General features: G+C 45.9%; 1 protein-coding gene and 1 non-coding gene across 4 annotated transcripts; one reads left to right on the top strand and one right to left on the bottom strand.

The window, feature by feature from the left end:
• Nucleotides 1-17,215: 17,215 nt before the first annotated feature.
• Nucleotides 17,216-56,702, bottom strand: PAFAH2 (platelet activating factor acetylhydrolase 2). Of its 3 annotated transcripts, NM_174570.2 has the most exon segments (11): nt 21,482-22,617; nt 30,872-31,026; nt 32,797-32,967; nt 35,212-35,303; nt 39,349-39,462; nt 40,377-40,518; nt 40,885-40,953; nt 48,506-48,602; nt 49,430-49,583; nt 50,512-50,653; nt 56,660-56,702. In NM_174570.2, coding segments are annotated over 10 exon segments (1,179 nt in total). In that variant the 5' UTR covers nt 50,602-50,653; nt 56,660-56,702; the 3' UTR covers nt 21,482-22,522.
• On the top strand, nt 35,659-35,730 carry TRNAE-UUC (transfer RNA glutamic acid (anticodon UUC)). The gene has a single exon. It is a non-coding gene; the product is annotated as a tRNA-Glu (tRNA).
• Nucleotides 56,703-72,089: the final 15,387 nt, after the last annotated feature.

The following is a 72,089-nucleotide window of genomic DNA, read 5'->3' as shown; positions in this document are numbered from 1 at the left end:
AGGCAAGGACTTTTACCCATAGTCCCAGTGTGTCAAGGAACAGCGTCTGGAAAAATGAATGAATTAGTCAGTGAATAAGTGAATGTGGAATAACCTCTTGCCTGACTTTCTACTGGAATGCTGGCACCAATGCCCTCCACTTTTGATAAAAAGCAACCCAATGGTCCTTTAGAAAACCTGAAGGTTCTAGATTCTGACAGACTAAAAGGGAGAATAAACAGACAGCAGGCCTGCATTTTAAAAGAAAGGGCATTTATATGAGGAGCTGACATCCAAGCTGTCAAAGTGGGTGAGATGCAGATACGAGGTGCTAGTTCACAAGTTAATTTGAGTGCACACAGGGATCTGTGTATGAGAAAATAAAACAGGTAATTAGAGATGCTGGGCAGACAACGGAGCTCAGTCTCTAGGAAGAATTAACAAAGCCATTCCACAGCTTTGTTTGGCATGGATCATGTGTATGCTCATTCGTTGCCAATAACTTTCTTCTTCATTTAGGAAGATAAAATGGCGGTGGGGGGTGGGGGGTGCACACAAGACTTCCCTGCAGCACAGACATTGACTGTAACAGAGAAGAGATTTACAAAGTCACTTTTTTTTTTCCACCATGCCACATGGCTTGCAGGATCTTAGCTCCCCAGCCAGGAATCCAAGCCAGGCCGCAGCAGTGAAAGCTCTGAGTCCTAACTTCTGGACCACCAGGCAATTCAGTGAAGTCACTTTAAAGCAGTAGTTCTTTAACTTGACAAAACTGATAACTTGGGGAAAAATTTCTTAACCTCAGAGGGGATTATATGAAATAATGTATGTAAAACCCTCAGTACAAAGCCTGGACCCTGGGGGCCACCTGATATTTACTATTAAATTAATATAATTTCTTGATAATCTAATAAACACAGAAAACTCTCCCCCCAGAAGAATGTACATTTGACCATACACTCAAAACTTTGCATATACTTTCAGAGGGGATGGGCACCTTCCAGAGGACCACTGAATCAGGAGTTAAGGACAAGTGCCTTAAAGAAACAGATGGACTCCCAGGCCAGCAACATTTGGCTGTAACTTGCTAGAATATATTCACACACTTAAACAGACAATGTAGTATATAGGACAGGGTTAGTAAACCTCAGGAGCACAGAAATGGAGAGTTACAAAGGCAAATACAGGCTGGCCCCATTCAAGCAGTACTAAGTGAAGGTGCCCTGGTCCAAAAACCCATTTGTGGGGCTTCCCTGGTGGCCCAGGGGCTAAGAATCTGTGCTTCCACTGTAGGGGGCATGGGTTCAATCTCTAGTTGGGAAACTAAGATCCTGCCTGTCACATGGTGCAGCAAAAAAAAAAACAAAAACCATTTGTCTGTCCCTGGTGGCAATGGTTCAGCCCTTACTATGGAGATGTGTGCGGCAGTCCTTGTGCCTGATATCTTTAACATTTGCATCATGTCACCTAATTCCCCTTGCTCTAACTGCATCCAATCACCAATCTTCTGACTAGAACATGGCTTTACCCCGGGAGGGCCTACAGGGAGAGAGAGGGAGGGCCTGGTCCCTTCCACTCACATTTCTCACTGTAAATAGTGAAGAGGCATTCAGGATTTGTAGAACAGTCCATGAGTGTGGCTAAGCCACTCCTCCTCTGCTAACGTAAAGATCAATTTTCTATGCCCACAAGGCTTCTTGGGTGGTAGCCAATAAACCCCAGGGTGCTGTGATTGAGAGCTCTGAATTTTCTTAAGAGTAATTTCTCTCTTAGGAATCTACCCGAAGGAAATAACTAGGAGTTGTGATATATACATGAACATACAAAAGAGGTCCACCATAGTGGATTTAGAGAAACTTTTTATTACGAGTTAATTTTTTAACTTGACATGCAGTTTTAAGAAATAACATTAAGAGATTCCATATAGCCCTATGTGTAACTGTGTCAGTCTGTCTGGGCTGCTAGAACAAAAATACCATAGACTTGGGTGGTTTAAAAAATGAACACTTGGGACTTCCCTGGTGGTCCAGTGGCTAAGATGCTGAACTGCACTCATGGACATCAGCAAATGGCCAATACCGAAATCAAACTGATTACATTCTTTGTAGCTGAAGATGGAGAAACTGTGGTGGTGGTTTAGTCACTCAGTCATGTCCAACTCTTGCGACCCCATGGACTGTAGCCTGCCAGGCTCCTTTGTCCATGGGATTCTCCAGGCAAGAATACTGGAGTGGATTGCCATTTCCTTCTCCAGGGGATCTTCCTGGTCCAGGGATTGAACCCAGGTCTCCTGCATTGCAGGCAGATTCTTTACTGACTGAGCTACGAGGGAAGCCTGAGGAGAAGCTGTATACAGTCAGCAAAAAAAAAGCTGGAGCTGACTGTGGTTCAGATCATCAGCTTCACTAGCAAAATTCAGACTTAAAGAAAGAGGAGAAAACCACTAGGCCAGTCTGGTACGGATTAAACCAAATCCCCTATGAATATGCAGTGGAGGTAACAAATAGATTTAAGGAATTAGATCTGATAGACAGAGTGCCTGAAGAACTATGGATGGAGGTCCATAATATTGTACAGGAGGCCACAAACAAAACCATCCCAAAGAAAAAGAAAAGCAAGAAGGCAAAGTGGTTATCTGAGGAGGCCTTACAAATAGCTAAAGAAAGAAGAGAAGTGAGAAGCAAGGGAGAAAGGGAAAGGTATATCCAACTAAATGCAGGTTTCCAGAGAACAGCTCAGAGAGATAAGAAGGCCTTCTTCAAATGAACAGTGTGTAAAACTAGAAGGAATCAACAGAAGGGGAAAGACTAGAGATCTCTTCAGGAAAATTGGAGATATCAAGGGAACATATTGCCCAAGGATGGGCACAATAAAAGACATAAATGGTAGAGACCTAGTATACGCTGAAGAGATCAAGAAGAGATGGAAAGAATACAAGGAAAAACTGTACAAAAAAAGATCCAAATAAGCCGGATTGCTATGATGGTGTGGTCAGTCATCCAGAGCCAGACATTCTAGAGAGCAAAGTCAAGTGGGCCTTAGGAAGCACTGCTGTTAATAAAGCTAGTGGATGCAACGGAATTCCAGTAGAACTATTCAAAACCCTAAAGGATGATGCCATCAAGGTGTTGTATCCAATATGCCAGCACATCTGGAAGACCCAGCAGTGGCCACAGGACTGGAAAAGGTCACTCCTCATCCCAATTCCCAAGAAGGGTAATACTAAAGAATGTGCTAGCCATCAGACAATCATACTCATCTCCCATGCTAGTAAGGTCACGCTTAAAATCTTGCATGCTAGGCTTCAGCATTATGCAACCAAGAACTTCCAGATGTCAAAGCTGGGTTTAGAACAGGAAGAGAAACAAGAGATCAAATTGCCAACATTTTCTGGGTCACAGAGAAAGCTAGGGAATTCCAGAAAAACATCTACCTCTGTTTCATCCATTACGCTAAAGCCTTTGACGTGTGGATCATGACAAACTATGGAAAGCTGTTAGTGATGTGAACACCAGACCACTTTACCTGTCTCCTGAGAAACCTGTGCATGGGTCAAGAAACAGCAGTTAGGGCACTGTATGGAACAGGTTGGTTCAAGATTGAGAGAGGGGCATGGCAGGGCTGTCTGCTGTCACCCTACTTGTTTTTGTATACCCTAGGGTGTTTGTATCTATGCATTGAGCACATCATGAGAAACGCTGGGCTAGATGAGTTACAAGCTGGAATCAAGATAGGCGGAAGAAACCTCAGATATGTTTGGATATTAGAATGGATGAATACCATTCTAATGGCAGAAAGTGAAGAAGAACTAAAGAGTCTCTTGATGAGGGTGAAGGAGAGTGAAAGAGCTGGCTTAAAACTAAATATTAAAAAAACTAAGATCATGGCATCCAGCCCCAGGGCAAATATTTACTGCATGGCAAATAGAAGGGGAAAAGGTGGAAGTGGTGACAGATTTCCTCTTCTTGGGCTCTAAGATCACTGTGGAAGGTGACTGCTGCCATGAAATCAGAAGACATTTGCTTCTTGGCAGGAAAGCTATGACGAACCTAGACAGTGTGTTGAAAAGCAGAGACATTACTCTTCCAACAAAGGTCTGTATAATCAAGGCTATGGTCTTCCCAGTGGTCACATATGGTTGTGAGAGCTGGACCATAAAGAAGGTGGACAGCCAAAAAATTGGTGCCTTCAAACTGTGGTGCTGGAAAAGACTTCTGAGAGTCCCTTGGACAGCAAGGAGATCAAATCAATCAATCTTAAAGGAAATCAACCCTGAATACTCATTGGAAGGACTATGCTGAAGCTGAAACTCCAGTAATTTGGTCATCTGATGTGAACAACTGACTCACTGGAAAAGTCCCTGATGCTGGGAAAGATTGAGGGCAGGAGAAGAGGGTGTCAGAGGATGAAATGTCTGGATGGCATCACTGATGCAATGGACATGAACTTCAGCAAACTTCAGGAGGTGGTGAGGGACAGGGAGGCCTGGTGTGCTGCAGTCCACGGGGTCACAAAGAGCTGGACATGACTGGGTGACTGAACAACAACAGTTGTGCCAGTCTGTTCAGGCTGCCAGAACAAAAATACCACAGACTTGGGTCATTTAAAAAACAAACACTTGGGACTTCCCTTGTGGTCCAGTGGCTAAGACACCGCACTCCCAATTCAGGGGACCAGGGTTCAATCCTGATCAGGGAACTAGATCCCACACGCTGCAACTAAAGACCCTGCCTGTCACAGTGAAGATCAAAGATCCCGCATGCTGCAGCTAAGACCTGGGGTGGTAGAACACATAAATATTTTCTTAAAACCACATTTCTCACAGTTCTGGAGACTAGGAAGTCCAAGATCAAGGCCTTTTTCTTGATTCATAGACAGCTGTTTTCTCACTGTGCTCTCACAGAGTGGAAGAGGGGGAAGAACTCTCCGGTATCCTTTTTATAAGGGTGCTAATCCCCATCATGAGGGCCCCACCCTCCTGAATATCCTCTTAATCAACTCCCAAAAGCCCTACCTCCAAACACCATCATACTGGGGATTAGATTCAATATATGGATTTTGAGGAGACAAACATCCTGTCAATGGCAATAATATCTTGTGTAACCACAATCAAGGAACTATTCAAAGAATCCACACACTTTATTCAGATTTCACTATTTTGTGTGCACTCATTTTGTGTTTATGGAAGTTTATCACATGTAGATCTGTGGGATCACCACCATAGTCAAGACATAAAATAGTTCCATCATAAGAAATTACATTAATTTTTACAGTAAAAAAGTAAAAACTTCAGCACCCAGCATTAAGGATAGCTTACACAAATTGTGGTACAGTTATAAACTATTATTCAGTCATTTAAGATGGTGAGTACATAAATATTATAAAATGTTTGTAAAGATTATTTAGTATGGGAAAATGCTTATAGGGCTTCCCAGGTGGCGCTAGTGGTAAAGAACCCACCTGCCAATGCAGGAGACTTAAGCGACGTGGGTTGGATCCCTGGGTCAGGGAAGATCCCTTGGAGGAGGGCATGGCAACCCACTCCAGTGTTCTTGCCTGGAGAATCCCATGGACAGAGGAGGGTCGTGGGCTACAGTCCAAAGAGTCGGACATGACTGAAGCGACTTAGCACTTGACACAAAGTTATAAGACACAAAGTTTTATGTACGATATATATGTATATTTTGTTTATTTATTTATTTATTTTCAGACGGTAAAGCGTCTGCCTGCAATGCAGGAGACCCGGGTTCGATTCTTGGTTCGGGAAGATCCCCTGGAGAAGGAAATGGCGATCCACTCCAGCACTCTTGCCTGGAAAATCCCATGGACAGAGGAGCCTGATAGGCTACAGTCCATGGGGTTGCAAAGAGTCCGACACGACTGAGCGACTTCATTTCACTTATATGTATATTTTAAACTAAGTGTTGAGGAATACTTGATGGAAATATATCATAAGTTTCCAACAGTATTTGCCTTTTGATGGTAGACTAGGTTATGCTTTTCTTGTTTTATTTTTGTGTATTTTTCAAATAGTTCTGTAAGCCCTATTGTGGGTCGAATGTGTTCAGTCGTTGTCATGAGCGATTCTTCATAACCCCATGGACTGCAGCACCAGGCTCCTCTGTCCCTCACTATTTCCCAGAGTTTGCTCAAATTCATGTCCATTGAATAGGGTAAGATGTTAGAAAAACCATGGAGGAAAATTTAAAAGGAAAATCAAAGCAAAAAAAAAAAAAAAAAAAAACGATAAAAATAGTGACTCAAGGTTGAGACTCTATCATGAAGACGGACTGCTCCCAGGGGAGGCAATTGCTCTGTTTACACCAGGGGTCCAGGGATCCAGGGGGCTGCGGCCTCTTTTCCCAGCCACCCAGAGCAGTTTAGAGGAGGTCTTCCAGGCTCTGCAGCTAAACTGGGTCCAGCATTAGTGATGCTATCTAGCCATATCATCCTCTGTCGCCCTCTTCTCCTTTTGCCTTCAATCTTTTCTAGCATCAGGGTCTTTTCTAATGAGTCGGTTCTTCGCATCAGGTGGCCAAAGTATTGTAGCTTCAGCTCTAGTGTCTGTCCATCCAATGAATATTCAAGGTTGATTTCCTTTAGGATTGACTGGATTGAATGTATCCTCCCTCCAAATTCACATGTCGAAGCCTTAACTCCCAACGTGCTAGTAGTTGGAAATACTGCCTTTGGAAGGCAATCAGGTTTATGTGGGGCCATGAGTGTGGGGTCCTCATGATGGGATTAGTGGCTTTATGGAAGAAGAAGGACAGAGAGAACACAGTGAGAAAGCAACTGTCTGCAAGACAGGAAGGGTCCCTCATCCAGAATCAAACCAGCTGCCACCTTTTTCTTGGACTTTCAGTCTCCAGAACTGTGAGAAATACATGTTTGTTGTTTAAGCCTTTCAGTCTATAGTGCTTTATTACAGCAGCCTGAGCTAACTAAGACAGCATCATTTAATTAGGAATAGGGTGGGAGGTGGAGTGGGATGTGGGGAAAAAAACATGGGGGGAAAAACAAAGGAAAATCAAAGCAAAAAATAACCTGATAAAAATAGCAACTCAAGGTTGAGACTCTATGGTGAAGAGGGACTGCTCCAAGGGGAGGCAACTGCTCTGTTTACATCAGGGGTCCGGGGATCCAGGGGGCTGTGGCCTCTTTTCCCAGCCACCCAGGGCAGTTTAGAGGAAGTCTTACAGGCTCTGCAGCTCCCAAGCTTAAACTGGGTCCAGCAGGAAAATGAGAAAGTGAGGGCATCCTCATATCTTATAAGAATGTGGGTGTTTATCAAAGACAAAAGAGGCTAAGAGACTGAGTGGCAGGGCTGAGACTAGGGGCTGGGGGTGGAAGCAGCCCAGTGCATACTCACCTTCCAGATCTGCAACCCTGGAGGGAGAGGAAGGGAGTGTGGAAAGTGAGACAAAGGATGGGTGGAGCCTCTGTCTGGCCAACTGCTCAGGCAGTGACCTGTGGGAGACAAATGAGGGCAGAGCCTGGAATCTGTCCGGCCCTGGCCCACACCCAGTTGGCCAGGACACCGTGCCCTATCTGATAAGAGTATTGGCCTGGGAGTCAGCCATCTGAGTCTCAGGCCAACTGTGCTTCAAAGCAGGGTAGTTTGGCAAAGCCAATTTGATACGGGAGATATTCTGATAGAAATGAGTCAAAATATAAAATTACCATTTAGAAAGTTATCAAGTGGCTTATAAAAGACAAATCCAATCCTTCCTTTCTCTCTGATGCTCACCCTACCCCTGACTTTCATTCCTTCATTAACCTTGACTCCATTCCTAATTCCTATCATGTCACTGAGCCCCTTCCCATCCTGGATTTCCAGAGGCAAAAGCTGGCACTGGGTGGGGCTCAGAGTGGAACTGAGGATGTCTGCTTAGCATGTACCACTTGAAAGTAAAATATACATATAAAATTAATGGTTTAATTTTAGGGTAAATTTCCTCATACGAATATAGGGCTGCATCAAAGCATCCACAGTTGAATGGCTGCTGGAAAATCTGCCAAAGGGACTGGAAGTACTTTCTAAATAAAGTGAGAGATCTTAGGGAGGATTTCCAAGTTAAAAAGCCAGAGGTCCTAGAAGAGAAAGAAAGAGATGATGCCATCTGGGAATGAAATACCCTGGAATTCTTATGAGGATATGGGTGGTCTGTCTGCCTGGAACTTTGCCCTTAGAGGGTTCCCGGCCCTTCTGCCATCCCACATGGTTCTGTAAACAGTCACAGTGCCATGCCTGCCCTGGGCATCAGAGGGGGCCATGGCTCAGGCCTGGCCAATTTCAGTACCTAACTCCTGTCCACAGTGACTGGTCCAAGAATAGGTTACAGAATCCAAGCAGAGGCAACCTCCTTCCACGGGGTCTAACAATAAGGTGCCTGGAGAGGACAACTCCAGGGTCTCCCTCTGGGATCATGGACTATAAAGATGAGGAGATTCTGGGCTGCTGGCAGCCATCTTGCCACCATGCAGTCAGCAACCCCACTTCAAACTTCCTAAGTTGAGAAATTCTTTTTGCTTAAACTGGATCAAGTCTGTTTTCTGTCAGTGGCAACAAACAGACCCCTAACACTTTCCACTCTTTATTTTGGCACTTATGGAGATCCCAAGACTGCTAAAGAGAAGCCTGCTTATTGACAAGCCCAGGCCACTTATCAGAGCCCACAATCAGGAAAGAGATCGTCCGTGAAACGAAAACTTAGATGCCTCAGAAGAAACCTAGGTTTAGGTTTGATTAGGGTTGATTAACCAAGTCCTTCATTCATAAATGTCTTTCGATCAAAAAGAGATGCATAACTAGATACGTATTAGTGAAGTATCTGACTTTGGAGGATAAAGGTCAGCCTCCAAAGGTTTTAGAAATAAAGGATCAAGAGGTAGATTGACATCAGATCTCTTAGCCACAAGATTAAATGCTGGAAGACAAAAGAGTGAGGTCTTCAAAGTTCTGAGGGAAAAAATGAATTGGAACCTAGAATTCAAATTCATTTAGCATACATAAGATTGAGGTCCTAGAAGTCTCCCTCTCATGCTATGCTATGCTAAGTCACTTCAGTCGTGTCTGACTCTGTGAGACCCCATAGACAGCAGCCCACCAGGCTCCCCTGTCCCTGGGATTCTCCAGGCAAGAACACTGGAGTGGGCTGCCATTTCCTTCTCCAATGCATGAAAGTGAAAAGTGAAAGTGAAGTCGCTCAGTCGTGTCTGACTCTTAGCGACCCCATGGATTGCAGCCTAACAGGCTCCTCCGTCCATGGGATTTTCCAAGCAAGAGTACTGGAGTGGGGTGCCATTGCCTTCTCTGCTCCCTCTCATGCTTCATTTCAAAAAAGTATTCATACTCTAGCAAAATGAAAAGGGAATCCCCAAACAAAATGGATCTGAGTGGGAGACAGGAAACAGGGGAACTAACCTTAGAGACCTATGAAGGTGGCATTTCATAAACTGCATGAAGAGCCTCCAAATTATTAAACCCAGGTGGTGAATCTGCAGGTGTTCCTTGTATTATTATTTTAACTTTTCCCTCCATTTAAATGTTTTCATAATTTAAAAGTTGGAAAAAATAAAAGAAAAAAGGTTAGAGAGAAAAAATGATACATATCTATTATGTCAACAGGAAAAAAGAGGCAGTTAAATGCTAAGATGAATTAAAATATTAGTTACTTAATGTTTCCTAACATAAGTTTCTGCCATCTAGATATTTAAACATATGCTCATTAAAAAACATGTGATTTTAGGGTTGTACAACAACCAGAAAGTACTTAATAGCATAGAACTGTACACATAAAAAATGGTTAAAATGGTAAGTTTTATGTTACATATATTTTACCACAATAAAAAATTTCATGAAGTGTGATTTTAAACCATTCAATATTTTCATTATTCTTAAAAACTCTAGCTGGAACTTTCTGGGAAACAATAGCTTTAGCTGTGAGGAAATATTTCTACACTGCAGGAAACATTTTTGTGTGTGTTTCCTTGCACATGTGCATGAGTGAGCAAGGGTTTCTTTAGGCGTACGCCTAGGGGTCGACTTGTTGGTTGGAGGATATGACCATTTGGGGCTCTGTATTCCAACTCACCAACTCACGGCTATCCCACAGCAGGGTGTGAGTGGTCCACTGCTCCGGCACTCATGTTTTCAGACTTGTACACTTTGGGTGTGAAAGCTGAGTCCCATTTTCTAAAATCTCTCATTTATTTATTTACTTGTGGCTGTGCTGGGTCTTCCTTGTAGCACAAGGGGTTTCTCTAGTTGTGGTACACGGGATTCTTTGTGGCTTCTCTCTAGGGCATGTGGGCTTCAGTAGTTGTGGCGCAGTTGAGATTAGATGTCCCACAGAATGTGGGATCTTAGCTTCCAGACCAGGGATCGAACTCAAGTCCCCTGCATTGGAAGTGGATTCCTAACCACTGGGTCACCAGGGAAGTCCCCTGAGTCTCATTTTTACAGAGCAGCAGTAAGTGGTGTGTGATTGGTCAGCCTGGCTTCAAGGGTCAGGATAGCACCCAGCACCTGGTCCAGGAGGCACACAAGCAGGTATGATGCTGGTTGAACTGCATTTGTCAGGGACACTTGTCCCTTGGGAAGTGTTTTGTGTTAAGGAGGAACCAGAGTGCACCCCAAGCTCCTGGATGGGAGATACACACCGAGGGAAGTAAAACTAACAAATGGAGATTCCCACCAAGAAAAGTAAAACGAACAAACAAGAGAAATAGATCTAGAGCTGACAGCAGACAGAGAGAAGGTGCTGGGCTAGCTGATGTCAGGTTTGCAGGGTAGGATTCTTGAAGGAGGAGAGCAAGGAGCAATGCTAGAAAGAGAGGAGGAACAGAATGCAGTGAAGAGAAGGGGGAAAGGGTTATTTCAGAGATTAAAGCCTGTTACAAAGCCCAAAAGCAGGAGAAAATTCTTAGGCACTGAGGAAGAGAAGAGGGGTGTGTTTGGCAGAAAAGAATTCAAACTAAAGAATAATCAGAAAATAAATTGATTCATGTCTCAGTATCTTCATTCATAAAATCTGGATATTGATGTTACCTATATCAAAAAACTTGGGAAAGTTACATGAAATAATATATCTAAGGCATTTGGCATATTGCCTGGAACAAGAAAATCCAGTAAGTACTAGCTCTTGTTAATTAAGATCTTGTGAGGACTTCCCTGGTGGTCCAGTGGCTAAGAGTCCATCTGCCAGGGCAGGGGACATGGGTTTGATCCCTGGTCTGGGAAGATCCACAACAGGAGAAGCCTCTGCAATGAGAAGCCAACACACCACAAAACAGTCGCCTCCACTTGCGGCGACTAGAGAAAGCCTTCGCACAACAACAAAGACCAAAAGCCAAAAGCAAATTAATTTAAAAAAAGATCTCATTAAACCAAGTCATCCAAGATCACACAGCTTACAAGTGTGTGTCTAGGATGTGAATCAGTTCAATTCAGTTCAGTCGCTGAGTCCTACTCTTTGCGACCCCATGGACTGCAGCATGCCGGGCTTCCCTGTCCATCACAGAGATTCTCTGATTCCAAAGCCCAAACTCTAAACCACTCTCTACCTAATAACTACCATTTACTGAGCACAGTGCTCTATACTCTGCATTCCTTATCTCATTTAAACTTTGTAACATCCCCAAGCTGGGTGTGGCTATTTTACAGAAAAGGAAATTGAGGATCATTTTAACCTACTTGCCCAAGCTCACGCAGTTGGGACTCACACCCAGGCCTGCCCAGCTCAACCTGGTATCACTGAGCCTGTTTCCTCATTTTTTTCAAATAACAGAAGCTAGGTTAGAGAACGGTCCCTCTGGTCCCTTTAAGCTCTACTGTTCTGGGAAGGTGGATTTAATGAAGTCAGAGAGCGGTCCAGGAAGGAGGGAGGGGTGTGTCTGGGCCAGACAGGATCCCCATCCCCAGCTGACAGCACAACATCCACCAACAGAGATCCAGAGGCACCAAGGGACAAGGCCAGGTCTCCAAAGCATTCGTCATCGTCTGCTCCCACTTCCCAGGGGACCAGCTGGGAAGCTGCTCCAATTATACTGGGATGATGAGGGATCTCTAGGATGATGAAAGGGCAGGAGAGGAGATGTCAAAATGCACAATGGGAGATCTGACTTATTCAGCTTGGAGAAGGGAAGCCAAGAAGGGCCAGTTTTCAAGTTTCCAGTGAGGATGGGGGCTGGGTGGAAAGGTTAAGACTTGGGGTGTCTGAGACCTGGGCCCTAGTCCTGGCTCAGCCACCAACAAGCAGTATGACTTCTGTTTGACAAGTTACTTCACCACCCAATCTTCAATTTACATACTAATAAGTTAGGGAAATAACTTTAAAAAACACTTCACCAATTTATACCCAAAAAAAAAGTATAATATTATAGCCAAAAACAACTAGAAATGCTCAAATACCCTGGCAACAGAGAACACTTGTTAAGCAGGCCTGGAGGTGGGAGAGGTGTTGATGCAACAGAATGTTAAAATGCCATTTGAGACACTGAATAATAACAAACATTGATTGAACACTATTTGCTAGGTGCTAGGCAAAGGCCCTGAGACACATGACCTCATCTAACTAACATCCTCAAGCATCTTCTGAGGAAGGCGTTATCACCATCTTTCAGATGAGTTAGCTGAAGCCCCGAGAGGTTAAGTCACCCAACAAGTTAATAAATGAGGTCCACAGGACTTAAGTCCAGAGGTCCACCTGATTCAGAGGGCCGAGACCCTAACCTTTACACTCACTGCCTCAGACTTGGGTATGAAAACCATGCAGATATAGAGAAATGTATATATAAGGGTTAAGCAAAGGGGAAAAAAAACCCTCCAGGGTGATTATGTTAATACAAGAATGTTATCATCAATGTTAGGTTCGGAAGTTTATAAAAATGGGCAATTTAGGATGCTGAGAACTTATTTAGGACTGCTCAAGTTTAGCTATTTCTGCTTAATATTTGGTCAGAGACGATGAAACATATAATACCTGACTGAGGGGGCGAGCACTGATGCTAGGGTCTTTCTAGTTTTAATATTTCATTTCCAAGGTGATCAGAGGAGGAAAGTACAGCTACATTTCCTCATCACTGAGAAGACACTGGAAATCTGAGAACGTGACTCCCCTGTAACAAGCTTCTCCATTACTTCACATTGCCTATCGCACTGCTTCTTGGCCTTGACTGCATATTGGAAGCACGTGAGAATTTTAGGAACTGCTGGTGTCCAGGTCCACTCCCAGAGATTCTTACTGAATTGATATGGGTACTGCTTGGGCACTGGAAGTTTTAAAATTTCCTCATAATATTCCGGTATGCAGAAATATGTGAAAACCCCTGGCCTACCCAGTAAAGGCCTAACTCCTTCACTTGGCATAGAAGGCTTTCTCTGATTTCTTCAGTAAGCTTCCCTATATCCCTACTTTTCACCTGTTTTCTCCAAGCCAATTAGAATGTCCTGAACATGCTCTGCTCTCCTATTTACATTTCTGTGCCTTTACGTGTTACTTCCTCTGACCGAAATAATTTTCTCTGTTTCTTCTCCCTTGTCTATCTGGGAAAATTCGTTCTTCAGTAGAAAGGCAGTCAGCCTCCAAGATGGCCCCCAATTATCCCCACCTTGTATTCCTGCCCTTGTGTGGTTCCCCTGCCACGCTGAACAGTCCTGACCTGTGTGATACTGATATTGTGGATAATGATGGAGTATGACTTCCAAGGGTGGGTCATCCAAGACATCACAACTTCCCCCTACCCCTCTCTTGGATCACTTGCTCTCAGAGAAGCCAGCTACCGTGTCTTCAGCAGCCCTATGGAGAGCTCCACGTGGTAGGGAACTGAAGCCTCCCGCGAGCAGCCATGTGAGTGAGCCAGCTTGGATTCTTCGATCCCAGTCAAGCCTTCAGATGACGGAAATCCCAGCTGACATCTTGACTACAACCTCATGAAAGATCTTAAGCTCGAACCACCCAGCTAAGCCATTCCGGAATCCCTGAGTCCTAAATTGTGAGATAATGTTTGTTGTTTTAAGCTGCTAAATTTGGGGATAATTTATTATACAGCAATAGACAACTTATTCAAACACCAAGCTCAGGTATATGACCCTCTGTGAAGTCTTTTTAGCTTCTCTGCGGAAGTTGAATTGAACCCCGTGTGCTGCTTCTGAGTCCGACACCCTCTCCATCCCCAGCCCCATCAGGCACTCAGCACACAGGGCCTACCAGTGACTTGCCTTTCTGCCCACTGCATTCCACTCCAGGAGGAAAGGGGCAGTCACAGTGCAGGCTTCAGTAAGCACGTACAGAATGAATGAACACACGTGAGAACGGCTACCCGAGTTTAGCCCAGGATTCTTCCCTACAGAAACTCCAAGGTACGCTGACCGGAAATCATGGAGGTCATGGCAGATGGGTCCTGATGATTTTCTGAAAAATTCAACAAAACTCTGGCACCCATGGGTGTATCTAAAGCACTAGACTGGAAGTCAGAAAATATGAATTTTAATTCTAGTCTGTCAACTACCTGCTGAACTCTGAGTTTCTGTTTCCTCCTGGACCAAGAGATATAAGGGCTCTTCCAATTCTAAAATTTAACAATGCTTATTTTCAGTTAACTATTACTTCTGATCCACAAAAGAAAATAGGCTAACAGTGTTAAACCATAGCCAGGGTTTTCAAAACTCTTGTGTATCAGAAATAACCCTGAAGTTACTTTCTCTAACATACACACACACACACACCCCGGTTCCCACCTTAGACCTTCTGAATCAGCTTCTCTGGGTCTCTGGACCAGGGCATCTGTATTTTTATATAGTTCCAAGTGATTCTGATGTGCACCTACAGCTGAAAAATGAAGCTACAAAGTGAGGGTGAGAGACTTAAAAAAAATTTTTTTTCTGCCAGCTGGTTGGCTCCATTGTTTACAGAGCACAGTACTAATAAATTTGTTCCCTGAGCTGTGAACTTTATATGAGGTGGATGGATGGATGGATAGAACCCAGCTACTGCTACTGCTAGAAAAGCAATTCAAGATGTATTGTTAGGACTCAGCTAGGTCTTCAACAGAAATGACTCTTTGTATGACCCAACTGCTTAAAGACATTTACTGGAGATCAAATTATGGGGTATTTTAGCTTCCATAGGGTAAAGAACTGCTTTCTTTTTGTTAGATAGGAATGAACAGATATTAAGAGCACAGACTTTGGAAGCCAAGGCTTTAGGTTCCTGGCTCTTGCACTTAACTTACAGGCTGGGTGGGTTGGGTTTGTGGCTGGGTTAGCAAATTTTTCTGAACTTCATTTTCCTGATCTGTTGCATGGGATGACATGCACTTCATTATAGGAATCCTGTTAGGATTCAATGATACAATGTATGGAAAACACTTAGCACAATATCCGGCACAAAACAAGTGCTCCTTAAAAAGTAGCACACTTCGGCAAAAACGAAATATGGCCCTTTTATTATTAATGGCAACATATACTTGTCTAGTGCTTTATAAGTTACAGAGTGCTCTTACACCAAAACCCTCTCACCCCCAAATCCTGAGGTGGGCAAGGCAGACACTAGTGACCCCATTTTACAGAAAAAGAAAGGCTCTGAAGGGTTCCCTGGCTCTAGATCATATGGCAAAAAAACGTGTCAGTGTCTGAATTCAGACTTGGGTGTGATTCCATGAAAATGAATAATTATACATGCACACTTGGCAGGCTGAGCATCTAGGGACCATCTGGCTCCGCACGCTGAGGAGGGCTGCATTTCTGAGCAGCTTCTTTTTTTAGATGAAAGCAAGATGGAAAAATAAGCTGTCAAACTACTTTCCCTCATTTTCCACATCAGTGAGATGAGTGCTCAGTTTTGCCCTCTTTTCTAACTCTCAAATGCTACATGTCCGTGTATCTCAGTTCACTCCACCTGTCTTTGGCTACTCTGTCACTGACTCTGCCCTGGGCCCCACAGCTGGGACCTGGGAAACCCCTCTCCTCCTCAAAAAAGGAAGCAGGGGCAGCTGGAGACATCTGAGGGTGGGTGCGCACCAGCTGTTCCCGTCTGGATGGGGAACAAGAAGCCTGCTGATAGGGGGATTCTGAGGGGAGACAGTGATTCCTGCTCCCCGTGTCAATCAACAGGCAGATGCTTTTCCATCCAACAGATGGGTCCTGCTCCGGGAATAATGTAGTAAAGTGTAATACTAACTGTGGCCCAGAATCTGTGTCTTCTGGGGAGCAGGAGGCCAAGAGATCAGATGTTAACCGAATCTAATCAAGAAGGCTCTTGCAGGCAAAGTGGACTCGAAATGAGCCTCAAGGAAGAGCGGGCGTTTGGATATACAGATGGGAGACTGGGAAGGCCCTGCAAGCAAGAAGACATTGTGAGAAAGGGCACACGTGTTTGTTTGGGGGATGGGTAGGCATATTAAGGGAACTGAGGAAAAAGAAGGCACAGCAAGAGGCAGAGAACCGAAGAGGTGGGGCAAGAATAGTGAGGGGAGGAGACGCAATTCTACAGAAAAAAGGAGTCCCAAAGATTCTTGGCAACTCAAGTGATGGAGACTCGACCACCAGCCCATATTCCAACTGACAGGGAAACTGAAGTCATGAAAGGAAAGCATGCACAGCGGTCAGAGTGAGGGAGAGAGGGGGACAAGAACCTGGGGTGCTGAGCAATCAGTTTCGTCATCTTTCTGTCAGACCACCCTTGCAGGCTGGTGTTGTTACACAAGTGGGGTTTCAGGCAGATCTGGCCGCAGAATGCAAAGGGAGAGAGAGGTTTGAGTCCGGGAGACTGTAAAAGTGATTCCAGGGTGAGTTGATGGAAGGACTAGACTCAAGTGAAGTGGGGAAGATGTGCTGGGTGTGAGGATCATGGCAAAGGGAGGAACAAGAGGCCCTGGCAGGAACCAGACCTGGCTGTAAGGGTGAGAGCTGTGGACAGGTCATTCGCAGGACATCCTCAGGCCTGGGAGTTTCTCCTGAGGAGGTCACAGGACACTTTAATTCCCTGACCTCAGTCTCAAAGCCAGCAGACAAAAATTCACCAACTAGCCTCTACAACCAGCTCCCTATCCCCAGGTCCTTTTCCCTTTCCCACCCTTTACACAGACCTTCTTTCTGAGTCTCCCAGACCTTCGGTTTTCATCTGCTGCTTAGGTGTCTGTGCTTGGATGATTAGGTATGAAACTAAAACTCAAACCAGAACCTAAGAGTGTAAACTCTCCCTAGTGGTGAAGAAAACTGCAAAACTAGAACTGTGGTATGAATTTTTATTTTTGAGGTGAGGAGCAGGGAGATCAGAGCGGAGAGAATGGAAAAACTCTCTTCTTCTAGCTCCACCCTCCCATGACTGTGGGGCCGTTAGCAGGGAGCTCACTGAAACTGAAGGAGCTGGAATGAGAATTAGACCAAGACCATCTTGGGCCATTCAGCACAAGGACAGATTCTCCCTAAACTTACAGGTATGTAAGAAGGACCAAATAAATAATAGTTATGATAGCTAACTTAAAAAAATCATTTCTTTGGCTGTGCAGGGTCTTAGTTGTGCCGTGCACTCTTAGTGTGGCATGTGGGATCTAGTTCCCTGACCAGGGATCAAACCTGGGGCCCCTGCATTGGGAGCGTGGAGTCTTAGCCACTGGACCATCAGGGAAGTCCTCATGGCTAATGTTATTAAGCCCTTAGTACAGACATTGTGCTAAGCACTTAACATACATTATTTAACTATTATGACAACCCTAAGATATAAATACTATTGGAATTCTCATTTTACAAATGAGGAAGTTGAAGCTCGTAAAAGTTAACAGATTAGCATAAAGTCACAGGACTAATAGTGTTGGTGCCATCTGATTTCAAACCATGTTCTTCGACCCTGAACTGCTTTCCTCATCTGTCAGATCAACAGAGCACCTGGCCCACAGTTCTTGGCAAAGCTCAGTTCTCTCTCAAATCTGCTTCTCAGTAACATTAAGGATGTCATTAAATCTCAATGCAAGTCACATAGAAATTGCTGGGGAGTTTAACCTTCTTGATTCAATCTCATTAAATTACATTCCTTATAACCTGAGAGTTTAAGGAGAAGGTGGGTGTGTGTGTCTGTGCTTAGTTATGTCTGACTCTATTCGACCCCACAGACTGTAGCCTGCCAAGCTCCTCTGTCCATGGAATTTTCCGGGCATGAATATTGGAATGGATTGCCATTTCCTACTCCAGAGGATCTTCCTGACCCAGGGAATCAAATCTGTGTCTCCTGCATTGGCAGGCAGATTCTTTACCACTGCCCTACCTGGGAAGTCCTTTTAAAGAGAAGGGTTATTTATGAGGCAAAACCAAGGTTACCTATTAGGCCATAGGGCCTGGTGATTAAAAGTTTGGATTCTGATGCCTGAATTCCAGTTTTGTCAAATTCTTTCTGTGAGAGCTGGATCAAATAATTTCTCTAAGACCCTGTTTCCTCATACATAAACTGACACTAACACCATCTGACCTCATGGGCTTACTGTGAACAGCAGATGAGATGCTGCATGGAAAGCCCTGGTCACAGTCTGGGACACACAGTAAGGGCCCAGTGAGTGCTGGCTATCATGATGGTGATCGTCAGCATCGGTGCCATCAGTTTCCATGCAGCTACGGCCAGCGACACTTGGCTTTTGCATCCTGCTGTGATGGGACAGAAAGCGAGCTTCCTACGAGGCTAGGTCCCAAGTACAGAGTAGGGCCTCTCCTGTCCCTCCATCACTTTGCAGGCCCAGGGATAAGTGGTGACCCAGAAGGAAAAGGGGACAAAGGTTCCCACAAGGCCAAGACACAGAGTTGGAGTCCATCAATTGATGTTACAAGAGCCCAGTGGTCTTCTTGAAGGAGGGCAAGCAGGACACACACTGGAAAAGGGCTTGGGGACCGTTGAGAGCGTAACAAGAACCTGGCCAATCTTAGTCTGACACGTCCAGGAATTGGGAGGGATGGGGCATCTCGTTCCATCCAGTATTTACTTACTGTCCTTCCCGATGCACCCCTCTGCACACGGCAATGTCACGATATACCTTACCACTAGGATGCCTCCACAGGTGCGGTCCAACGACGGGATGGGGAACAATGCAGAAGAAACCCAGGGCATCTTTGCTTTTGGAAAGGATTCACTGGAATGGGATTTATGAGCACAGACCAGTTACTTGGCAGGATTTCTTTACCTTATCTAAAAGGCCATTTAACTGGTGCCCTTCAATTTGCTGGAAGCTAACAAAAAACCAGGACAAAAGACCAAAGACCTGTGGTACCCACTCCGAGCAGTTAAAGGAATGATTACAAAGTCGAAGCACTAACGGCCGTGCATTCTAGTTGCAGGGGTGTCCCTAAAGCACTCTCTCAGTGACTACTTGGTTTTACTTTGTTGTTATTGCTGTCCAGTCGCTAAATCATGTCTGACTTTGGGACCCCAGGGACGGTAGCACGCCAGGCTTCTCTGTCCTCCACTCTCTCAGGGAGCTTGCTCAAACTCATGTCCATGGAATCATGCCACTCAACCACCTCATCCTCTGTCACCCCTTCTCCTCCTGCCTTCAATCTTTCCCAACATCAGGATCTTTTCCAATGAGTCGGCTCTTCACATCAGGTGGCCAAAGTATTAGAGCTTCAGCAAACAGTCGTTCCAATGAATAGTCAGGGTTGATTTCCTTTGACTGACTGGTTTGATCTTCCTGCAGTCCAAGGAACTCTCAAGTCTTCCCCACCACCACAGTTCAAAAGCATCAATTCTTCAGCACGCAGACTTCTTTATGCACCGACTCACACTTACTTTAGATGGTTGACAAGCAATGAAAAGAACTAAGAGGTTGGCAGCTGGAAAGGTGCAAACAGCTCTCCACACCCTCACAGACCAGAGGGCGCCATTGCGCTGATAATAGGTCTGGACACAGGTGGTTTGTTCTCTGGGGACTGAGTGGAATGTTAGCCACAGCCGGATGACTAGCTTTGACCGATGAACTGTGAATGGAAATGCTGATGGTCACTCGTGGGCAGCTTTAAGGACGTAGTGCTTCTCCACTCTCTTCCGCTCCACCACAGCCAATGGGGACACCTCCAGAGAGGCAGCTCGGCCGGCCTGGGTCCCCAGGTGAGGATAAAAATGATAAAAAGGACACCAAGGAGAGCCTTGAGCCAATACACAGGACGAGTAGCGTGGGCAAGAAGTAAACTTTTATCCCTTTGGGGTCTGTTTGTTCCTACGATACCATCTAGTCTATCCTGATGGAAACATCCTAAGAGGTCAGATCACAGTAAGAAGTATGTGCGTTATCTTTTTGGCAAATTACTGTTCAAAATAGTCAATACGACATTTTGTGACTTAAAGGATCATTTTCAGTGGGGAAGATTCCTCTAGTCCAGTGACACTGGATCAATGAGTCATTGTCAGAACACAAACTGAATGGAGGAGATGGGGCCAGGTTCTAAACAACTTCCTTCTTTAGGAAGTTTCAGGTCTTCACAAGATATACCCATCATTATTATGGGTCTAAGGTGGACGCTGGGTCTCACACTGACTTCTCAGCATCTGCGCCGCCATCCCCTGGCACAGGGATGACTTCTGCTGGTTCTGTGAGTGCGGATGGGCTCTGGCCCCTGTCTAGGGCTTGGAAGACACTTGTATTCGCTCTCACAGAAGGAAATCCACAATGTATGCTTGAGTAAAACAGCAAGCCAAAAACCTCAGAATGTACAGTGTTACTAAGCAGACATGGAACATTTACAAAATGGACCTCACACTGGGTCAACACGCAAGTCTCAGGATAAAAAAACCATGTGGGTCATTTTCTCTGGCCAAAAGCAGTTCAGGTAGAAAACAGCTACAGGGTAACGACAAAAATCTCCCAAGTTTGGAAAGTAGGAAACATACTTTAAATAACACATGGGTTACACACCCTTTCACTTAATCCTAAGTATGCATAATGCAGATCCTCATTTTAGAAATGCAGGAACTGAGACTAAAAAGACACTGTAATTTGCTCAAATGTATGCAGAGAGCAGTGGTGGAGCCTGGCGATAGGAAACCAGGTTATAGAAATCTAGAGCCTGGGGCTTTCACGACGTCCTCCTTACGCGACATCTCACTGGAATCCAGAGGCTTCCCAGGTCGGTCCACAGCCTCCCTGGACGTGGTGCTTCACCTCTGAGAAAGAACAGCTACTGACAGACGGGGGACACTGTCCCAGCTCGCTCTGGTGACGCTGACCTTGGACCTGTCGTAGAGAGTCGCACTTCCCTCTTTCTCTTGCCTCCTCTGGGGTCTCCCACTTGGACTGAAGTGAGAGGTCTAGAGTAGCAGAGAGGGGTGTCTGAGGTTGATACTCCCAGACAGCTTTGAACTAGATCCCTAGGAAGACTTCCTTTCCTTTTAAAGATCGTTTTCCACACTGGCATACGCGGTAAGCAATCAAAGAAAGACAGAAGGAAAAGTTACTTCCAGATGGCTCCCCATCTTGCTGTAATGAAGATTAAATATAGAAAATACTCCAACAGATCATTAGGCAAACATGAGTATTAATATCATTCACATTACAAATGGGACAAAACGGAAATTCAGTCTACAGCTTGACTTCACTCTGAGGCTAGGACCTCAGAGCCAGAAGACAGACCACTAGAGCACCCTGACTCTGAGCAAGTTGGAGGCTCACAGTACCTGAGGTAAGAGGCGAAACCGAAATGTTTCTAGACTTCTCTCTAGAGATGGCTTCCTGCATTAGAACTGACCAAACTCTCTCCCTTTCATGGTGAGGGCCTGCTCAAATGGCTACTTAGCACTGTTATTCTACTTTCTCCATCTACCTACTTGTGTTGTTTCCTGTCAAGCGAGATTTTCAGCAAAACTCTAAGACATCCAGAGCTTATGGGGTACCCCTTGTCCCTCAGCCTCTCTCCCCGTGCTCTCATGACAATGCTATCTGCCCCTTCTATAGGCTAACAAGTATACCTTCTCCTGACTAAATGCCCCAGGACTATGCTTCATGCGATGAGAAGGCTTGAAAATAAACAGAAAAATCTGATGGTGGTCCAGATCCTAGAAAGCCACCCAAAGTGCTCAGAACTCACCAAGCAGCCCTGGGGAGGAGGGAAAGGCAGAGAAGGAGGAAGAGAGTGCTAAGTTGGGCTAGAGGCCTGGATGGTGGGAATTTTCCCTCCATCCTTTGGCTTCATTTCTTCCACTGCAGAAGCCATACTTGCCCAAGGTGAGGGTGTTGGCTGGCTGGGTTTATAGGGCTCATAGTGCCCAGCTTAGGGCTTAGGTCTTCCCCAGCCCCATCCCACTGCTTGTTCCCCATACCATTAAGGCTCAGTCCTCAGAATGCCCGTTTGCCCATCAGTAAGTGACCCAAGTTCCAACATGAGTTTAAGATCGACAAGTCTGAGATTCAAGTACCCCGTTACCAATCAGCAGTGTGATTATATCCTCTCAATCAACACAGAAGGGTCATGGCAATCACTTCCTGATAGGAGGCCAAGGGTATCCCTGGGCAGGCCCCACACGGGAACTCAGCTCAGGGACCTTCCACAGATGACCAGTTGTGCCTACAGGCTGGACAGATGGTGTGGGGCCCCTGGGGTTAGTGACGGGCCAATGCCTTCAATGAAGTTGTTCCACTGGTCATAGTCCTCTTTCAGGTCTGAATGGGGAAAAAAAAACACAGAAAGGTTAGGTAAACTTGTAAAGGTAGATCAAAGAGTAGCTACCATGGATTTAGTGGGTCATCCCAGAGACAGGAGCATCTGGGATACTACAGTGACTGGTTATAGTGGTTGCGATGGTGGAAGCCATAATGATAACTACTGTTCTTTCAGCGCTTTTTTACACGTGCTTCTTAAACAACTTGCTTAACCCATAACAACTCAGTAACGACAATAATAACAGAAGGGAGCATTGACTGAAGGGCAATTCATTCCAGGAACTTTGCTAAACATGCATTGTTTCATTTAATTTTCATAATATCACTATGTGTCAAGTACTGCATACATGCTAAGTTGCTTCAGTCATGTCCAACTCTTTGCGACCCCATGGACTGTAGCCTACAGGCTCCTCTGTCCATGGGATTCTCCAGGCAAGAATACTAGAGTGGGCTGCCATGCCCTCCTCCAGGGCATCTTCCCAACCCAGGAAAGGAACTGCGTCTCTTAAGTCTCCTGCATTGTAGGCAGGTCCTTTACCACTAGCGCCACCTGGGGAGCCCTGTGTCTTGACCCAATTTTACAGCTGAGGAAACAGGCTCAGCAAAGCCACCAGATTCATCCTATGTCAATAAAACTGGTTAAGTGGCAGAGACAGAATTCAAACCCGGGTGAGAACAGGTGAGAAAGGGGAAAAACCACTTGCAGCCTCATGGATATTGTTGAGCAAGAGACCCTCCACAAGCCAGCCAGTGAATATGAAGCCATGGCCACCTCAGCGAAGGGCAGAAAGAACAGGACAGGAACATCGTGAAGCAGCATAAAGTAGGTATGACTCCAGAGAGGGCCCTGGGACCATAGGCAGACGGAGCTAATGACACGGTGAGAACAGTCAGGCAGGGCCCAAGGCCCAGGCTGAGGGAGCAGGACACAGCTGAGCAGGCAAATGGTGTTTCTGTTCAAAACAAACAAAAACCTGGGACATGGGCAGCAACCACTCTCCTTCATCTTCAGATCCCCAAGGCCCTGCCAAGGCCCTGGCAGGGAATAGGTCCTCGATGAACAGTGCGCCATATCATCACTTAACAAAATGCAGAGCACACTGCTGTGTGCCACAGTTTGTTCCTGATGCCAGAAATACAGCCACAGACAAATAGAAACCCTCATCCTCACAGAGTTCACATTCTAGGAGGCAGAGACAACAATAAACAAAAGAACCTACATAGGATATGAAAAGGTGAGCAGTGCTGTGGCAAAAAAGCGAGCCAGACAGAGGCAGTGCTGGTGGCCGGGGACCAGGGCTGAGGGGAGGAAGGGATGGTATAATGTTTTTAAAGAGGGTTGTCAACGTAAGCCTCCCTGGGAAGGTGAGATATGAGCGAAAAAGTGAAGGAGGTGAGAGTGAGCCACGAGATTACACAGGAAGAACATTCGAAGCAGCAGGAACAGCAGGGTAAAGGCCTGAAGCGGGACTGTGCCTGGGACGTGGAGGCTTGTGGAGCGAGAGGGAAGCAGGCCCGGGGAAGAGCCGCAGGAGGGACACTGGGCATTGACTTTGCCTCTCAGAGAAATAGGAGCCACTGTAGGATCCTGAGCAGTGGAGTGACAAGATATGGCTTCCTTTCTAAAAGGGGGCTTTCCTGGTGGCTCAGCTGGTAAAGAATCCGCCTATAACACGGGAGACCTGGGTTGGTTCCCTGGGTGGGGAAGATCTCCTGGAGAAGGAAATGGCTACCCACTCCAGTGTTCTGGCCTGGAGAATTCCATGGCCTGTATAGTCCAGGGATTGCAAAGTGTTGGACACGACCAAGCGACTTTCGCTTTCTTTCTAAAAGGATCACTCTGAAGGCTTGATAAAGAAAGGAGTGTGGAGACTTCCCTGGTGGTCTAGTGCTTAAGAATCTTCCTTCCAGGCTTCCTTGGTGGCTCAGCGGTAAAGAATCCGCCTGCCAAGGTAGGAGGCATGGGTTTGATCCCTGATCTAGGAAAATCCCACATGCCGTGGAGCAACTAAGCCTGGGCACCACAACTACTGAGCCTGTGCTCCAAGAGCCCACGTACCGCAACTGCTGAAACCTGAGAGCCCTAGACTCCGGGCTCTGCAACAAGAGAAGCCACCGCAAAGAGAAGCCCATACAGTGCAACTAGAGAGTAGCCTGCATAGCAAAGACCCAGCAGAGTCAAAAATAAATTGTAAACATTTTTTAAAATGTGTAGGACTTCCCTGGTGGTACAGTGAACAAGAATCCACCTGGCAAGGCAGGGGCATGGGTTCGATCCCTGGTCCAGGAAGATTCTACATGCCTCAGAACCACTAAGCCCGTGCGTGCACCGCAGCTACTGAGGCCGTGCTCTAGAGCCTGCAACCACTGGGCTTGCAGGCCACAACTCCCAAAGCCCATGCACCTAGAGACCATGCTCTGCAGCGAGAGAAGCCACCACCACGAGAAGCCCGAGTACTGCATGCACCTAGGGCCCATGCTCTGCAGCGAGAGAAGCCACCACCACGAGAAGCCCAAGAACTGCATGCACCTAGGGCCCATGCTCTGCAGTGAGAGAAGCCACCGCCATGAGAAGCCCGAGAACTGCAACCAGAGGAGCCCCTGCTCACTGAACTAGAGAAAGCCTGCACACAGCAATGAAGACCAAGGTCAGCCCAGAATAAAATACATGATTTTTTTCAGGTGCAAAATCTCAAAGCACAAAATACAAAATATTATTAGAGGGGGAAAAAAAATTCCCACATTCCAATGCAGAGGACATGGGTTCGATTCCTGGTTAGGAACCAGGATCCCACAAACCATGGGGCAACTAAGCCAGAGCACCATAGCTTGGAGGCCCATGCACTGCAGTGAAGACCCCACATACCACAGCTAAGACCCGATGCAGCCAAATAAATAAATAAGTTTAAAAAAGAAAGAAAGGACTGTGTGGGGACACAGGGGTGGCAATAGGAAGTGGGTAGCCTATCCCTTCTCCACCGGATCTTCCCGACCCAGGAATCAAACTGGGGTCTCCTGCATTGCAGGTGGATTTTTTACCAGCTGAGCTAACAGGGAAGCCCTTAAAAAAGAAAGGACTGTGTGGGGAGGCAGGGGAGGCAATAGGGAGACCGGTTAGGAAACTCTTAAGTGACAGACAAGTTGGACAGGATGGTAGCTGTGGGGGTGGTGACAAATGATGACTTTCTATTTGTATTCTGAAGGTAGGGCCAATAGGATTTTCTGAGGGACTAGATGGGAGGTGTAAGAGAAGAGGCAAGAATGGGACTTTGGCTTGAGTAACTCGAAGGAAGGAGTTACTATTAACTGAGAAAGGAAAGACTGCAGTTGAAAGCTGTTATTATGTGTGATTCCCCTTAGAGGGCCAAGTAGAGATGTTGAATTAATAAATCTGATGCTCATGGGCAAGACTGAACTGGAGACAAACTGGAGAGTTTTCAGCATGGAGATGGCATTTAAAGCCAGAAGACCAGACAGCATTGGGGGATACAGGTAGAGAAGAGGTCCAAGCACTGAGCCTGGAGGCAGCAAGGCAGACGGAGGAGGAGCAGACACTGAGGTGGGAGAAAATTTGCAGTGAGGCGTCCTGGAAGTAAAGACAGGGCTTCACAGAAGAGGGCCTCATCAACTCTCCTAGAAGCTGCTGAGAGTTCCAGTGACATGAAGCACGAGAGGTGGCCGCTGGATTTAGTACTGTGAAGGTTTCACGGAGGAGTGGGATGCAAAAGCCTGAGAGAGAAAGTGAAGAGAAGGATCAGAGAAAGTGAAGACACTCTCGTGAGGAGTTCTGCTATCATGAGGGTCAGGGAAACAGGGTGGTAACTGGGGGCCAAAGTGTGGGGTCAAGACAGAATTTTTAAAAGAGAAATTTCAGCATGAAATGAGCCCGCAGACAGGGAAAAATTGATGATCTAATGTAAAGAGAAAGAAAATTGTTGACAACAGCTCTCTTGAGCAGACCAGAGGGTGAAATCCAGTGCACAAGTGGAGGGGTTGGCCTAGTAAGACGACTGAGTAGGAATCTCTAGGAACCAGATGGAAGGCTGAGTCTCTGCAAGAAGGTAGGGAGATGCGGTATTGGGATTTGAAGATGGACTGATGGCTTCCATTTTCTGAGTGAAGTGGAAGACAGAGTTAATCAGCTGAGAGACCAGATAGGGGAGGAAGGTAACAGAGGTTTCAAGGGAAAGACGAAGGTGTGAAATTGTCTTCTAGGAGCGAGGCAGGGAGGATAAGCAGGTGGAAACAGGAGCTGCATGACACATCAAATCTTGTTAACAGAAGGTAACACAACCCCTGTGTCAGCAGAACGCTGCTCTCAGAGGTAATTTTTAGGATCAAAGGTAATTTTAAGTTTTCTATTTTATTTTTTTAATTTAAGCTTAATCGCTTCACAATTTTGCATTGGTTTCTGCTGTACAACAACGTGAATCGGCTCTAAGTATACACATATTCCCTCCCTCTTGAGACTTCCTCCCACCCACCACCCCTCTGGTTTATCACAGAGCACTGAGCTGAGCTCCCAGGATCAGAGAGATTTTTTAGGAATGGTGAGAGGTTCAGCTGAGCCACTTACAACCTATTTTAGTTTCCCACACGACACGTACTGGATGGCCATCATAACAGCAGTGGCCTTTCAGAGAAAGGCGTTTCTCTCTTTGCAAAGCTAAGTACCCCAAGCTGAAAGGCTTCGCCTTTTTCCACCGTCTTATCTCTTATCAAGTGGATACTGCAAGAGCCTCCTACCTGGGCTTTTTCCCTCTCAACCTGTCCCATCTCGCCTATCCTCCATGATGTAGTCAGACTACAAACACAAGTCTAATGATGACAATCCCCTGCTTATCCAAGAAAGGCATTCACAGTCCATGGAATAAAATTCAAACTTATTTCAGGCATACATGGGTTTCTGGATCTGGCTTCTGCCCACTTCTCTACCTTTATTTTCCAACAATTCCACTATCCTGAATGCCAGATACATGAAACACAGCTTCGCAAAACTGACCAGGCCCACACCAGCCTTTGTGCCTTCTGTCTAGAAGACTCTCGCCTGCTGAGCCTTCCTCATCTCTGACATTAAAGACAAGTATCATTTTGTCTAGATAGGCTCCTCTTCTGGCTGTCCTTTCCCTCCCGTCAGGGTTAGGATCTGTCTTCTGGGTCTCCTGAAGACTGAGAGTATCCTGGGAGCCACTGGCAAAACAGTGCAGCCATGAAGCACCGGGGCTTTCCAATCAGACAGTCTAGCGGGCATTCTGGCTTTGTTGTTGCTTAGTCGCTAAGTCGTGTCCGACTCTTTTGCGACCCCATGGCCCAGCCTCCTCTGTCCATGGGATTTTCCAGGCAAGAATCCTTAAGTGGGTTGCCATTTCTTTCTCCAGGGGAATCTTCCTGGCCCAGGGATCAAACCCACACCCCCTGAATTGGCAAGCAGATTCTTTACCGCTGAGCCACCTGGAAAGTCCCAATTCTTGCTTTCCACTTACTAACCAGATAACCTTGACAAATTACTTAAATTCTCTAAGCTTTATTATCCTCATCTGTAAAACGAAGTTAATAACACAAGCACTCATTGGAAAGGGCCATCTTCAGGATTATACATGCTGAAGTAACTAAAGTAGTTTAGCAGAAGGACTGGCATCAAGCCTGTCCTCAACAATCTTCCTCAGTCTAAGACTCTCCTAATCATCAGATGGTCTCCAGTAATGAGTATCTTAGTTCAGAGGACATGGCTACTCAATGGAATCCAATCATGCCATGGAGAGGGCCCCTGTCATCTTTAATTTTTTTTTTTTTTAATTTTTATTGGTCTCATCATGAGTCACATGGGATCTGTTTCCAGAACAGAGATTGAAACCATGCCCCCTGCGCTGGAAGCACAGCATCTTAAGCTCTGGACCACCAGGGAAATCCCTCCTCTGTCATCTTTAGCTCTTCCCTAATGATACAGTTTTCAGTCTGTCTGCCCTCTGATGGAGAAAGATCATTTCTAGTAGTCATGTATGGATGTGAGAATTGGACTATAAAGAAAGCTGAGTGCCAAAGAATTGATGCTTTTGAATTGTGGTGTTGGAGAAGACTCTTGAGAGTCCCTTGGACTGCAAGGAGATCCAACCAGTCCATCCTAAAGGAGATCAGTCCTGGGTGTTCATTGGAAGGACTGATGTTGAAGCTGAAACTTCAATACTTTGGCCACCTGATGAGAAGAGCTGACTCATTTGAAAAGACCCTGATGCTGAGAAAAATTGAAGGCAGGAGGAGAAGGGGACTACAGACGATGAGATGGTTAGATGGCATCACTGACCCAATGGACATGAGTTTGGGTAAACTCCAGGAGTTGGTGATGGACACAGAGGCCTAGTGTGCTGTAGTCCATGGGGTCGCAAAGAGTCAGACACGACTGAGTGACTGAACTGAACTGAACTGAATGATACGGTGCCTAAGAGGAAACAGGGAAAGTGAGTAGGAGACCATGTAGTCAGGGCCCATTAAAGTCTTGAGACAGATCCATTATTCTCTTGCCAGGTGATAAGAATAATGCTCTAAGGTCTCTGCTGCTGCTGCTGCTGCTGCTGCTAAGTCGCTTCAGTAGTGTCAGACTCTGTGCGACCCATAGATGGCAGCCCACCAGGCTCCCCTGTCCCTGGGATTCTCCAGGCAAGAACACTGGAGTGGGTTGCCATTTCCTTCTCCAATGCATGAAAGTAAAAAGTGAAAGTGAAGTCGCTCAGTCGTGTCCAACTCTTAGCGACCCCATGGACTGCAGCCCACCAGGCTCCTCCGTCCATGGGATTTTCCAGGCAAGAGTACTGGAGTGGGTGCCATTGCCATCTCTACTAACCCTAAAGGCTCTAAACTCATGCTAGTATAATGGCTCACGATGAGCAAGATGAAACAAACAGGCAGAAACACTGAAACACAAATTTAGATTTAAAAAGTCAGTACATTCAAAACAGGACAGATTCAGAGACTTCCCTGGTGGTCCAGTGGCTCAGACTCCACACTCCCAAAGCAGGGGGCCTGGGTTCGATCCTTGGTCGGGGAACTAGATACCACATGCTGCAACTAAGAGTTCGCATGCTGCAACTAAGGTTCAGCCAAAGAAAGAAATAACAAAATAAGATAGAGGCATTTTTAAAGGAAACTCAATCCAAATCCAATTTTTTTAGCATTTGGTGGAAAGGTTAATACACTCAGGCCATCCAGCTGGAAGTCTAGCGTCCAGAACACAGAGGCAACAGTCCCACGGTACCAGGCACTGGCCAGACCATACCTGGCATGTTGTATTCAAGTCAGGGCAGCACACATTCAAAGGCACACCAACGAACAGCCCATTCAAAGGGGGAAATTTCACAGGGAACGGGTGGAGGCACCAGGAACATTTCGCTTAATGAACAGAGAGGACACCAGAGGTGACTTCAAATATCTAAAGAGCTGTCATGTGCAAGGGGTCTGAGCCTTCTCAGGGTGATACCCAGGGCAAGTGGGGTGGATTTACAAAGACTCAGGTCTTGGTCTTAGGTTAGAGTTAGGTCAAGCCTTAGTATCCCAGGCCAGCATGGCTCCCTTCTGAAGGACGCTGCCCTCTGCACAGCACCTGCTGAGGGGTCAGCCTGGCACAGTAAGGTAGCCTCCTCCATTCTGACTGGATCAAAAAGAGACATCTGATCGAAAGAGCTCCGGGCCCAGGCTGGGCAGGGGCCTACAGTATGTTTTGGCGGGTAAAGATGGGCTGGTACCACCAAGCTGTCTCTCTTGGGAATCTGGTCTAAGAAATTTCTGAAAATGTGGTGGTGACCAGCAGGAGCTGAAGATGAAAGGGATACCATGAGGGAGAGAACAAGATGCAAGTGGTTCAAGCCGACCAAAGTGATGAGGAAGTAGAAACTACAAATAAGTAGATGTTATCAGCAAGAGGAAAAGCACAGCGGAAAGTACAGAGGAAACTGGAGTAAAGAGAAACAGAAATACCACGGGAGGAAGAGACAGAGAGACTGAGCCCAAGAGACAGAAGTCAGTCCTACAAGCTACCTCCGTTCCTATAAATTTTCCCTTCCCATCTGGCCAGCGGTACTCTCATAAACAAACTCCCCTTTTTCCTCAAGGTAAATTAGTGAATCTCTAGTCCTTGTAACCAAAAAGCAGCTAACTAGAATATCAGTTCTTCAAACTATTAAAAGTCTCTAGGGACGGAGCAGGCTGACCCTTGAAGCAGTGTACTCCCCAGCTGCCCCATAAGCTCCAGTTCTCTGCTTACCAAGATGCTTCTGCAGGAAGGCCAACATGGCCCGCACCACGGTCTCCTGACCTTCATAGGGGTCCAAGCTTCCACGGGTGTGACTGGAGAAGAATTTACTAATCCAGTTACCAGCCACAAAAACAAAGTCGGTTAGACTCCGATGAACAGAACCACTAGAGGAAAAGAAAAATGAATATCTAGTAGGGGTCTAGAAGCCAAGGCACACAAATATTTAAGCACCCACAATGTGCAAGGTGCTTTACATGCATTATCTCACTTAATTCTCACAACAATCTAGTAAGGGAAGTATTTTCCTCTTTGAAACAACCAAAGGAGAGAAATGGTCTGCCCAAGTTCACATAGTTAGTAAGAGACAGAGCTAAGGTTTGAAAGCAGGTGAGCCTGGCTGCAAAGCTGCCTCAACTCTGAGACCACAAGGCCTGGCTGTGCAGGGAGAAGGCAGAGTCAGCTGGAGAGGGGTCAGGGCAAGGAGGTGAGGTCTGGAGGCCCTGCCACTCCCATGTTATTATGAACTATCACCCCTTGGCTCTTACCCCATGACTTCTGAACATTCACAAAACATATCAGCTCTTTCTTTAGCTCAGAACTGCACCACAAAGCAAACCAGAAAAAAAATAATAACTTGCCTTTAAATAATCAGGAAAGTTAGGGCAAGTGCTTATAAAAGAGGGTTTCTGGACTACAATTTGTCATTTGACATCAAATGCACTTAATTTGAAGGTGAAATTCTCACAAGGTTCATTTTGAGCTAAATTACTCAGAACTAATTTACTAGTCAATTCAATGAGGGAAGGAAGATCTAAATGCCAAACTCTGTTTGATATGCTGAAGAAAAGCTGACTTTAAAATGTATTATTTAAGGCACATGGGAAAGTATAAAGAAAAATATAATGGATACTTTGAGTATCCAGCACTCAGTTTAAGAAATAATACGTTGCCAAGAGTTAAATCTACAGTCCCTGCATACCTTTTTCCAACTGCTCTCACCCCCGCTTCCCTCTAGAGGTCACAATTATCCTGAATCTCAATGACTTGGGGAAACTCTCCAGCAGTTTTCTGCTGCCATGAAATCAAAATGAAAGGGGAGAGGCTGGCCCCATGGAAGACAGCATGGGCCAGTGTGGGCAAGGGAAGAAGCCATGGTTTACTGAGCAGGCCTCTAGCAGTCCGGCCCTCGGATCTGACATTTCAACCACCTGAATGAGTACAGAGGTCCATGACACGTAGTTACTTGTTGTTTTGCTGATTCGGGCTCCTTGAAGCACATGTGTTATTTGGCTCAAGTACAGGGCAGGATCAAGTCGGAGATTTATCAGTGAGACTTTAGCCCTTCAACTGTAGCTGTAGGCCACTTCTTAGGTAAAGTTCATTTCTTAAAGTCACTCAAAATCTTCTGTCTGTGAAAAACGGCTCCTAAAATCAAACCATCTGATGGTGCTAATGATGGACGTGAAAAGAATGTGGTTTTTCTAAGGCAGAAAATAGATGGTTTATGGAAGATACCTGAATTTAGGTTTTCACGAAGGTCTCTAAAAATCTGTCTTGTGAATGTCACAGGTCTGCTATCTCCCCACTCTCCAAAAGACTCAATAAAATTCTCAAAGGAGATTAGAGATTCCTGGAGTCCACCCAGACCCACACCTCCTCCTCTGCAATGCACAATCCCACGATTTCCTTTTCCAGAAAGCAAAAGGTAAATCCTGCCATAAAGTCATACCGACTAGTAAAGAAATCACTGCAGGTAGAGCTAAGTGGAGAAGGACAGATATGAAATTTGAAAGGCATGAAGATTCTGAGATACAGGAGGTATTTAGACATTCTATCCATGGGTAGAACTTCCAGATAATTTAGAGGGAGCGACACAGCTGAGAAGAAAATGGAGCAGACCCTGGAGATTAGGCATGACCTTGGGGCTTACTCACAGGACAGTTATGATCCTGGATTGGTGGTGCTGGTCACAAATCTTTTTCATCAAGTTGACAGTCTCCACTGTCTGGAACTTCTCAGCATTGATAAAGAAGATAGGGCCTCGGGCCGTGGGGTAAAAGTCATGCTCCAGAGGAAACATCCAAGCGTCCAAAGCCACAGCACACCTGGAACAAGACCAGACACGTGGGACTGCCATGGAGAAACCCAAGCAAGGACAGTTAGGGTAGTGAGGGGAGAGTGCAGTTCTCCCTTTAGTGAGGCAAAGGCTCAGAAAGCCAGGAAGGGGAACCAGGGCCCACATCCTTCGGTTAGGATCTTTCTTAGAGATAACTTTTCAGTTCAGTTCAGTAGCTCAGTCGTGTCTGATTCTTTGCGACCCCATGGACTGCAGCACGCCAGGCTTCCCTGTCCATCACCAACTCCTGGGGCTTACTCAAACTCATGTCCATTGAGCCAGCGATGCCATCCAACCATCTCATCCTCTGTCGTCCCCTTCTCCTCCGCCTTCAATCTTTCCCAGCATCAGGGTCTTTTCAAATGAGTCAGTTCTTCGAATCAGGTGGCCAAAGTATTGGAGTTTCAGCTTCAGCATCAGTCTTTCGAATGAATATTCAGGACTGATTTCCTTTAGGATGGCTTAGTTAGATCTCCTTGCTGTCCAAGGGATTCTCAAGAGTCTTCTCCAACACCACAGTTCAAAAGCATCAATTCTTCAGCACTCAGCTTTCTTTATAAGCCACCAAAAATCCTTCTAGATTTTTAAATTCTCTGAAAGCAAGGATCTGATCTCCTTCTTCTCTTGGGTCTACTTTCAGGCAGCAGACTTGCGTCACACAGAATGACACTTCATTCATTACTCATTCATTCCACTCATCTGGTACCTACTCTGTGCTTAAGCCTTGTGTTGTGGATCCAGAGATAAATGACACAGTTCTGGGAGCTCTGGGAGCAGTGTAGACAGAACACATAAGGCAGCAAAATATAGCTTAGTGCCCTGATAATACAAGCTGCTAAGTCAGCCCAGAGCATACACGGTAGGGTGGTCAGGGAAAGCCGCCCTAGGGCCGCAACTCGAAGTCATGGCCAGTTTGTCAAGCAGCAATCTCTGTCACCAAGGGCAAAACTAAGGTCCTAAGGTTAGCATCCTACACCCCCCACCCCCGATCTCTTCCATCTCAATAAAGGACGATCATCTTCCCTTCAAATGATGGGCACACAAATGAAAAATCTCAATTCCTCTCTTTCCTTTTCTCATACATCACTAAGTCTGGAAAATTCTAAAACCGATCCTGACTCCATCACTTCTCTCCAGCCCACTTCCTCCATCCTAATGCAAATCCCTCATCTCTCACCTTGACTCTAAAATCACCTCCCTCTAACCAGACTCCTTGTTTCCAGTCTTGTCCTACAGCCGACTCTTCACACGTATGCGTGCGTGCTAAGTTGATTCAGTTGTGTCAGACTCTTTGAGACCCCATGGACTGCAGCCTGCCAGGCTCCTCTGTCCATGGTATTCTCCAGGCAAGAATACTGGAGTGGGTTGCCATGCCCTCCTCCATAGGATCTTCCCAACTCAGGAATCGAACCTGCATCTCCTGCATAATAGGCTCTTTCTTTACTGCTGAACCACTAGAGAAACCCCCATTCTTCACAGAGTGGTTTTTAAATGTAAATAAGATTTTTCTATACTTAAAAATTTTCAGTGGTTTCCCATCACACTTAGAATAAAATCTAACTTCCTTACTCTGGCCAAAAGGCCCTGTGATCTGGCCGGTTTATCTCCCTAATCACATAGTTCCCCATCCTGCGCGACTCCCCCCATACGCCCCGCCCCTGTCCCCTCTATGCTCCTCCTACACTAACACAGCAAACTTCTTTCTACCTCAGGGCCTTTAGCTGTTCCTTCTGCCTAGACTGATCTTCTAGACCTTTACGTAGGTTGACTTCTTTTCCTTAAAGTCTCAGCTTTCGTCACTTTCTCAAGGAAGCCTCCACGGGGTCCCTAAGAGTCGGACACGACTGAGCAACTTCACTTTCACTTTTCACTTTCATGCATTGGAGGAGGAAATGGCAACCCACTCCAGTGTTCTTGCCTGGAGAATCCCAAGGATGGGGGAGCCTGGCAGGCTGCTGTCTATGGGGTCACACAGAGTCGGACACGACTGAAGCAACACAGCAGCAGCAGCAGCAGCAGCAGCAAGGAAGCCTCCAGATACTCTAGCTTATCAGCCTGTTTCCTTCTCTTCCTTGCACTTGCCTGCTGGGGATCTGATTACTTGTTACTTTGTTTACCTTGCTTTCTTCTTCACCACTGAACCCCCACCTCCCAAAACAGTGCAGGGTACATAATACTTGCTGAATGGTCGCATGGCATGTGGAGCTAACAGCAGCATCACTGGGAAACTCACCTAAATTGCATCTCCTTGGCCAAGGCCAGAATAGCTGTGGCCCCTCCAAATGAATGTCCCATTACAGCCACACGGCTCACGTCAATGCCGCCCTGAAGGAAGCCAAGTCAGAAAGGTAGGGGTGCTCTTTTAGTGACTCTTCGGGGCAAGAGGAAGAAACAGGGAGGCGATGACACAGAAGCACAATACAGTGGGCGAGCCCTCCAAAACCACGTTATTAAGCACCTCTTACCCACTGGAGAGCAGCCACTCAGGCCATCCATGGACTGAGCAGCCTCCTGTAGGCAGGAATTCTGAAAACCACGTCTTTCACCTTTATGTTTATAATCTTACCACCTGTAATATCTGGACCAGGTAGATACTCAAATATCTATTAATAAATGAATAAACTGAAGTTATGTGACCAGTCAGTAGAAGAATACATTAAGGATGAGAACTCTCAGGAATTCCCTGACAGTCCAGTGGTTAGGACTCAGCACTTTCACTGCAGGGGCCTGGGTTCAACCCCCAGTCAGGGACCTAAGATCTTGGAAGCCACAGAGCACAGCCAAGAAAAAAAGAATAAGAATTCTCTTCATCTAGATCCTTGCCTTACAACAGGAGGGATGATATTTGCACCAAATCAAGGGCAGAATGGGGTGCTCCTGCTGCCCCTCTACTTCGCTCTGAAGGAAGGACTGCTTGTACCGAAAGCATCTCAGGTTCTACTTCCTCTGATATCTGTCCTGACTTTTATCCAGCAGAGTGAGTCTGCTCACTCTAACAAGCTCTGCACTCATCTATTTCCGGTTGTCCCCAGAAGCCTTCAGGACATGGTTATATAAACAGCCACTGCAGCTGCCTGCTAAAAGGCTCAGGAAATCTCTCTAGGATTCACTGTCCAGCCTCTGCCCTGAACCTGTGCCTTCCTTTGCTCTCAGTAAAATCTAGCCCAAGATTTTGTATCTAAATTCTCCCCTTCATGGGACTTTCTTGGAGATCCAGTGGTTAAGACTTTGCCTTCCAGTGGTTAAGACTTTGCCTTCCAATGCCTGGGGTGCAGAATCCTGGTCGGGGAGCTAAGATTCCCACATGCTTCCAGGTCAGAAAACCAAAACATAAAACAGAAACAATGTTGTAACAAATTCAACAGAGACTTTGAAAGTGGTCCACATTAAAAAAAAATTTTTTTTTCTCCCCACTTTGCTAAATTCCTTCAGATTGGTCCAGGCCTCTTCAGCTTTTTTAATGGTAATATATTCACATAACTCTAAAATCAGGAGCATACAGAAGTCTTCCCCTTCCACACAGTTGCCCATTCCCTACCCAGACAGGTGAGTTTCTTGTGTCTTTGCAGAGCTTACTTATGGTATACAGGTAAACATGAATACATACGTTCTTGCTTTTACATAAGTGATACTGTACCTTACTTTTTTACACAAATATGACTACATCAAGAGCTTCCTTATCCTGTTTTACAGCCACATTTGATTTCACCATGCTACAGACCACTAGTGATCACCAAAACTGTTCTTCTTCCTGCACACACAGCTAGACTCTATTTCCCAGCAGTTAGATGTGGCCTTGTGATTGATGTGAGTGGTAGTGGTTTTGTGATAGAATGTGAAAGTGATTATCTCCATTTCCAGTCCTGGATACTATAAACACTCTTCCATACCAACCTCCACACCCTTTCCCATTCCTGGCTTAATGTATATGGTGAAGGTAGGTTTCATAAGTGGAAGAGAGTAGAGCAATTAGAGGAAGGTAGCCTGGTTCCCTGAGTCAGTCCTTGCACAGAAGCACCCATTTTAGACTTCATGTGGGAAAGAAATAAATCTCTCCTCGCTAAGCCACTGAGATCTGGGGCTTACATGTCATAGCAATTGCTTCCAAGTGGCTCAGTGGTAAAGAATCCACCTGCCAGTGCAGGAGTTGTAGGAAACTCGGGTTTGATCTCTGGGACAGGAAGATTCCCTGGAGGTGGAAATGTCAACCCACTCCAGTATTCTTGCCTGAAAAAAATCTCATGGACAGAGGAGCCTGGCAGGATACAGTCCATGGGGTCGCAAAGACTTGGACACAACTGAGCGACTGGGCACGGACGTTACAGCAATTAGCATTATCCAAAATAATACATCCATTGTTCCATAATCTATTAAGCCAGTTGTGCTCACTTATGGGTGAACATTTAGGATACTATCAATCTGCTGTTACAACAAACAACACTGGGATGAGTAACCTTGTACATACATCATGTCGCAAGTATGCAGGGATATGTAAAATCAATTCCCAGCACTGGAAATGGCTGGGTCCAACACAGCGTGCATCTGTGCTGTTGACAGCTATTGCCAAACTGCGCTGCAAGGGACAAGCTGCACTCACACCAGTAACAGAGCGGCGCTTATTTCCCCACAGCTTTGCCAACAGGGTAAGTCATCAATTTTTGGATCTTGCCCAATCTGACAGGTGAAAATTTACTTAGCTTTTTAAAAAAAACATTTATTTTATTTACTGGCTGCACCGGGTCTTAGTTGCAACATGCAGGACGTTCTAGTTGGGGCATGTGACTCTCAGTTGCGACACCTGGGATCTAGTTTCTGGACCAGGGATCGAATCTGGGCCCCTTGCATTGGGAGCACGGAGCCGCAGTCACTGAGCCATTAGGGAATCCCCTTCTTAGCTTTTTTTTTTTTAATTCTCTATTTCCTCAAAAGGCTGCCTCTGGAACTAATCCAGCTATACGTAGCCTGCCATCCCCCGATGCCTGTTTCAGGCCCACAGGCCTGAACTGCAGTGCCTGGGGCCCACTTCTCCAGTGGGAATTGACAACACATGCTGGGAAAGTTCTCTGGATTTCAGGTCCTGCCTGATGCTGATGCTTCTTCCTGGAAGACTTTACCAGAACCTTTAAAAGATATTGTCTAAAGAGACTCTGGGGCACAGAGGACAGGTTTTGGAGTCAAAAAGCCCCAGCATAAAGTTTGACTCTACCACTTACTTAGCTATGCAACCTGGGGCAGTTACTTGGACTATTGGATCCTTGGTTTCTTCCTATGTAAAGAGATAACAATGTGTATGTATGTATGAAAAGAGCTCTTATCATAGAAAGTACTCATAAAGGACTCACTGTTATTTTATATATATATACATACCATTTTATAAATTTACCATTCTCATTCATACAATGGAATGTTACATGGCTATTAAAAAAAAAAATCACACCACAGGAAAATATTAACTGGCATAAAAAGACATTCATACTGTTTTGCTAAATGAAAAAAAGGCCACAAAATAGCTTATATTAAATAATAACATTATTGTTTTTTAAAATGCATTTTTAAAAGACCTAGAAGGACAAACATCAAAAAATTCTGTTTCGTTTTCTTTCATGCTTTTATGTGCTTTCTTGGTTCTCTAAATAAAGGCTGAGCTACTTTTCAGATTATGGGGAAAAGGATAGGATGGGGGAGGAAAATATACTTTTATAGGCACCAAATTTCATAGCGGGGACAGTTTCTCTCCTCCCAGGGGTTCTTAGGATTCCCTTAAAAGAAGGAACAAGCCCGCAGTAGACAACAGAGCTTGTCTGCAGATCCACAGCCCTTCCTTTGTGAATGAACCATCTCTCCCTCATCCATGTGGCCCTGAGGGACTGTCAGTCCTGGTGCTCAGGTTCCCCTAATGCAGAAGTGGGTATATATCCTAGGCAGGCCAACCAGAATACCCTATCCCTCTGACACAGAGATTGGCTCAGAATGTGAATATGACCCAAATAGAGCCATGGCCTTTCCAGACATTGGAAGCTAAAAATTCTCTTTTCCTTTTAAATCTACAGCTGAGTTGAAATGCAGGTTCCGAATGCCAGCAACCACCCTTCTATGCCTGATGGAGAAAGTCTGGTGAGAATAAAGCCCATATACACAGAATGGAGCTGAGCCAGGAGAAGGGAGACAGTGCCAAGAGCTTTGATGACAATGCTGGAGACCCTGGCTCTAGCTACACTGGCCTAAAGCCAATCTGCCTCTGGTCTTACTACTTATTTGAGCCAATAAATTATCTTTTGGTTGAAGCTAGTGAGTTAGGTTTCTGTTATTTGTAACCAAGAAAGTCTTGGTGAATAAAATATGTTCCCGGTCATACCAAGTGCTGCCATACCTTCAAGGTCATCAGATCCAATCCGCCAGGCAAGATGTTGAGAACGGCCTGCCCAGCAGTGACCTCTTGTAGGATCTTCAACACCCTCACACACTCGCTCACCCTCTGATGCACCTGCAATGGAGACAGTCCTGGTGGGAGTGGAATACCACGCAACCACCCAGTGGGAATCTCCGTCCCCCTCAGAGCCAAGGAAGAGTGCAGAGATGCTGTGCCCACCCCCATCTCAGCAAGCACTGTGGGCCCCACATCCTGAGAAAGCCTCAGCTCCCTCACAGCCACTCACGTCAGCCCCACCTCACAGCGCAATGGAGTCAACCCAGCTGTTCACTCTACCCACCTACCCATGGCAAACAGAGGTATAATATGGGTATACTGTGTGGCATATGAAAGCATCTCGAAAACAAAAGGACATAAAAGTGTTCCTATTATCAACCCTGTACTGGATTCTGCTTGCCCATTTATAGCATATGTCTACTGCTTTTGACTGCTAGTACTCAATCCACCCCTACTTCTATTAACCTTGACTTCTGAGGATTATCCCTCACCAAAAATATCTAGCAATGCATTTCTGATGGGAACTTCATATTTTGGTACTTCTCCCCAGCCTGAGTCTCTATCCAGGATTTTTTATATTACATCTTGGGGAAGAAACCGGGGACAACCCCCAAACAGCCCTCTTCTCTTAGATGGTGAGGGCGGACATGCGCAACCTCATATGGTAAGCCAGTTAGTAGATGAGACCAACCAGCAAGGGGACAGAAATGACGGTGATTCCAGTGGTCCTGTCCTTCCTACAGTCTGCTATGTAAACCAACCAATTCTCCTTTTTGTGGAACAAGCTTGAGTTGGGTTTCTGTCACTTGCAATTGTTAAGAGTTTTGATTAAGAGCTCATTTCTCAGCTGTGACAAGCTCAGGACCACTCTGAGCGAGATTTCAAAAGAAGTGAGTTCAAACTCTTCTTAGTGAGTGTCTTATACAGAAGACAGGCTTAGTAACTCTCCCTCCCTATTGGCATAAGCCTACCTGGTAGTTCCGAACATAGAATTCCTTCTCCCCTTCCTCAATTTGACGGTGGGGGATCCATTCCTCCTTCAGGGCCTCATTGTCAGGCTGGTTCTCCTCTGGGGTCTGCTTGCAGAAACAGGTGGCCGCAGCTGACCCATCCCTGCAATACACATGCCCCCAGGGACTTATTTTCCCCTTTACCAAATCCTCCTTAAAATCAGCCAAGCCATTCTAGCTTATCCTCTAGCTAAATGGGGAAAAGACAGGGGGCATACTTAGGAGAGTAGAAAAACATGGGGATTTGGGGGACTGACCTGGGTTTGAACCCCAATTTAGCTGTGTCACTTTCAGCAAAGTTAGTCAGTATCTTTGAACCCTGGCGTCCTCACGTTTTAAAACGAATACAATCCCTACCTTGCCTAACACTAGGACTGGAAATAATATATCCAGAGGAAACTAGCCTATACCCAAGCCCAGGATGGCAGACACCTGACCCATGATGGTTCGTTTAGACTGTCATCCTCACCTGTGCTCTGGTACAGCAACCACAAAGCCACGAGAAGCCAGCTCCATGCAGAAGGCTGAATACACTGTCCTAGAGATCCAGGAAGGAACCGAGAGAAGTGATCAAAGAATGGCCTGCCCTTAGCCTCCCGTCCAACCATGCTCTGCTAGTAGCCATCGCAAAAGATGGAATGGAGGAAGCTTCATTTGCAGCAGCCCTTCTTCAGGAGCTTTCCCCAGCCAGCATACCCCAACTCTCACCAAAAATCCAAGTGTTCTCCTCCAGGGAGCATGTGCAGATTGATCCACGATGTTTTGCAACCCCAAACACTGACTCATCTTCCCCATCCCAACCCCAATACAATTTGGCTACTCCACACAGTTGCTTTTTTATTGTGTATATATTGTGCGTGCTGCGTGCCAAGTCGCTTCAGTTGCGTCTTAACTCTTTGCAACACTATGTACCACACCCTGCCAGGCTCCTCTATCCACGGGGTTCTCCAGGCAAGAGTACAGGAGTGGGTTGCCATGCCCTCTGTATACCGTACATCTCCCAAATTAGTTGGTGAGCTCCCTGAGGACAAGCACTCTGGCTACTTTTTAACATGCAAATATGCATCTGTGATTTAGCATGTGGGTTCCTTTGGTCTGTCCTCCAACATTCAAAAAAAATATGGCAGACACTGCTAATTGCCTACTCCAAACACCTATTTTTCCCTTCCTCCTTAATAAAAGAATCTAATTTTCAGCTGAAGACACTCTCATAGATCAAAATGACACCTCCCAGCCTCTCTGTAGCCAGGTTTGTCTATGTGACTAAGTTCTAGTCCAGCAACAGGAATGTAATGCTACTCTAAGCGATTTAAAATTTTCTAGTAGATATATTTTAAATAGTGAAAAGAAACAGAATTTTTTGGATATTTTGATGTTTGTCCTTCCAGTTCTTTTAAAAATGCATTAAAAAATAATGTTATTATTTAATATAAGCTATTTTGTGGCCTTTTTTTCATTTAGCAAAACAGTATGAATGTCTTCTTATGCCAGTTCATATTTTCCTGTGGTGTGATTTTTTTTTAAAAGCCATGTAACATTCCATTGTATGAACGAGAATGGTAAATTTATAAAATGGTGTATGTATATATATATATATATATATATATACACACACATAAAATAACAGTGAGTCCTTTATGAGTACTTTCTATGATAAGAGCTCTTTTCACAATAGGCCAAGTATCTGCCCCAGGTTACACAACTAAGTAAGTGGTAGAGTCAAACTTTACGCTGGGGCTTTTTGACTCCAAAACCTGTGCTCTGTGCCCCAGAGTCTCTTTAGACAATATCTTTTAAAGGCTCTGGTAAAGTCTTCCAGGAAGAAGCATCAGCCTGGATGGTTAATAACCCAATATAGCTAAAACATTATCATTTCAACATATAATCAAGATTTTTAAATTAACAAAATATTTTATTGCACTATCTTTTTTTTTTTTTCATATGAAGTCTTTGAAACCCAGTGTGTGTTTTATGCTTATAGCATATCTCAGTTTGGACCAGTCATACTTCAAATATTCAATAGACACATGTGGCCAGAAGTTACCAAAATGGACAGGGCAGCTCTAGTCAACAGTATGTAAGCAGCTGTGTTATATAGAACTTTCAGGGGAGTTTTCCCTTCCTACAGCATGGACTGTGGATGTATTGGCTAGAGCTAAGCAACCTCCCTGGGTCATGAGATATTCTTAGAAGCAGAAGCCACACACACAGAGCAAGATTATAAAAGAAGTCTGGTTTTTTACTTTATAGAACTACCATATTAGCTCTGTCTAGTTTTACTTTATCTGAGCAAAAAATAAACTTTATATTATTTAGGTCACTATTGTTTGAGTTTTTCTATTAAATACAACTTGCCTGTACCCTAACTGATTCAGGAAGGTCAGTTACTTAAATTTCTTTTTACCTTCTCTCACTTCTCTTGGGGAGGCAATGAACAGGATTTAAGAGCTAGAGATTTCTGATCCCTCCCCAGTTCAGACTGTAATCTTGAGCAAGTCCGCCTTTCAGAGTTGGTTTGCTCATCTGTAAAATATTCTTCCACCCACCTACCTCACAAGACCAAACATGTAATGTTAGACAGGGGCACATTACAAATGGTTTGGTAATATTTAAAAATACACACGTCTCCCTGGGATGGAAAGTCACAAGTCTGTGACCCATGAGAAGGATTTCAGATCCTGAATTAACCACAGATACAATGAGAGGAAACCATGTCTCTTTACCTCCCTGCCTTTTTTTCTTGGAATTTCACTACAGTTAATGAAGAGTATTTATAATTGATTCACCCAAGTCTATTTAGATGTGAAGCCTCAAGACAGAGTCTTAGACCAAAAAGACCACGCTAAAGTCATGCGCTCACCTGTTCTCTGTGAGCTTAGGAAAGAGTATTTCTCAGCTCCTTTTCTCCACTAGACTACAATCTGAAAGCAGGGGCTCTATCTTATTCACTACTGAACACCCAGCCACAGCATAGGCCCTCACACATGGCAGGTACTAAATTTACTGAATAAGAAAGCAACATTGAAAACCATGTTGCCGTCCTTCTCATCTCTACATCTGCTCTCCACTTCCTGCCATGGACTATAATTATGTACATCTAGATGCAGTCTCCTCTAGTGGATGAAAATTCCTTGATTTGTTTTATTTCTATATGTCCCACCTTTTTTTCATGCCAAGAAACTGGCACAGAGCAGGTGCTCAACAGAAATCTGCTGAATGTATGGAAGCTAGCAAAACATAAATATTTATTGGGAAACTACTGTTTTCCAGGTACTGCCCTAGACATCGGGAAAGATAGAAGACAGACATGGTCTCTGCCTTCATGGAGCTTACAATCTAGTAAAAAAGACATATGTTAAAGAATAATCACATAAATAATTAATTCATTACAATTATGTTAAGTACTGAGAAGTACAGATTGTCTTATGAAAGCATGTCAGGGTGGGTGTCCCTAAGAAGGTGACACCAAAACTAAGACCCTGAAGGTAATTTGGAATTAGCCAGGCCAAAGACTAAAGGTGGGGAGAAGAGAGGAACAGAACAGGAAATATTCCAAGCAAAGGGAACAGCCACAGAGCACAGCACAGATGAAACCCTAGGGCAGACATTTGCAGCATCATGGACAGACTGAGTGAAGTAAGGAGAGGTTGTTGCTGAGCTGTGAACGACACCAGGATTCTTGGCCTCTGGAGGAGAAGAGTTCAATCCGGGGCCAGTGACGAGGCCTGATCGCTCAAAGCTTTTGTGTAATAAAGTTTTATTAAAGTATAAAAGAGATAGAGAAAGCTTCGGACACAGACATTAGAAGGAGGCAGAAAGAGTGCCCCCCTGCTAGTCTTTAGCCGGAAGTTATATAGCTACTAGCAGTCTGCTAATTAGAGAAAGGAAATGTCTCAAAACTCAGAGAATGGCACCAGGCCCCTCACCGACAACATGCATTTTGAGATAACATCACCACAGGGTGAGTTGTCGGGGCCATAACATGACTGACAGGAATCTTGAAGAAAGGCAGGTTTCCAAGCAAATACAGCCTCATGAACATAACTTAAGAGAATATTTGCATGAGTAAAACAAACTGGTTCTGAGTCTTAGGTGGTACCAACTAGAAGACAGAGTCTAGAGTAAATACATAGTCATTAACATAGCTTAAGACAAACATTTCCACAAGAAAAAAGCATGGGTTAGCTCAAGGTTTGAAAAAAGTTAAGTTCTGTGAGAGATGGACTATAAAGAAAGCTGAGCGCTGAAGAACTGATGCTTTTGAACTGTGGTGTTGGAGAGGACTCTTGAGAGTCCCTTGGACTGCCAGGAGATCCAACCAGTCCATTCTAAACGAGATCAGTCCTGAATATTCATTGGAAGGACTGATGCTGAAGCTGAAACTCCAATACTTTGGCCACCTCATGTGAAGAGTTGACTCATTAGAAAAGACCCTGATGCTACAAAGATTGAAGGCAGAGGAGACGGGGACGACAGAAGATGAGATGCTTGGATGGCATCACCGACTCAATGGACATGAGTTTGAATAAACTCCAGGAGTCGGTGATGGACAGGGAGGCCTGGCATGCTGCAGTCCATGGGGTTACAAAGAGTTGGACATGACTGAGTGACTGAACTGAACTGAAGTTCTGGTGTAACCAGGTGTCCTCATGGCAACACAGAATTTTAACAGATACTGAAGGAGAAAACAGACATAGCTGGATTCCATCTTAGGCCAGGCTGTGAACATTAGGCTACACACACAGCCACCCTCCCAATGGACTCTGAACTTTGTGCCTGGTGTCTATAGAAATGGCATACCAATGGAAAACCAGACCCCCGGATAAAAGAGCCTCAGGACTTGTACTTGGACTCTTGTTGCCTAAAAGAATATGCTAATTATCTCTGTAACAGAACAAAGTGGTAAATTCTATTTTGTTTACAGGGATATGACCACAGGCTTATTGATAAATATCCACTGTTTATCAAGTCTTGTGACACATGAATCATGGGTTAACTTTGATCCTACCTCTCTTTACCTTGTCCAGACTAATTTCAAGGAATTTGGGGAGGTGGGTTTGAGCAAGTACACTTAGGGTTTATAAGGTTTTCACAAAAACTGGTCGGGGTCCTTGGCTAAGAGGAGACTCTGCCTTGGGCCCGCTGGTGTAATACACTGCCCTCCACTATCTGCATTGTCCTTCTGAGTGAGTTTGTTTCCCGGAAAGTGTGGCTACAACACCTCTTTTTAAATTTGTATAGAGAAGGGGAAAAAATCTAACACTTGTAGTTTCCTCCTGTCGCTTAAGAGAGAGATAAATGTCTGACACTTGCTGCCTATTTCCTCCATTTGGAGACCCATGGCCTTCCTGCCTGTTACCCTCTCAGTAAGACAAATAAATACTGTTAATTATATGTGGAATCTTAAAGCCAAAAAAAAAAAAAAGATACAAATGAACTTATTTACAAAACAGACTCACAGACTTCAAAAACAAAGTTATGGTTACCAGGGGAAAAGGGACAGTTAGGGAGTTTGGGATGGACATGTACACACTGCTATATCTAAAATGGGTAAGCAACAAGGACCTACTGCATAGCACAGGGAAATCTGCTCAATGTAATGTAACAACCTAAATGAGAAAAGAATTTGAAAAAGAATAGATACATGTATATGTACAACTGAATTGCCTTGTTATAAACCTCAAACTAATGCTATATTGTTAATCAACTGTACTCTAATATAAAAAATAGAATTTTTATAATTAAAAATTTATAATTTATTTTATTTATAGCATCTATTTTATTAAATACTTTATATTTATTTTATTAAATAAATATTATAATCTAATTTCTAAAATAGAGCATGTCTCAAGGACAAAAAAATAAAAAAAACTCCAGTATCTTCAAACAAAGAAAAAAACTCAAAAACTCTGAGGCAGAAACTAACATAGTACCTTTAGGGCTGTTTGTCTGGAAACCTGGAGGTGGGCAAGTTGCAAGGAACTAGGCTGGAAACTTTGCCCTGTACCTGCCTTCAGATAAGATCATGACAAGAGCTGAATGAAGTTCAAAGGGCTCCCAAATATAAAAAGGAATGCATCTGAGTTGGTTCCAATGAGGTAGATGAACCTAGAGCCTATTATACAAAGTGAAGTAAGTCAGAAAGAGAAAGACAAATATCATATACTAACATATATATTGGAGAAGGCAATGGCACCCCACTCCAGTACTGTTGCCTGGAAAATCCCATGGACGGAGGAGCCTGGTAGGCTGCAGTCCATGGGGTCGCTAAGAGTCGGACACGACTGAGCGACTTCACTTTCACTTTTCCCTTTCCTGCATTGGAGAAGGAAATGGCAACCCACTCCAGGGTTGTTGCCTGGAGAATCCCAGGGACGGGGGAGCCTGGTGGGCTGCCGTCTATGGGGTCGCACAGAGTCGGACACGACTGAAGCGACTTAGAGCAGCATATATATGGAATCTAGCAGGAGGGTACTGATGAACCTGTCTACAGGGCAACGATGGAGACGCAGACATGGAGAACAGACTTTGGGACACAGTGGGGGAGGGACGTGGGATGGTTTGAGAAAGTAGCACTGAAACATATACAAGACCACAAGCAAAAGAGATAGCCAGTGGGAATTTGCTGAATGACACAGGAACCCAAAGCTCATGCTCTGACAACCTAGAGGGGTGGGGTCGGGAGGGAGTTGGGAGGGAGGCTTAAGAGGGAGGGGACATTTGTATACCTACGGCTGATTCATGTTGATGTATGGCGAAAGCCAACAAAATATTTTAAAGCAACTATCCTTCAATTAAAAATAATTTTTTAAATAAATAAAAAGAACTTACTGATGTTCCTCAGAGCAGGAATATGCCAAAGCAAACAATAATAATAATAAAATAAAATAGACCTCCCTGGCTACAGTGTAAACAATCGTTCCAGTGGAAGTGGGATGTGTAAAGGCAAAAATAGATGACTTTGTGTAACACTCTTGGACATAAACTAGACTTATATGTTGATGAATGAACATACAGTGAGAATATTCACAAGCTTAAACAGGAACCACGTGCACAGTAGTTAATACGTAACTACATAACTACATAACACACCAAGGTGCAGAAATAAGAATTCATGGGGAGAATTCTGAATGGATATTGACTTGTAAGGGCTTCCCTGAGATCTCAGTTGGGAAAGAATCCACCTGCAATTCCACCTGCAATGCAGGAGACCCTGGTTCAATTCCTGAGTCGGAAAGATCCGCTGGAGAAGGAATAGACTACCAACACCAGTATTCTTGGGCTTCCCTCGTAGCTCAGCTGGTAGAGAATCCATCCACAATGGGAGACCTGGGTTCAAACCCTGGGTTGGGAAGATCCCCTGGAGAAGGGAAAGGCTATCCACTCCAGTATTCTGGCCTGGAGAATTCCATGGACTGTATAGTCTATAGGGTCACAAAGAGTGACTTTCACTTTCACAGTTTCACTGACTTGTAAAACAGGCCAGCATTCCCTGAAGTTGATGACGAAGGGGCTCTTACAGTTCATCGCCCCACAATCCTCCATGTAGAGAGATGGAGAGGAGTATGGACTTAAGTGCACACCTACTCGGTGTCTCATCTGAGTCCATTTGACAGATGAGGAAATACAGGCTCAGAGACGCCTACCATGGTCCTAGCTCACACAGCACAGTGGTGAGGCTGAGATTAACAGCTGAGGCTGCAAGCTCCACGGAGCAGGGAGCCAGAATGTCTTCATCACTGCTGTCCCCGATGCATGTTGAATAATTGACTCTCTGAACATAAAGCTCAAGCTCCTTCTAGTACTTCTGGGCTGTTATAGAGGAAGAAGGCTAAAACAAGTATTTATATAAATGCTAGAACATGAGAAGGGAAAGATATGAAGGCTGCTGAAAGGCTCCACCAGGTGAAAGGGGCTTGAGGAAGGCCTTCTAAAGAAGGTGGACCCAGTGCTTTGGGATGAAGCGGATGATAGATAAGAGAGCTGACAGATGGAAATATGGGTTTCTTTGTCTTTTGAGAACATGCTGAGAGTCAGCAGCTGCAACTAGGCAAGGAATGTGACAAGATCTGGGGGAGAGCAACTCTTACCTGAAGGCTCCCATGCCATGAGAGAAGATGATCAAGGGGTATCCAGAGTCCTTTGTTTTAAAGGGGCCATTCCAGCTAACAGGCAGGCGACAAGATCCTAGCAGAGACATGGGATAAGAATCTCCGGCTGCCCCCCAAGGGCAGCCTGAGCACAAGCATGGTGGGGACCCAGTGGCCCTCCTCTCAAGACATCCACCTTTCACCCGAGCAGCCCAGGACAATCAATCATTTATTCTTTCCCTGTTTCTCCCCTTGGGAGCATGAACACAACAGAAAGTGGGAAAAGAAATCCAAAGGGGAAGTACTGAACAACCTACGGGGTAAATCCCTGAGATGCTAAGGCAGTCGGTAGAGTTCCTAATGGTGAGGTCTTTGGGGGAAGTGGATGACTCAGTGTGATCTGACCCAGAAGAGGGAGGAGCTAGAGGGGCAACTGCAGGAGATGGTATGCTCCTTGGCAGTCAAGAGTGCTTCTTTAATCTACGCTATAGCTGACACAGAGTAGAAATAATGCATGCTGGATACATAAGTAATAGTTGCCACCTATGGAACACATTCTACATCCCAAGCACAGCACTAGAGTGCATCTTTTATATACGTCTGACATTACAATCCTGCAAAGGTAGATGTTCAGACACATTAAGTAACTGGCCCAAGCCCCACAGCTAGTAAATGATAAGGACTGGATTCGAATCCAGGGCAGTCTAACTCTATAACTAAAGCTCTTCAAAAACAAACAAACAAACAAATAAATAAAGTTCTTATGTTTGTAATTCTCTCCACTCTCCATACCACACTGACTAACAGATGCCCCACTACAAAAGGGCTGGACAACACAAACTACAAGGTACTGTGTCTGCCTGGAGATCCCCAAGGGACATAACTACAGCTGGGAGAGCACCCAGGGGTGACGCCAGCTCTTACCCACACCCAGGTTGAACAGTAACCCCCCCCAGCGCTTATTAAACTTTAGGTATTCGGCCAGGCCAGCGCAGTACTCATAGCGGGGAATCCACAGGGGCTGCTCCGAGGTCTCCTCTGCCTCTTGGCACGGGTAGAACAGTCGAAAGAAGCTGCCCTGTAAGAGAAAAAAGACAGCAGCTGCTCGGAGCAAGAAGCCCAAGCATGGCTACATTTCCCAACAGACACGTTCAGCAGTTGTTTGGGGGTACCAGCCAAGTACTGAAACAGGGAAACTTTACCTTCAATTCACATACCTGAATTTTGCCTTCAGAAAAACCAAAAAGAAGCAATTTTATGTTCGGCATTCATGTAAGGCTTATGTTATTTCAAACAGCCAACTGTATTTTGAATTACATTGGAGGAGTACTAAAATATTTCCAGTGCTTGGGCTATCAAAAGATTTCAATTTGGCTGGAAGCCCAGGTCTGGAGGAGCCCCAGAAGCGAAGCCGTAGCTCTCTTGTTGAACGGGGTGACATTGGTGGCACCCAGGACAACCCTGGAGCCTGGCCCCTAGGAAGCAGCAGCAGCACATTCACTCTACATGGGGGTATGTGCCTCTCACAAGGGAGAGGGGAGAGTTCAAGGGCCAGCAGAGAATGACCTAGGAACTGAAGGAGGGAAAGTCCCAGACTAAAGTAGGAGGGGGAACAGACGAGAGCAGAAGACGAGAAAAAGGAGACTGTTTTCCTACTCGGGGCCGGGGCGTCAAAGGTCAATGGCACATAGCCCACCGCTCTTCCTCTCATACACTCAGATTAGGGCGAGATCCAAAACCTTCCCAGGATCAGGCACCTGCTCTCAAGACATCAGATAGCTACCTTTGAACTTAGAGGCCCCAGTTCCTCCAAGTTGGGAAAAAGAACCCATCATCTCTTGTCTGTTGAGATGTCTCTAATTGAAAAGAGGAGAAAAGTTCAGGGGAAAGAGACCTGGGTGCTCGGCAATCAAATCCAAACCAGCTCTAACTCAGGTTTCCCCTAGCTGGAATGACATCATCAGACGTGCAGACAGAAGCAGTGGAGACATGCTGGAGACACTTACCTGGAGGCTCTGACCCTCCATCACATCCCCACAGCCTACGAGGTGGGGTCCCGTGACGGGTGGGAAGCTCACAGACTGGTTGACCCCCATCTCATAACCAGCTGAACTGAACGACGACTTGGGCAGTGGCTGAACTTGACGGCTGCAGGGTGGAACACAGAACCGCCTCTTGCTGGTTTCCTCTCAGCTTCCTGTTGCTTATTCGTATCATCAGCCACCCCTCTCTTACCCCTCCTATTACCCCTCCTCCCTGCCGGTGACGCAGCCAATCTTCCACATCATCCACCTTGCTACATTGCCTTTACTAAGGTTTGCTGTGCTGTGCTTAGTCACTCAGTCGTGTCCGCCTCTTTGCAATCCCATGGACTGTAGCCAGGCTCCTCTGTCCATGGGGATTCCCCAGTCAAGAATACTGGAGTGGGATCCTCCTGGGGGTCTTCCCAACCCAGGGATGAAACCCAGGTCTAGGGGGCTGCTTTTTCTGTTGCTATTGGTGGAGAGGTGAGAAGATCATGGAAAGGAAACAGAGCCTCTATACTCCTCAAAATCCACTAACAAATGCTCATTTAGCACTGACTATGTGCCCAACACAGCAGCAATTGCTGCAGAGAACATGCCACAGACCTTGTCGTCAGCTTAGCAGCAGCAGCAGCAGCAGGAAGCTAAGAATAACAAACACAATCACTAACATCTATTATTTACTATGTGTCAGCGCTGACCTAAGATTTTTACATACTCTACGTCCTTTCATCCTCTCAACAACCATCTGAGGAAGGTACTATTTAGACCCTGTTTTACAACCGAGGAGACTAGGGCATGAAGAGGTTGAATAACTTTCCCAAGTCACACAGCTTCTAGGTGGCAAACTCAGGTCTAATCCAGACCTGAGCTCTTAACCCGCACTGATTCTGCTAGTGGGGAGACTCGATGACATACATTCAAAATCACTGACCTAAACTATAAACTATAAAAGGCACTTATCTGGGTCTTAAATATGAGGAAGATTTTAGAGGCAGGGGAGAGGGGAGCATTTTTATAAAGGACATAATGTAAGAGTAGAAAGGGCCAGAAATAGGTTAGAGTATAATGTGGGCAGGAGATCAAACAGGAGCCTTCCACGTGGCAGGCTTGCACACTCTGACTAGAAAGCATCCCTATAACTTGGTTGCTTCTTGTTTGTTTTTTTTTAAAACAAGGATGTCCTTTTTTTTTTTTGACTGTGCCAGGTCTCAGCTGCAGCGTGTGAGATGTAGTTCCCCTGACCAGGCCCCTGCATTGGGGAGTCTTAACCACTGGACCACCAGGGAAGTCGAGGTTACTTTTTAAATCGGGACTAACGCCACTGCTCTCCCTCCCTCTTCAGTTACATCACCGCCAGCACCACAGCTTACTCTGTGCCAGGAACTACACCAAGGGCTTCACATACATATATTATTTAATGAAATCCTTACAATAATCCCCTGGGATATGAATTGCTAGCTCATCTTACAGATGAGGAAGCTGATGCTTAATAAAGTGAGGCAATTTACGCAAGAACAGTGAACAGAGCCAGAATTTGATCATGGGCAATGTGGCTGTGACAGTAGAGAATGTGGTCCAATTTCCTAACATTCATCCTGTCCTTCCCTCCTACGAAGATCCCTTGTGATCTGGGTGGGGTTGACACCTCTCTAACCTCTAGAGTTGGACCTATCAGCCCTACATATCCCCATCAGTATCTGGAGAAGAGTGGGCTCATGACATACACTGGGCCAACCAGGGCAAAGCCCAGGACTTTGGTTTGATGGTCAAGTGTGGACAAGTTCTTTCTTGTTTTGAACTAGCATGATGTGTGGATGTGAAGCCTTGAACTGTCGCAGCCACTTTGTTACCTTATGAATGAAAGTACCCGTGGAGGATGCAGAGATGAGAGAATCATAGAGAAATGGAGTTATTTGTGAAGACATTAAGAATCTCCAGATTCGACTATACCTGAAACTTGGCCCACTCCTAGACCTCTAGTTACAAGAGCCAATAAATCCCTTTTTATTGTTTAAACCATCTGGGTTTAGATTTCTACTGCTTGAACCAAAAGCATCTAAACTGATCCACTGAGTCCTGGGCCACATTTTCAGTCATTGCATTACTCTGCTTTCTTTAAGATGCTCTGGGAAGGATTAGGTAGTTTGAGTCTAAACATGCCTGGGCAAGAAGAGACCTTAGGGATCACTTCTCCCCACAGTCATCCCCTGCACCACCACCGCAACTCAGCTCACTTCAGAAATGTGCTTTACTGATGAAGAGATCAAGGTTCTAAGAGGTTAAGTGAAATGCTCAAGGTTACCAGAATTATTATTACACATTGATCTCCTCACTGCCAACTTCCAATTGTCTGGCCTAATGGAAAACTCCAGACGAGCAATAATCTTAATGCCATACTACTTAACTTTGGAAGACAATAAGTGATATTCTTTCTACTATAGAATTGCTTCATCTTGTTTCTCTGAAGCAAATTTAAAAACCGAATTCTTTTTAAAAAGAGGCTAAGCTCCTGACGTAGTCAGTGGGCTATTTAGCCAAAGGAAAGTTGAACATGTGCTGCTTAGTCTCAGACCCTGACCTTTTCCGCTTGAGGGCAAAGGCACAGAGGACCCACAGCAGGAGAGGAGGAGGCACAGGATAGGTCACCCACAAGACAGTGAAGCAGCTGAAGTTTCATTAATATTTGCTGATTGAGTGAAAAGGAGAAGCAATAGGATTTGGGCAACTAAGTGGATTTGGGGAGTTATGCAAGAAGGGAGAGCCAAAGATGAGTCAGATTTCAGGACTGGGTGACCAGAATGATATTAGCTTATAGCAAGAGATGCTAGTCTTAATCCAAAAACAGAACACTGCATGAGATAGGCATCAGGACAAGGGCACTCAAAAATGCCTGTAACAGAAGGGGAGCAGAACTCTCTGGTAATCCTGGAAAGTTTCTGGGAAGGCCATCAACTAAATTGAATTAGGAAATAAATAAAAACTAAAGAAGCTAACTGGACAGAGTGAGGCTAACGTGAAAATCTCTGCATTCTCTGGGCTCATATTGACTGATGCCCAAGTAGAACGGAGAGATGGGAAAATCCAGTCTAACTTGCAAATTTTTGCCTAAGAAACATCCACAGAGCATCCAGTGTCATATCTAATAAATGCCAAGGAATTCTCCAAGGAACTCAGTCCAGGTATCTCTACCTACTTTGGCTCACCTTATCTAAACAATTTGAGGTGATGTCTACCTAAAAGCCTCTCTACCCACCCAAACCTGCCCCATCCATCAAAGCCTAGTGAAATCTCTGGTACTCTGTGAAGCTTCCCAAGTCCTTCCAATCTTCCCTCTTGTCCACTCGAGTATGTCTGCATCACTCACTTGGTAACCAATCACAGGCTGCCTCAGGACAGCTCTTGAATTAGTACCTACTCTAGCAGTGGAAACAGTGACCAATTTTATTTTCTTGGGCTCCAAAATCACTTCAGATGGTGACTGCAGTCATGGAATTAAAAGACACTTGCTCCTCAGAAGAAAGCTATGACAAACCTAGATAGTGTATTAAAAAGCAGAGGCATCACTTTGCCAACAGAGGTCCATATAGTCAAAGCTATGGTTTTCCTGGTAGTCATGTACGGATGTGCGAGTTGGACCATAAAAAAGGCTAAGCACCAAAGAATTGATGCTTTCAAATTGTGGAGCTGGAGAAGATTCTTGAGAGTCCCTTGGACTGCAAGAAGATTAAACTATTCAATCTAAAGGAAATCCACCCTGAATATCCATTGGAAGGATTGATGCTGAAGCTCTAATACTTTGGCCACCTGATGTAAAAAGCTGATTCACTGGAAAAGACTCTGATGCTGGGAAAGATTTGAGGGCAGGAGAAGGGGGTGACAGAGGATGAGATGGTTGGATGGCATCACCGACTCAATGGACATGAGTTTGTGCAAACTCCAGGAAGTAGTGAAGGATAGGGAAGACTGGCATGTTTCAGTCCATGGGGTTGCAGAGTCAGACACGACTGAGCGACTGAGCAACAACAACGAGCAGTTTTCAATCAGTGACTTGCCTCCCAGAAGTGGTCCAAGTAGAATCTGGATCAGAGGTTCCTGAATCTATTATTTCACAATCACCTGGAAAACTTTTCAGAAACAAAGCTTTTAGGGCCCCCATTGCCAGAGATCAATTAGTTTATAAAGCTTCCCAAGCTTTCTGATCCCCAAGGTGCAAGAACCTCTGGTCCAGATGGTACCCAGGATTTTTCTTTTTTTCAGACGTGTGCATACAATAAACATTTACTGAGTGGATATGGTATTCCAGTCCACCATTTTCATATTAACGAAAAGATAATGATTATGATATCACTTGGTTTAATCCCCATGGCCACCTAGAAGCATGTTCCTGCCAGTTCCTGGCTTAATGTAGTAATTTGCAATCAATTGATCCAATGAATGCTATTTAATTTTTTACACACTTATGCTTTATCTCTTCAGATATGCTACAGAGGTAGAATGTGTTTTACATTTCTTTGGAGGATAAACCATCTATCCTCATGCTTTCCCCACACTGAGGGACCCCATAAATGCTTCTTTTATTTGGCTTTGATTTACACCCTCTCAATTCTTTAATCGATGTCTTTTTGATCTAAAGATTAGACTACATGGTATAGTGGGAAAAGAAAGGCTTTGGTGACTGAATTCCACCTCTACCATTTAACTGGCTGTTTAACCTTGAGCAAGTTCCTTCAATTCTAAGCCTCTTATAATTTTTCCACATGATAGAAATAACAGTCACTCATGAAATTGCTGATGAGGATTAAATGAAAGTATGTAAAACACCTAACATATAGAGGGCACAAAAACCATAACTAGCTACATGATCTCTTAGCCTAAGTTCCTTGTGAGTAAAATGAGGACACTTCATAAATGAAATTTAGTAACAAATGTGATATTGCCTAGGGTCTGGGACATTTTAAGTGCTCATAAAAATGTTAGGAATTAATTAACAATGTTATGTCTCTCTTTCATTATACCCAGCCAAGCTTTTTTCTTTTGCGGGGGTGGGGGAGTGATTTGTGGTTTTCTGAATTAAATCCTTGGACAAAATGGTTTCTTTCCTTCCAGTCTTATCAGGTCTGAGACACCTATTCCAAAATCAGTCCCGGGTCTCCTGCATTGCAGGCAGATTCTTTATCGTCTGACAGGGAAGCCCTTATATAGGCCCAGAAGAGCCCAAAGGGAACAGAGAGGGCTTACATTGCAGCTGTCCATCTCCTGCTGGGGCCCTGATTCCAGTGAGCAGGGACCACCCTTCTGCCAGCTGTGTGGACTTTTCATCCCTGGCTATTTCAGGACATAGTCCAAGATAAGCACTTCTCTGGGGCTTCCTTTCAGACAAAGCTCTCATTAGTCTGTGGTCTCTGGGGAAGTGAGGAAATATCATCCTGTTCTTAGAGAATGGAGACACCAAGCACTCAAGGGGCAGGTTTGAGCAACAAAGGGGCAGAGCTATAAAAGGAGCCAAGATGAGAGTATTTCAGAGCATTAATAATTACAGTAAAAATAATCTCTCTCGCTTGTGGAGGCTTTACAGTTTACAAAGTACTTTCACACATATTAGCTTATTGGCTCCAGAACATAGCCTCAAGCTAAGACTGAGAGCAACTGTTATCTCCACTTTGTAGATGAAGAGAGTGAGTCCCAGAGACGGGGTATGATCTGCCCAAGGTCACACAGCAAAGGATTTGCAGAGCTGCGATAATAAAACCCAGCTCTGCTGAATTCCAGTTCTGAGCAACTCCGTGGATTGGGAAGAAGGAATGGTGACCCTTGTTCCATTAGCATGAAAACCACGAAAGTGAGAGTAAGAGTGAAGCACATAAAAGGTGCGGAGCACAAAGAAGCCCGAGTTTCAGAGGGGGTATGCTGAGAGCTCACGGTGGGGCTCCAGGGGCGCCGAGTGATAATGAAGATGACTGGGAGAATAAAGGGTGCGGGTGGATACTGGAGGTGTCTCAGGAAACAGAAAAGGTGAAAGACTAATGGGGAGCTCCTGGGATTGAGACGAGGCGCCCCCAAACAGGGCTGGAATGTGACAAAATCCGCAGACACCTCAGTTCAGAATAGAGGTTTTCTCCAAACTTACCGAGTCACGTTGACCCTCAGAAACAGCCCAGACGGTCAACTCGACGGAAGCAAGAAACTGCCCTGGAGCTGGTGGCCCCTTGGTAATTGTAGTTTCCAGAACTCGACATTAGCGCTTAAAAGCATTTCCCACCTCTGTCCAGAACTATAATTCCCGAGGTGCACCGCGAAGATTGCCCATACGATCCGAAGACTACAATTCCCAGAGTTCTACACGGCCCCTCTTCGTTCGGGATGAAGTACGATTCCTCCCCCTGGTGGTCGAGGAGCCGCCACCAGGACGACAAAGCCCGAGCGGAGGGTTACTGTTTATAGTCCCGGTTAGTAACCCTCCGCCTCACCGTTCCTCAAATAATTCCTGGGTGTGCCTGGAGATAGACAGGGATTAGCTTTATTCACAGGGGAGCTAAGGAGGCGATCTGAGCTTGTTTTGTGCCCTTTACGAACCTGTACCTGTTGACACGTGTGATATTCAATTGTCCTTCAGAAACTCCTGGCCAAGAACTGAGATGAAACAGAGATTCCTCCCTGTCCCTCTGCTCTAGCCCCTCCTCCATCTACTCTCACTTTGCCGGCCCTGTGCTGGTTCTCAGAGACACCCTGGTGAAGAAGTTAGTGTTGCTAACCTCAGAAGAATTCACAGTCTAGCGGAGGATCCCAACAAACGAAGAATTACACAGCGATAGTTGCTCTAATGGGGAAAGCGCAAGGGGTTATGGGAGCCTTCTGGAAAGGGCGAAGCTGCCCAGGCTTGGGGTAAATAGAACGGTGTCTTCAAGGCTTCATAAAGATCTTAGAGAAATGTTAAAATTGAGAACTGAAGGAAGAGGACTTGGCCAGGAATACAGAGAGTATGAAGAATATTTAACACTCTGGCTGGAGCACACAATGTGAGGAATGGAATCGCGAGGCACGCCTGATGGGGGAAGCGGGGCCACGTCCTCGGGAGTCTGGTAAACTTCATAAGAACATTGGATCATCCAGGCAACTTAGAAACTTTCAAAGGCTTCCTACTCTTTGCTGAATGAGGTCCCAGCTTCTTAGCTCGACATTCTAGGTCCTCCGCAACCTGCCCCAAACCACCACTTACTCCGAAGTATTGCTCATGGTTTTTTGTTTTGTTTTGTTTTGTTTTTCCTGACAGGAATCGCCCTTCTTCTGCCTTGCCCCCAGCTACGTTCATCCAGTCTCAAGATGTTGTAGGTTCTCATTGTTTCCTCCACACTTTTATTCACGCTCTTCTCTCCACCACTCTGCCCTGCTTTGTGGCTGTCTAATCCAGTTCTTCCTTAATAATTCCTCTTGATCCTCCCTCTCCAAAGCCTCCTTGATTCCCCTCCAGTCCAAACGACCTCTGCCCCCTCTCAGTTGCTGGGATATTTGTGGGCACCTCTCATTTGGGGGCTTACCTCACACTGCCCTGTGCCATCTCTTCAGTGGGAGGTCTTAACTCTCCAGTAAACTGTGAGTTCTTTGAGGTCAGGCGATGAGTCCTACAGCTGATCCCTCCTCCCTCCCAACCACACACCCTCAAATTGCCAGTGTCCAGATTCCATGCTTCAGGCTTCTTTAGACCATCCTCTCCTCCTGACATACTGTCACCACCACCATCCTTCCAGGAACCAAAATAAAGTCACCAGGGGAGAGTGAGTGTAGCACCACACTGTGGTAATCAAGCCCAGATTTAATTAAAGCTGTGGTTGGTGGCGGTGATGGCAGAACATGAAAAGTTTAGTGCACGTCAGAGATGGTTCTCTTTAGCTAATTAATTAGTGCTCTGCAGCTGGCACAGAACATATGACTAATCAGAGTCCCTAGTTAGGACAGGGGCCACTGCAGTTGGTTTCTCTGTCTCCCACTCCCAGACTAGGCCATGCTGGGGACATCTGCTGGCCAACTAAGTTTTAAACTTCCCAGGAAGAGGAATGTCACAGCCTCCTTTGTCAATGTTAGGAAGATCTACCTTGGGCCCAAACTCCTGTTCCAAAATAAAATACTTGAGTTCAAATGCATTTCCTTCCAGTCTAGTCTTTTTGGAGATAAACAACCCAAATGCTTTAAGTTTTTAACAAGTGGTTAATTTCCCAGGCTTTCACTATAGATCCCATCTTCCAGTTGTCCAAGGATCTCCTCTGGTTGACTACCATCCCACTCCAGCCTTTACCTTGTTGCTGAATTACTTTATTCATTTTTAAAAACTTGTTTGTTTATTTGGCTGTTCCAGGTCTTAGTTGCAGCACTCGGGATCTTTGATCTTCATTGCAGCGTGCTGATTCTTTGGTTGTGGCATATTTAGTTGCAGCGTGCAAACTCTTAGTTGAGGCATGTGGGATCTAGTTCCCTGACTAGATCCCAGGGATTGAACCCAGGCCCCCTGCATTGGGAGCTCGTACTCTTTACCACTGGACCACCAGGGAAGTCCCTAAGTTACTTTAAGTTGGCATCTGAGTGACCAGTTTTGGATTTTCTCTTCTCCTCCCTACCTGCTGAAGTTGATGGACAATGCTTTTCAAAATCAAACTATAACATGTATACAATAAAGTGTGTGAAGTGCACTAACTGTACAGCTCAACCTTTAAACAAAAATTGAATGTAACCATCACCCAGTTTGATATGTAGAACATTCTCAATACCCCCAAAATGTTGTCTCTGTCCCTTCCCAGTTTACAATCACTCATCCCCTCAAGAGCCATCACTTTTTGTCTCTATCATCTCTGGACCCATTTGGAGTCTGGATGAATCCTCTTTTAACGTCTTGTTAACAGGGAGAGTGTATACGTTTACTAAAGATCAACATGACTTAGCAACTGAACAACAACAAACAAGTAGAGTGTATATGCTTAATAAAGATCAAGAACAGTAACTGTCCTTCTCTATTATTGTTGCCATAATAACAATAGGATCCATTACTGTTACTGTAGTAACAAAATTAAGTGCTGAAAATAGGGCAGCAGTATTGTCACCCTGCTTATGTAACTTAAGTGAAGAGTACATCATGAGAAACCCTGGGCTGGAAGAAGCACAAGCTGGAATCAAGATTGCCAGGAGAAATATCAATAACCTCAGATATGCAGATGACACCACTCTTACGGCAGAAAGTGAAGAGGAACTCAAAAGCCTCTTGATGAAAGTAAAGAGGAGAGTGAAAAAGTTGGCTTAAAGCTCAACATTCACAAAACTAAGCTCATGGCATCCGGTCCCATCTCTTCATGGCAAATAGATAGGGAAACAGTGTCAGACTTTATTTTTGGGGGCTCTAAAATCACTGCAGATGGTGACAGCAGCCATGAAATTAAAAGGCACTTACTCCTTGGAAGGAAAGTTATGACCAACCTAGACAGCATATTAAAAAGCAGAGACATTACTTTGTCAACAAAGGTCTGTCTAGTCAAGGCTGTGGTTTTTCCAGTAGTCATTTAGGGATGTGAGAGTTGGACTCTAAAGAAAGCTGAGCACCGTAGAATTGATGCTTTTGAACTGTGGTGTTGGAGAAGACCCTTGAGAGTCCCTTGGACTGCAAGGAGATCCAACCAGTCCATCCTAAAGGAGATCAGTCCTGGGTATTCATTGGAAGGACTGATGTTGAAGCTGAAACTCCAATACTTTGGCCACCTGATGCGAAGAGTTGACTCATTGGAAAAGACCCTGATGCTGGGAAGGATTGGGAGCAGGAGGAGAAGGGGACGACAGAGGATAGATGGTTGGATGGCATCACTGACTCGATGGACATGAGTTTGGGTAAACTCCGGGAGTTGGTGATGGACAGGGAGGCCTGGCGTGCTGTGGTTCATGGGGTAGCAAAGAGTCGGACACGACTGAGCGACTGAACTGAACTGAAATAGATTAATTCCCTACCCACATGGTACTTTCATTCTATTGAGGGGAGACAGATAACAGATAGCCAAGGTAATTGCATACTCTTTAAATTTAATGTATTTATTTTTGGCAGTGCTGCATCTTGATTGCTGTGTGTGGGCTTTCTCTAGTTGCGGTGAGCAGGGGCTACTCCCCGGTTACGGTGTGCAGGTTTTTCATTGTGGTGGCTTCTCTTGTTGAGAAACACTAGCTCCAGGCTCTCAGTCTTCAGTGTTTTCTGTCTGAGGGCTCGGTAGTTGTGGAGCATAGGCTTAGGGGCCCTGCAGCATATGGGATCTTCCTGGACCAGGGATTGAACTGGTGCTCCCTTCATTGCAAGGTGGATTCTTAACCACTGGACGACCAGGGAAGCCCTATTGCACACTCTTAAATGTTCTAAAGGAAATAAGATGCTTTGATGGGGAATAAAAGGAGTGGCTATTCTCAATAGGATGATCAGGGAAGGATTCTCTGAGGACCTGGCCTCAGAGCTGAGCCTAACCATACCTTCCATTTCTTTTACCTACTACGTGTCAGACATGTCATTAGGAACTTTCAAATCCTTTAGGTCGTTTAGTCTTCCTGGGAAGTATGTCATAGTTTATTTTTCAGACAAGAAAACAGAGGCTCAAAGAGGTAGTCGCAGACAACATTGATCCCTCTGTCCTATCCCCTCGTCCCTTCTGAGCCCCCATGCCAGTGTGGTGGTCTCCAGCAACTGGGAGCTCCTCCACTCTAAGTCCCTTTTCTCTCTGCTTCCTTGATTGGGGGCTTTCTTAGGCATCTATGAACGAGGAAGGGAGAGGCACATGGCCCCCACCTCAAGGGCAACCTTCAGCCATCACAGAAGCTGATGACTCCCCATCCTTAGATAGGATGATTCTGAGATGCAGTTCACACTGTCTGTTAGAATTTTCAGGGAGCTGAACCCGGCTGCTCACAGCAGTAAGCTGCATATGTATGCTCCCCATCTTATTTTCTCCCCTCCTTGCCTCACTTTCCCCATGCTATCCCTTCTGCTTCTTGAAATCACCTTCCAGAGCACCCAAATCTCAGGGTCTGCTTTTGGGGGAACTCAAGCCACCCCTGCTCCAGCACAGCAAAGTAATTGGGTACATAACATTCTCTAATTGTGCCATGTGCTTTCACCCTCCATGCCTTTGCAAGTGCTATCTCCTCTGCCAAAACATGTGTTGAATCCATTGTGATCCATCTAACATCCATTTCACTCCGTCCCTGCCACCCTACACCAGATCATCTCCAGCTTCCAGTGTTCAGAACTGATAAGAATTGTGTTTGTGCCAAGTGCTTGGCGCACCCTATCTCATTCAGTTGGCACGGAGATTCTGAGGCGTCAGTAGTACCATTCCTGGTTTGCAGGTCAGGAAACTGAGATTCACAGGAGACTTGCCCAAGTTTTGCAGTTAATAACTGGCAAAGCCAGGGACCTAAATGCAGGTCTACTTATTAACTCTGGGCTAGAGGGAAAGGGCGGAGAAGGCAATGGCACCCCACTCCAGTACTCTTGCCTGGAAAATCCTATGGATGGAGGAGCCTGGTAGGCTGGAGTTCATGGAGTCGCTGAGGGTCAGACACGACTGAGCGACTTCACTTTCCCTTTTCATTTTCATGCATTGGAGAAGGAAATGGCAACCCACTCCAGTGTTCTTGCCTGGAGAATCCCAAGGATGGAGGAGCCTGGTGGGCTGCCGTCTATGGGGTTGCACAGAGTCGGACACGACTGAAGTGACTTAGCAGCAGCAGCAGAGGGAAAGGGTAGGAATCGGGGTCTCTGAAGTTGTTTCAGCATTCCCTGCCCATCAGATTCACTCCTCCTTCTCATCCACAGTGACAAGCTGGTCCGTGGACAGGCATGCACTCAGCCACCCACATGTGTTTGTTTGTGCTCTTTCCATTTGCTGGTGCTATGTCTTTCCCATCTGCTCTTTGTCCAGTCTTTCAAACTGAGCAGAGATGTCAATTTCTCTGGGAAATCCTTCCTGGCTGAATCCCCCTGTGTTGGGGGCCAGAGTGAGGTACTCCGCCCGTGGCAAAAGTCATGAGTAAGGAGGCTCCGACATACGCAAAGGCGGGATCCAGCCTCAGGAGTCCCCCTGGAAATCCTCGAGCATCTACCCCCATAACCAGAGCCTGCCTACTTTACTACTTTGTGCTCTCACCTACACCTCTGACTTTACAGGGGACTGTCCCCCACCACCTCTTTCGGAGAAGGAGTTAACTTAGAGCTCCAGTTAATAAAAACTCCTGGACGTGACAAGAGTGTTTTAACCTACAAACTCCTCTGAAGGTTCTCTAGCCTGCCTGACGGGCTTGTCCGGCCACATGTGATTGCTCACTGCCTCCCAACCGTGAGAGGCACGAGATGCTTTAAACCTTCCAAAAACAGGTTCCTTAGAAAAGTTAGAAAACTATTAGTATAAGTATAATGGGCTGATTAGAAATTGTATTGGTGAAGGGTTTTTCATTTGTTGAGCCAATGTTTGTTGCTAAGTCTCCACATCCCCTGCCCTTACACACATTAATGAATATATAGAAGAAATAACTATTAACCTTTGATATTAATCATGTTAGACCTTAGGCTAAGTAAATTCTTTCCTTAACTAAAACTCACTATACCCTCACCCTATAGGAATGTAACTTTATTTGGGTGGCGTCTGTTTTAAGAATAATCACCCCTGGAGAAATAAGTGTTGACTGACCGCTGTCACAAGGAGAGGGTCGTAAATTGTCAGCAGGCCCCCCTGGCCAGAAGATGATGTAACACCCCTAAGACCTCTGTATACATTTGTGTGAAGCACCTGACTTTAATAAAAGTCAGGACTGCTGTCCCCACGTGACTTTTGTATACCATCTCAGTGTATAAAAACAGACTCTGGAAAATAAAGAATTGGGATCAGTTCCTCGAAATACTGGTCTCCCCATGTCTTTCTCCCTCTCAAACTCTGGTTGAGTCTCCATCTGGAGCGCGGAACCCACCAAGCTTACTAATTTTGCCTGGGTTTCTAAGATCCGACCGGGGAGGCCTCAGTGTCTCCTCTCCTTCGGGAGAAAGGAAGGACGCCTGCGGCCTACGTAAGTGGTACGAGCTTCTTGTCTTGAAGTTTTATTGGTCTCCCGCGTAAACCAAGCTACTCAGCCTCTTTTCTCCACTGAATTTTCCTACTGAGCTATCCCCATTCTATTACTCTGTACATCTTTAATTAATATCTAATTGAAGCTACTGTATCCTGATCCTCGCCAACGCCATCCCCGCTTCGAACTCCCTGGATCAGCCGAGGCTGGACCCCGGCACCCCTGGGTTTCCCTGACACTCACTGGCATCCCCATGACAGTACACATCACAAGGCAGTGAGGTGCCCTGTGTGCCCGTCTCCTCTGAACACAGCCTTGGGCTCTGGAGGGCATGGATGCCATGTTATTCATCTCTGTGGGTCTGGCACTGTACCTGGCACAGTGGGTGTTGGTTAAAAGATTGAGTGAAAAACTTCCCTGGCAGTCCAGTGGTTAAGACTCCGCTCTTCCAATGCAGGGGGAACAGGTTCTATCACCGGTCAGGGGACTAAGATCTCACATGCCCTGAGGCATGGCGCATATATATATATATATGTATATAGGTATATAAAGAGTGAATGAGTAAGAGGCACCCAGTAGAGATTGCAAACATGAATGCCTTCAGAGTCCAAGCAAGTCAGGTAAATTGGTGCAAGACAATAGGAAGCAGGAGGGGCTACAGCAAAGTGGACAGCCAGTGGCTCCCCTGAAGTATTCATATTCAATTAAAGAACATGGGTGGGTGAAATTCAGCCTTTGTTCAAAACGATAGTAATAATAATAGTTATAGTAAACATACTCTGCACCAGGAGATAAGGTGCATGGTTCAGAGTATGGGTTCTGAAAACTGGCTGTGGGATTTGAATCCCAGCTGTCCTACCTGTTAGCTGTGAGACTTTGGTCAAGTCACTTAATCTCTCTGAGCTACAGTTTCCTCTCTTGCACACGGAAATAATTATACCTACCTTACAGAGTTGTTGTGAGGATTCAAAGAGTAAGTACATGGAAAGTACAGAAAATGGTGCCCAGCACATGGAAAACGCTTGGGACGACAGGCTATTGCCATTCCTTGACAGCGAGTGCTCAGAGAAGGCCTGCCTGCAGAGGTGACATGTAAACTGAGCCCTGCGTGTCGATAAGGAGCCACCCATGATGAGCTCTGGGAGAAGAACATTCCAGGCAGAGGGAACAGACGGGTGAAAGGTCCTATGGCAGAAATGGCTGTGCTGGGTCTGGAGCACAGTGGCCAGAGAGGGGGGCTGGAGACAAGGTCTTGAGAGCAGACAGAGCCCAGATCACGGAGGGTCTTCTAAGCTGTGAAAAGAATATTCTTGTGTGATGGAAGCCACTGGGGCAAGTTTGTTTCAAAACATAGGTTTTATTATTATTTAGGTGCTGTGAGGCTGACAGACCAGGAAACAACTATCATTGAGAAAACAGTTTGGGACTTCCTTGGCAGTCCAGTGGTTAAGACTCCAAGCTTCTACCACAGAGGCCACGGGTTCCATCTCTGATCTGGGAACTAAGATCCCACATGCCAGGCAATGCAGCCAAAAAACAAGAAAAAAGAGTTTGTTATACACACAGACAGCAAGAGGAGCGGGCACACCATGCCACAGAGGGGCCACGTGGGAAAGCACCAGGGTCAGTCAGGAGGAAGAGGGAGGGAGGGGAGAGCACAGGCAAGGGCCTTTATTGTGGTTTCCATGGGAGGAGGTGGTGAGAGAGCAGGCAGGCTGAGAATTGGCTGGTATGGATAATTTCAGTGGACTCTGAGGCATGGGGACTGTCTCCAGTTGTTTCTGGTCCCTGACCCTGGAGTGCATAGGGCAGTGGAATCGTGGTACTGAGTGTGAAAGCCCAACAGAGGATGTGATGGATTCAGTTCAGTTCAGTTCAGTCGCTCAGTCGTGTCTGACTCTTTGCGACCCCATGGACTGCAGCACGCCAGGCTTCCCTGTCCATCACCTACTCCCGGACCTTGCTCAAACTCATGTCCATCAAGTCCATGATGCCATCCAACCATCTCATCCTCTGTCGTCCCCTTCTCCTCCCACCTTCAATCTTTCCCAGCATCAGGGTCTTTTCAAATGAGTCGGTTCTTCGCATCAGGTGGCCAAAGTATTGAAGCTTCAGCTTTAGCATCAGTCCTTTCAATGAATATTCAGGACTGATTTCCTTTAGGATGGACTGGTTGGATCTCCTTGCAGTCCAAAGAACTCTCAAGAGTCTTCTCCAACACTACAGTTCAAAAGCATCAATTCTTTGGTGCTCAGCTTTCTTTACAGTCCAACTTTCACTTCCATACATGACTACTGGAAAAACCATAGCCTTGACTAGACAGACCTTTGTTGGCAGTGGTTGGTTTTGCCTCGATTGGTTGGGTTTTTTTTTTTTTTTTTTTTTTTTTGCATTGGCTTTGTCTGAATTGGTTGGTTTGCATTTGAAAAACAGGCTCAGGGATGAGCTGTTTACTATCTGTAGGAACTAGCTACCCTAGAAGGGGGAGTCCCTCCCGGGTCAGCAAGGCCCTGATGTCAAACATCAAAACACAGCAACTAAAAACACAGGGTTAATATGGAATTGCAGCCGAGGTGGCATGGGGTTTACATTTTATCAAATCCCCCTGGCTGCTGTGAGGACACAGTGAGCAAGAGAAAAGCAGAGCCCAGAGCCCAGTGCAATGATCCAGGTGTGAGATAATGGTGGCCTGGACTGCAGAGGATGCAGGGGACGTGGGAGCTGGCTAGCATCAGGGTCTGGATGAGGCGGGGCCACAGGACCTGATGGACATCCAATGAGGACACCTTTGGATTACAAGAGGAGATCTAAAACCCATCTTGTTCTTATTTCTGGGGTTCACACCTGTGTTTCCTTCCCCAGTTATGAACTGTACTATCTCACTTTTTTGATGTTGATGGTGTAGCAAAGGGATTCTAGGAAATAATTAGAGATTGAAATAAGATGTTCAACATAGTGCCTGACACATAGTAGGTACTCAACAAATCAGTAGCCTTTTGTCCCATGAGGGAGAGTAGAAAGCCCAGCAGATCTGAAGTCAAAGAGATTGTGGTTTGGCCCCAGTTCTACCGCCCACTGGCTGAATGGTCCTGGACAAGTGATTTCACCTCTGCATTTCCTGTCCCTAATCCGGAAGCAGAAGTAAGAGTCCCTCACCCTTCTGGTGCTTGTAAGAATTAAATGAAGTGATGTACAATATGTCAGGGTCTCCATCAATAACAGTAATAATGATTGCATCTTTAGGAATGTCAGTCTAAGCCAGACTCCCGAGGTAGGGCCCTGAGTCCAGAAAAAGGGGACTGAACCCCTTTCAACTCCATCTCAGAGCACCTCTAGGCTTGATCCCTGCCCCCAGCTCCCACCCCTCTGCTGAACATCTCCTCAAAGAGCCAACAGAAAGCTGTGTTTACTCTGCCAAGCAGCATCCCTGGGGAGGGAGGTGAGGACAAATAAATTTTCCTGCCTCAGCTCTGGAAAGCAGGCTGTTAGTTACCTGTGGTTCCAGGCAGCCTGCCTGCTAGGTAAACACTTGCTAAGCTGGCCCCAGTGCTTAACCCCTTGGCACCCAGGGCTGAGGTGGAGATGTCCAGGCGTGGACAGCTCTGGGAGACTCCAGGAACTAGAGGAGGCTGGGCGTGGCTTCTGGAGCCTACAGAGAAGGTCTAATTCAGGTGAAATATTCAGGAGGATGGCACAGAATGACTTCAGAACTAGGGTTTAAATTGGCTTTACTTGGTCTGTCCAGATTGGCCATCCCCCAGTCCCCACTCTCAACTCCTGTCCCAGGAATGCAGGCTCCAAAGGAGCAGCAGGAGCTGAGAGCTCAGCCTATGGTTTTCAGCAGGTGTTCTGGCTTGTGAGGGGCTGGACCAGAGATGCCCGCACACCTCAATCTCCTCTGGCTTTCTCCAGATAGCAGAAAACCGCCATGCAGGAAGCAGAGGACTGCCTCCCTGGGAAGAGGAGCCAGACCCTGGGCCACAACTGGGTGGGCCAGTTAGAAGGCAGTCTTGGGCTGACTATCATTATTCACGTATGTGCATCCCTGTAAAGTTTGCCAAGCATTTTCCCACGTGTTGTCTAATTTAAGGAGCCCCATAATGAACCTGTGAAGCAGAAATTAGCCCCCACCCTGTGATGTAGTGATTCAAAACCAGGCTCTATTACTCACTAGCTGTGATGCCTTGGAGCAATCACTTCACCTCTCTGAACCTCACTAACCTCACCTGTAGAATGGGGCTGAGAGCTGCCCTGGAAGTTTTGCTGCAAGGCTTAAATGAAACCATGGATCCAGAGAGCTCAGCAGCAGCTGGCACGTGGTCAGCAAATCTGTAAGCCCTTCCTTCAGATTCCTCATTTTATAGAAGAGGAAAATGAGGCTCAGTGAACTGTCAACTCATAATCTTCAAAATGTTTTTAAAAAAATTATTCGAATGTATAGTGAGAGGCTTCCCTGGTGGTTCAGTGGTAAAGAATCCACCTGCCAATGCAGGAGACTCTGGTTTATATCTTGATGGGGAAGATCCCACATGCCGTGGAGCAGCTAAGGCTGTGTGCCACAAGTGTTGAGCCTGTGCTGAAGAGCCCAGGAGCCACGACTACTGAAGCCCTCGCGCCCTAGAGCCCTGCTTCTCCACAGCAAGAGAAGCCACTGCAGTGAGAAGCCCGAGCGCCACAGCTGGGAAGCAGCCCCCACTCACCACAGCTAGAGAAAAGCCCACGCAACAAAGACCCAGCACAGCCGTATGTAAATATGTTTTTAGAAAATGCATCATGAGCACCTGTCAAAGTTGTATTTCACTCATTCATGAGGAATCTCTCTGGATGACAAAGCTGGCTCAGAGTGGTGCGTGCTAATCCACTTCGGTAGTGTTAGACTCTTTGCAACCCCTATGGACTGTAGCCCTCCAGACTCCTCTGTCCGTGGAATCCTTCAGTCAGACTACTGGAGTGGGTTGCCATGCCCTCCTCCAGGGGATCTTCCTGACCAGAGATTGAACCCACGTCTCTTGTCTCCTGCATTGGCAAGCGGCTTCTTTACCACTAGCACCATCTGGGAAGCCCCTGGTTCAGAGGGCTCATTGATCAGCAAAGCACAGAGAAGGCTGAAAGAAGATTGCTAGTCAGAGTCCCAGCTGGCAAATGCCCTACAGCAGAGGTCCCCAGCCTCCAGGCCGAGGATGGTACCTCCTTGTCAGATCAGTGGCAGCATGAGATTGAAGACAAAGTGCACAGTAAGTCTGGATGGGAGGGGAGTTTGGAGAGTGGATACATGTGTATGTATGGCTGAGTCCCTTTGCTGTTCATCTGAAACTATCCCAGCATCGTTAATCAGCTATCTACAATTGTTATTGTCATTAACCCAAGGACTGTAGCCCATGAGGCTCCTCTGTCCATGGGATTTCCCAGGCAAAAATACTGGAGTGGGTTGCCGTTTCCTGCTCCAGAGGATCTTCCCGACCCACGGCTCAAACCCATCTCCTGTGTTGGCAGGCGGACTCTTCACCACTGAGCCACCGGGAAAGCCCATACCCCAAAACAAAAGTTTAAAAATAAAGTGCACAATAAATGCAAGGCACTTGAATCACCCCAAACCATGCCCACCATCCTGGTCCATGGAAAAATTGTCCTCCGTGAAACTGGTCCCTGGTGCCAAAAAGGTTGGGGACTGCCACCCTACAGCACATGACTGTAACCTTTGGGGTGATCGCTGCTGGTCAGAAATCATTTGTATCGCCATTGGACAGAAGTCCTTTCTATCTTATCTGTTTTCTGTAAGTTAGCATCTTAGTCTCAGGCTTATAAAACATCTGGACCCTAATACATAGGGAGTCACATGACCCTCAGGGCTGCTAGATGATGCCCCAGTGGACAGATGAAGGTCAAGCACTATCCCCATTGCCTCACTTCCAAGTTCGTACACTCTTCCTTAATAAAGTCAAGTGTTGACAGGATGGGTAAGGGAAGGACTGACCTGCAACCTATATTAAGATTACTTCTGACTGAGAATTCCAGATCTTGTTGCTCTGGAAAGCCTAGTCCTGCTACTATATTAGGCTGATGGTGAGAAATTGAAGGCCCAGGAAGAAAGGGTGTGACTTGTCCAAGGTCACAAGGCATGCCTGGGGGAGAAGCAGAGGGCAGACCTGCTTTTCCCAACTCCCCTCCCAGAGTCCCTTGGGCTGCTCCCCTGGCCCTCGCCCAGGTATGAATTATCTGCTGTGGGCTTAGTGGGACAGACACATTTTAGCAGGAACTGGATCGATACTGCAGGGCCCTGTAAGTCTTCACCACAGTTTGGGGTTATCTGTGCTCTAGCAAGTGAAAGCTGAGACCCCAGAGCCTTCCAAAGCCTTCAGCCCCCGCTCCTGTTAATACTGCAGTGAGACACCCAGATGGTTCCAAGCAGGAGGAAAAAACACCAGCAGATAAGAAGCAGCAGATGGGTTTCCACGGTGATAGCTCCAAGTGTCTTTCTTCTGGAACGGAGATGGGCTTGCAGGAGGAAAAACACAGGGGAGGGAAGGAAAACCCAAATCCTGGCCACAATCTACCCAGATGGACAGCTTGGATATCTTTTGTGCAAATCATCTCCCTGCCCTGGGACCTGAGTGCGAACAGAGGACTTCATTTGTTGGGTGCCTGAGGGTCAGGCATGGTGTTCTGAATGCCAAACATTCATGATCTCATCTAATTCTCTTCCCAGCAAGCCTTTGAGGAAGGAGGTATTAGCAGCATTTTACGATGAAGAAGCAGAAGCACAGAGAGATGAAGCCGCTTGCATAGAAACACAAGCTTGCTCAGTACTCTTGACCACAGCACTCTACAGGGTGCCAAGCCCCTCTCCCCTGGGAGACTAGATATAATCTTTCTGAAAATTTCAGCCCAACCCAGAGAAGGAAGGCCCGGAGGGAGGCAGACTCAGGGTGCAAAGAGGGAACACTTCAAATCAAATACAAAGATGTTAGTGCCCATTTTCTACCTGGGCACCTTGGCCAATGTGACCCCTGGCACCTCAGGTAAGAAGAAACCCCATGCTTAGGCAGCCCCCAGGCAGCGTGATGCCACTATAGAAATGAAACCAACACAGTAGCGCTCAGAGCTCCCGGATGCCAGCGAGAGCACCTCCTTGTCCCCAAATCCGAATAAAAGGCCTGCTACAAACTTACCCTACAGAAAACAAGACTTCTGCCTCCTCCCAGAAGCTTCCAGGCAGGAGCCAGACCCCAGGCCTCTGTCCTCCTCTCCTTGCTTGTCTTCCTCCTCCTATTCACTGCTCTCCACTCCTTCCTGCCCTCTCCCACTCCCTTCTCCCTGAAGTGTGACTTCTCTCCCACTGATCAGAGCCCAGGTACGGGACTGGAACCCCTGGAAGCTTCTATGAACCCTGAAGAGCCTGATGGAGGCCCCAGAGCACTTGGCAGAGCCCAGAGGTATATTTTTAGGATGAGCCCAGGGCAGTCCTGCCTGGCAGGATGCCCTGCTTTCTCTTCCTCCATCCAAGCCCCAGAGCAACTGTGTGATTTGCTTCTGGACAAGTCCAGGCCCCAGCTGGCCTGAGAGCCCCGCTGCAGAGATGGAAGTAGGAGAGGCCTTGTGTGCGGATGCAAGTGTGGGTGTGGGCACCAGCCAGTGTGCCCAGGGCTGGGGCCAGGGGAGCTGGAACAGGATCCATATCCCCACAAACCCCTGACCAGCTGGCTTTGGCCTCCTACCCTCCCAACGTTGTCCATCATCCATTCATTCACTCATTCAACAAGCATGTGTTGGCCATTTATTATACTAATGCTGGGGATGAGAAAGATGAATGTGATATGACTCCTAGCCTCAGAACTGAAATCCTGACCTTCTCTCCCTAATCGGCTCCCCACTCAGTTCATCTCAGTTGACAGCAGCTCCATCCTGCCTGCGGCTCAGGCTCAGGCCAAACCTCACATCCGATCCATCAGCACATTTGTTGTTTTGCCCTGGCTCAAAATAGATCCAGGATCTAACTGCTTCTTATTCCTTTCATCCATGTCACCCTGGTCCAAACCACCATCACAGCTCACCCACCTGACTCACCTGGCCCCACGGGTCTCCCTGCTTCTGTCTCTGCTGCCAAATCAGCCTCTTACCAGAGTCTCAGTGGTGCTGGGAAAACAAGGTCAGACCAGGCATACGGCAGGCAGAGTCCCCACCCAGAACCTGCGCCCGGGCGGGGATGACCTTCCCCTAGAAACACCTTCCACTTACTCCCTCACCTCAAAGCTCAGCTTTTCCTGCTTTTTCTTTTTTTTTAAAATATGTATATATTTATTTGACTCCATCACGCCTCACTTGCGGCACATGGAATCTCTTACTTGCGACATGGGAACACTTTAGTTGCGGCATGTGAAATCTAGTTCCCTGACCAGGAATTGAACCCAGGCCCCCTGCATGGGGAGCGCAGAGTCTTAGCCACTGAACCACCAGGGAAGGCCCCATGGAGGCCTGCCTGTAAC

Source organism: Bos taurus, chromosome 2 (assembly GCF_002263795.3).
Source record: "Bos taurus isolate L1 Dominette 01449 registration number 42190680 breed Hereford chromosome 2, ARS-UCD2.0, whole genome shotgun sequence".
Lineage (NCBI taxonomy): Eukaryota > Metazoa > Chordata > Mammalia > Artiodactyla > Bovidae > Bos > Bos taurus.
This window is presented reverse-complemented; position numbering and strand designations above follow the sequence as displayed.

What these genes read in the sequence shown, in the direction of transcription:
- PAFAH2 (XM_059891765.1), bottom strand. Translation starts at nt 50,601, where the DNA reads ATGGGGGTCAACCAGTCTGTGAGCTTCCCACCCGTCACGGGACCCCAC. An exon ending in GTTGCTGTACCAGAGCACAG is followed by an intron (nt 40,519 to 40,884) that starts GTGAGGATGACA and finishes TGTGTATTGCAG; the next exon opens with GGATGGGTCAGCTGCGGCCA. An exon ending in CTTCCTGCAGAAGCATCTTG is followed by an intron (nt 22,618 to 30,871) that starts GTAAGCAGAGAA and finishes TTCCCCATTCAG; the next exon opens with ACCTGAAAGAGGACTATGAC.